The sequence below is a fragment of the Mercenaria mercenaria genome, unplaced genomic scaffold (assembly GCF_021730395.1).
Source record: "Mercenaria mercenaria strain notata unplaced genomic scaffold, MADL_Memer_1 contig_4978, whole genome shotgun sequence".
Lineage (NCBI taxonomy): Eukaryota > Metazoa > Mollusca > Bivalvia > Venerida > Veneridae > Mercenaria > Mercenaria mercenaria.
In genome coordinates this window covers 1-55,550 of record NW_026463251.1, presented here as the reverse complement: position 1 = coordinate 55,550, position 55,550 = coordinate 1, and the positions used below count along the sequence as shown (strand labels likewise).

Sequence of the window (55,550 nt, the reverse complement as noted above, 5' to 3'; positions counted from 1 at the left end):
AGTCCTCATGGCAAAGGTGTTAAAGTACACAAGTACCTGCAGGTTATGATCAAATTAAATAACATCCGCAGACTCCTTTTTTGGGGAGTTTTATTCGTTAAGACAGAATCAGTGTGTATGTAAACAATGACTGGCAATGAAAAAAGGATTAATTTTGAAACCAAAGCTGAATATTTTGCCCCCCACCTCCCAAAAAAAAAAAGTATATTAAGAATTCCTCAAATGTCACTTTCTTTGTAATATTTTACACATTGATTAGCAGCCACCATCAGCGCTTTGAGCGCTTTGATTTAAATAATTCATGGTACTTGGATTATCTTCTACAAAGAGTGTTAAAATTATTTTGATTTTTCAAAAGTCATGGCTGCAAGGTGGCAAAACATGTAAAATAGGCATTTCTCATTATAAATCTATACATTCCTCCTTGAACTCTGAAGAATCTCATGTTTTCTAACAAAGTGAAGACTCAGTTTTGTCTTGAAGTCGGCTTCAGATAGTCTTTTACCTACATGTAAGCCAAGGAAATCATGGCCTAAGCTTAAAGTCTTGATTGCTGAAATCTCACAAAAAAGTTCACTGAAAATACTGTCTGCTTGAAGCTGCAATACTGTTGAAAACACTAGTCATTCTACCTGCCTGGAAATGTTAAAACCATGCCAAGGTAATGAGATCTGGTCTCCCAAGAATTCTGGGAAACGCACACCCATTACTTCGTATTCTAATTAAATGTGCAAGAAGTGTGAATAGGTTTCCAGTAAAGTTGAAGCTGCTGATGGTACATACATAAATTAGTCATCAAAAGTGACATTTAACTAAAATAATGTTGATTCAACCTGTTAATGGATATTTGCAAATAAAATTTGACTGTGGACACCTAGGACAATCAATATGTTAAGGGGGACATCCTAAAATCTAAATCATATTATATGCAGACAAACATAGTAGGTTGATAGTAATGATAAGGTCTGTCTAAGGGCGAAGGGATACTGTTTTGGCATTGTCTGTCCGTCCATCCGTCAGAAATTGAAATTGCTTATGAGACTTTTGATTCAGAAAGTGTTTAAGCTAGAATGACCAAACCTCAAATATTTACAAATTAGCGCACAACCTTGCCCATTTTTAGAATTATCCTCCGTGACCTGTAAAAACAATGACTGGCAATGAAAAAAGGATTAATTTTGAAACCAAAGCTGAGTATTTTGACTGACAATGAAAAAAGGATTAATTTTGAAACCAAAGCTGAGTATTTTGACTGGCAATGAAAAAAGGGTTAATTTTGAAACCAAAGCTGAATATTTTGCCCCCCACCTCCCAAATTTGAAATCTTCGAAAAGTGTAACTTTAAGCTTTATAATTAGAAAATTAATACATTGTATGAACTTGAGGCCCTGTGTAGGTGCTATTTCATGTCATTCATAGCACTAGATACAGATTACTATCAGGTTCATGTTAACAAAAATACGAACAGGCTGGGTATCACCATAAACTTTAATTGAAAAACTAAATGCTAATAAGATGAAATTTCACTGTGAAGACATGTAAATCACATGACCTAAATAGTGCTGCAATTTAGGGTGTCTTAAGGTAGTTCTGCACGTTTGGATCAAAAAATTTTCTACAATGCAGAATTTGTTTAAACTCTGATTTTTCAAAACTTCAGAATATACCAAGAAAATTCAGCAAAAAAAAGATAAGTCTGTGCTTGACTTTTAGCTCACCTGTCACATACCGTAGATACCCATGTATAATGCGCAGTTTTTTGACCCCCGGGACCACCCCCGAATCGTGGGTGCGCATAATACACAGGTATAGACAATTTTCCAACTTCAGAACAAGTTTGTTACCGATGTTTGCCATTTTGGTAAAGGGAAACTACTCCCCGCGCTTACTGTCACCGCTAAAATCTAAGATTGCAGTTACGTTCCGTAAAAGATCGAATGGTTTATTTTTCTTTCAAACAAAATTAATTTCATATAAATTTAAAAGTATTTTGATAAAAGAAATGTTAATAAATCACAAAAATTATGATACTAATTAAAGATCGAGAATTATCTTTAACCGAGATCAAACTGTGAACAACATAATTGACACGAGGTGACACGTTAATTGCCGGTAATTACTGGCTATTTGATCGTGACAAAAAGACTATCACACCTTTTATTGTTGGTTTGAATTGAGAAGCTCATATCATTTTGAAAGATACCATTCCGAGATATTGAATCAGCTACTGTTTATTTATTCAAAATAGTTCATTAAAAAGGTAAAACAACAAATAAAACAATATTTTACTCGAGGAAACAAAAATCAATAGTACCGCGAGACCGATGCTGCTCTCCGCCGCGGAAATAAGATTTATTACCGGTGTCGATGTAAACTCTACTTTCGTTTTCCATCCACCTCAAAATTGACCAAAAATGTTTTTTTCCCAGGATTTTGGGCCAAAATCGGGGGTGCGCATTATACACGGATGCGCATTATACATGGGTATCTACGGTAGTGACAAGGTGATCTTTTGTGACCACTTGAAGTCTGTCATCCTTCGTGTGTCAACAGTTTGTAAAAAAATCTTTTTCAGAACCACTGGGCAGATTTATATGAAACTTCACAAGAATGATCCTTGGGTGGCCCCCTTTCAAAATTGTTTCCCAAAGAATTTAATTCCATAGCTAGGGCTTTGATATTTTGTATGTGACATCATCTTATGGTCCTCTACCAAATTAGTTCAAATTATTCCCCATAGGGTCAAATATGGCCCCGCCCTGGGGCTCATATGGTTTACATAGACTTATATAGGAAAAACTTTGAAAATATTCTTGTTCATAACCACAGGTATTAGGGGTTTGATATTTTTAACTCACCTGAGCAATGAGGTTTTTTGCTCGCTCGATGTCTGGCGTCTGTCATCTATCTGTCTGTCTGTCAAGATTTAGCTTTTTTATGTGATAGAGGCTGTATTTTACAGTTGATCTTCATGAAATTTGGTCAGAATGATTGCCTTGATCAAATCTAGGTCAAGTTCCAATGTAGGTAATCTTGGCTCAAAAACAAGGTCACTAGGTCAAATTGAAGAAAATACTTGTTTACACTGAAGAGACCACATTTCTGGTCCAATCTTAACGAAAATTGGTCAGAATATTTGCTTCCATTAAATCACTAGGTCAAACATGTTTACACTGTTATGGTGTGTAACTCAGGTGAGCGACCTAAGGCGATCTTGGTCCTCTTGTTTATGTAGCATCATTTAGTGGTCCTCTACTGAGATTGTTCAAATTAACCCCCTAGGGTTAAAGGCCTGCCCTGGGTTTATATAGACTTATATGGGGAAAAACTTTGAAAATCTTCCTGTTCAAACCCATATGTCCTAGGGCTTTGATATTAATTTTGGTATGCAGCATCATCAAATAGTCCTCGACCAAGTTTGTTCAAAAGTATCCCCTATGGTCAAATATGGCGCTGCACTAGGGGTCACATGGTTTATATAATCTTGTCCGAAACTGCAGGGCCTAGGGCTTTGATATTTGGTACGTAGCATCATTTACTTGCCCTTTACCAAGTTTGTCCAATTTATTCCCCTAGGGTCAAATATTGCCCTGCCCAGAATGGGATCACATGGTTGAAATAGACTTGTATAGGAAAAAACTTCAAAAATCTTCTTGTCTGAAACTACAAGACCTAGGCCTTCGATGTTTTTATGTAGCATTGCCTTATGGTCCTCTACCAAGGTTGTTCAAATTATTACCCTTGAGTGAAAAGAGGCCCTTCCCTGGGGTCCATAGTTTTACATTATATTTATATTGGAAAAAACTTTAAAAATCTTCTTGTATCTTCAAGTTTTACATAGACTTATACAGGGGAAAAAAAGGCCTTTGATATTTTGTATGTATCATTCCCTAGTTAGTTTCTAACAAAATTGTTTGAATTATGCCCCAGAGGTGAAAAGAGGCCCTGCCCCTACCTACTTTCTTGTTTTTAGCTCAAAGGTGAGTTTTTGTGATCGCTCTGTGTCCATTGTCCGTCCGTCATCAACAATTTGACTGTTAACATTCTAGAGGTCACAATTTTGGCCCAATCTTAATGAAACTTGGTCAGAATGTTACCCTCAATGAAATCGTGGATGAATTTGATATTGGGTTATCTGGGGTCAAAAACTGGGTCACCAGGTCAAATCAAAGAAAAAGCTTGTTAACACTCTAGAGGTCACAATTTTGGCCCAAACTTAATGATACTTTGTCAGAATGTTACCCTCAATAAAATCTTGGACGAGTTCAATATTGGGTCATCTGGGGTCAAAAACTAGGTCACCAGGTCAAATCAAAGAAAAGCTTGTTAACACTCTAGAGGTCACATTTTTGGCCCAGTCTTAATGAAACTTGGTCAGAATGTTATTCTTAATAAAATCTTGGACGAGTTTGAATAAAATCTTGGACAAGTTTGATATTGGGTCATCTGGGGTCAAAAACTAGGTCACCAGGTCAAATCAAAGGAAAAGCTTGTTAACACTCTATAGAGGTCACAAATTTGGCCCAATCTTAATGAAACTTGGTCAGAATGTTACCCTCAATAAAATCTTGGATGAGTTTGATATTGGGTTATCTGGAGTCAAAAACTAGGTCACCAGGTCAAATCAAAGAAAAGGCTTGTTAACACTCTAGAGGTCACAATTTGGCCTAAACTTAATGATACTTTGTCAGAATGTTACCCTTAATAAAATCTTAGACAAGTTCAATATTGGATCATCTGGGATCAAAAACTAGGTCACCAGGTCAAATCAAAGAAAAAGCATGTTAACTCTAGAGGTCACAATTTTGGCCCAATCTTAATGAAACTTGGTCAGAATGTTATTCTCAATGAAATCTTGGACGAGTTCAATATTGGGTCATCTGGGGTCAAAAACTAGGTGACCAGGTCAAGTCAAAGGAAAAGCTTGTTAACACTATAGAGGTCACAATTTTGGTCCAATCTTAATGAAACTGGGTCAGAATGTTACCCTCAATAAAATTTTGGAAGGGTTTGATATTGATTCATCTTGGGTTAAAAACTAGGTCACCAGGTCAAATCAAAGGAAAAGTTTGTTAACACTGTAGAGGCCACATTTATGACTGTATCTTCATGAATCTTTGTCAGAATGTTAATCTTGATAGTATTAAGGTCCAGTTTGAATCTGGGTCATGTAGGATCAAAAACTAGGTCACCAGATCAGATCAAAGGAAAAGCTAGTTAACACTGTAGAGGCCACAATTATTACTATATCTTAATGAGACTTGGTCAGAATGTTAATCTTGATGATCTATAGGTCAAGTTCAAATCTGGGTCAGGTAGGGTCAGAAACTAGCTCACTAGGTCAAATCAAAGGAAAAGCTTGTTAACACTCTAGAGGCCACATTTATGATTGTATTTTTATGAAACTTAGTCAGAATTTTTATTTTGATGATCTTTAGATCAAGTTCAAATCTGGGTCATATGAAAAACTAAGTCACTGGTACAAATCAAAGGAAAAGCTAGTTAACACTTTAGAGACCACATTTATGACCATATCTTAATGAAACTTGGTCAGAATGTTAATCTTGTTGATCTTTAGGTCAATAGGTCAGGTGAGCGATACAGGGCCTTCATGGCCCTTTTTCTTAAGATACAGCCTTGAAATTTGGGTGACATGTACAGTTTTGCACACTGATCTTAAAACTGACTTTCAGTGACCATGACTGTGACCTACTGACCTACTTTTGTAACATTTAAGCATCAGTTTGACATTTGATATTATGTAGCTCATATAACTCAGGTAAGCGATCCAAGGTCTTAATGACCCACTTGTTTACTAGACTGATTTGAAAAAAATTGGACCTCATGCAATTTTTTATAATGGAAGTCTATGGGAAAATCATAACTTTCATAACATTTTCGCCAATAAATTTTTTTATACAATGTAGAATTTAATGAAACTTCCCACAGCTGTAAATAAACATATGGCCTATAATGTGGTGAAAGAGAGAATAATAGGTTAGTGCCGTAGATGAGAAAGTTTATCTGGCGAGGTGGAGGAGGTTATCAGGTGAGCCGAATGCGAACCTGATAACGTCCGGAGCCGAGCCAGATAAACTTTCTCCATCTTAGGCACTAACGTATTATTCTATTTATCTTGTCATTACTTCATTTTCCGATATTTGGTAATTTATTTTACAAAAATAAGTGTGCGACAACCGCTTTAATGACGTCATATTCGTAATGACGTCACTTATATAATGACATGATTACCGGCAAAATCGCAATAACTTCTTCGTTTTTGAATAAAAACTCATTATTTGACTCATTTTCTTAGTTCGTACATTTCCAACACAATGATGATGGTTTCGTTGCAAAATTTCTTATGACAACAATATCGATCATAAGGTCACATGATCAACTGACGGTATATCAAGAAAGATATATGGCACCCTGATATCGGGTCGAAATACTGCAAGTGACAGGATAAATGAAATTGTATAGGTCTGTGTGCTTTATTTTGAGATATTTGATCATGATAAAAGTGAACCGCACTTTTCACGCTAATTTTGAGACATTTTGAATTTTTAACTTGTAGATGTTTTAATATCATATTTTAACTTTAGAAAGACAGTAACATTACCATTGTAATAAATTTACTCATAGGTTGGTATTAATTTATAAACTGATTTTCATTTCCGTACATCAAATCCAGGCTTTATTCCACGTTTTCTGGAATTAATTATAGGTTATTAACTTTGTATGTGGATATATGCACGAGATCTGCAGCGGTAATATTGCGCGACTTTAGGAGCACAATATTTTCCGTGAAAGAACGTGTGCATATAAACACATACAAAGTTGATAACCTTTTTATTACATATCAACTATCAAATGATAAATTTATATCTGAATTTATTATTCTGCAACGATAGACAGGAAAAATGCAAATATAATTTCTCTGAAAATGCAATAAACAGATCGAACTGACGCGCATTAATAAATTCCGTGAAAATGACATCAACTTGTTGTCGCAACATGAGCATGAACACAATGGACGGCACGCAATTTTTTCCATTACAACGTTAATAAATCATTCCACGTCCGATATGAAAGCGTTCCACGTCATGATAGGAAAAATATTGCACGATCACGGTCCATTGAAACCCGATGGAAAATATTTTTAGGTATGTAATAAATGATGTTACGCCATCACTTCCAGTTTATCAAAGTGCAGGACTACCATAACTAGCATTTTACATACTGTAAAATCATTTAATTTCGTGGGCATGAAATTTCGTGGTTTTGGTCAAAACCGCAATTTAGTCGGGATGTAAATTCGTGGATTTAAACTTCTGAACATAAAATGAATGGAATTTTACTTGTTCGTTGGGATTAAATTTAACCACGAAATCCACGAAAATTAGTCCCCCACGAACATTAATGATTTCACAGTATTATTTGATATTCTGTGATGGTGGATATTCAAATCACCATACTGTCATCTACATATTTTATGTCATTGGTGGTTCTTCCAAACAGGAGATTTTGATTTGAAGATAACAGATAGCCGATGGCATGGTCACTTTTCCTTTGATAGTGCAAACTTCTGAAATATTCTTGTGTGAAATTGCTTGCATAATTTTAAAATGCATTACGCACAAATGATTCTTTAATATTAAACCTTCTACAAAGATTGTTCAGATAATTTCAACATTATATGGCCACTGGCCTGATTTTAAAATAATTTCACACAACTAATCCTTTTATGACCCTCTGTCAAATTTATTCTTACTCTTCTGATTCTTCAAAAAAACATGGATGCCATAGGGTGCCAGTTTTTATGCCCCCACTTTGGGGGACGGCATATAGATTTGCCCTTGTCAGTCCGTCCGTCCTTCCAAGAATGTTGTGTCATGCCTAGCTCCAAAAGTATTCCACGTAGTGTCACAAAACTTTACAGAAATGTTGGTCAGCATGTGTAGTTATGCACCTGGGGTTTCACGTCCGGATTCATTCAGTTGTGTATGAGTTATGGGCCCTGACTTTGTAAAAGTTGGTCATTTTAGTGTTGTGTCGCGCCTATCTCCAAAAGTATTTGAAGTAGAGTCACAAAACTTTACAGGAATGTTGGTCAGCATGTGTGGTTGTGCACCTGGGGTTTCGCGTCCAGATTCATTCAGTCATGTAGGAGTTATGGCCCCTGACTTAGTAAAACATTGGTCATTTTAATGTTGTGTCGCATGTAGCTCCAAAACTATTTGACCTAAAGTCACCAAAGTTTAAAGAAATGTTGGTCAGCATGTGCAGTTGCGCACCTGAGGTTTCGCATCCAGATTCATTCAGTCATGTAGGAGTTATGGCCCCTTACTTAGTTAAAAATCGGTCATTTTAATGTTGTGTCACACGTAGCTCCAAAGGTATTTGACCTAGAGTCACCAAAGTTTACAGGAATGTTGGTCAGCATGTGCATTTGTGCACCTGGGGTTTCGTGTCCAGATTCATTCAGTCATGTAGGAGTTATGGCCCCTGACTTAGTTAAAAATTGGTCATTTTAATGTTGTGTCGCGCGTAGCTCCAAAATTATTTGACCTAGAGTAACCAAAGTTTACAGGAATGTTGGTCAGCATGTGCAGTTGTGCACCTGGGGTTTCGCATCCGGATTCATTCAGTATTGTAGGAGTTATGGTCCCTGACCTAGAAAAAAATTTGTGACCTTTGTCATATAGTGGGGGCAACTGTGTCCCATGGACACATTTCTAGTTCCTATTTTGTATAAACTGGAAATTTAAAAAAAAAATTGTATGAAACTGTAAGCCCGCTTTTGAAATAATTTTACATAAACAGTCCTTATGTGACCTTCTTCCTAGTTTGTTCCAATTATTTGAATTTGTCAACAACAACAAAACATGGCCACAAGGGGCATATATATATATATATATATATATATATATATATATATATATATATATATATAGTCTTAAACTTTGAAGATGTTTTTGTCAGAAACTCCTGGCCCAATTGTACAATGATTTTACACAAATGCTTCTTGGGTAACCGTTTACAAAGATTTTACAAATCATTTTGTTTTGTCAAAAATTATGACCTGCCAAGGGGGTTGGTCACTTATCCCTATTAATATGTATAAGAAACTTAATAAATCTTATTGTATGATATCCTTTGCGCACCTGGCCAATCTTTACAGGGATTGCCTGTAGCATACTGAAACCAGTAAAAATTTTGTTGTCTCAAAAATGGGCCAATCTTTACAGCGATTGCCCGTTACATTATAAGACGGGTGCCTTTTTTGAGGTTTTAAAACAGGACCATGAATTTTGACATATTTTGAAATAAACATACGTTTAGCAACGTTAAAATGAACCCAAATACGTTTTTCTCGGTTGTAGCTGTTTCTTCAGCTCAAGAGCAGATTTTCATTATAGTGACTTCATTTACCATACAAAAGCATATAAAATAGCCATATATACGTTCAGGTAAGATTCAAACATACGTTCTTCAACGATACAGTGCTCTTTCAGGTATTGCAAAACTGTTAACATAGAACCCACTTATATACACTACAGGCAATCCATGTATTATTTATTAAAATTATATAGTATAAATAAAGTAGGCAGTATTATAAAACATGTATGTGAATCATTCTATTGTGTATTCATGTTCAAGCAAATAGTGTCATTCTTGTTGTGTTTTAGCAACAATATGAACGTCGATAGACATAATAAATACGGTTGTGTACGTTACCGGATGAAGAGTCCTAACTTTTGCCAACATGCCCACAACATTCAAATACGTATTTTAAAAATAATCAATAATGACTAAGTTACAAGTCCGCAAAGGATATCATCTCTTAGTATCCTGTCCTCATTCCCTTAACCTCACTCCCACCACAGACAAACACACTTTACATATGCCACCAGTATTTATTTAGTAAACCTTGTGAAATATTCTTGTCAAAAAACACTTGCACTATCTCAGAATCATTTTACAGACATTTTCTTTGTGTAATCATCTACAAAAACAGTTCAGACATGCAATGTAACTCAGGTGAGCGATCTAGCATTGCTGCACATTACTTGGTCTGTAGGTTTGTTAGTCAGCTGCATTATTTTTTCTCAGATAAAAATTCAATGATACAAGTCCTGCTTGAACACAATATTCAGGGGTAAGTGATTATCTTGTCAAATACTTGTGAAAACCAGTCTCTAAATTATAGAATACATTTTGCTCAACAGAGAAAAGTCAAGAGGAAACAAAGATGTGTGCTGGATGTGTTCTGAATGCCTACATAAGATTTTGCAAAGAGAGATTAACCAGAGATCCACGCCCTTTTGAAGTATCTGTAGTATGCAAGGATGTTGAGTCCTTTGATGTACTAAAAACTGTTTTTGACAAATATGTGATGGAAGTAAGAATTGCTGAAGAAGTCAGTTCCGGTACAGATAAGACTACATCTTTAGGAGCAACAATTTGCTAGTCTGATGAGGTAAACAGTTATATGGATTATCTCCAGTTATTAGCTCACCTGAACCAAAGCAGAGGCGGATGAGTCAGTGTCCATTGTCTGGCATCCACAACTGGTTTGTCAACAATCTAGAAGTCGCATTCTTGATGGATCTGTAATGAAACTTTGTCAGAATGTTAATTGTACCCCCCCCCCCACCACTTCCGCCCCCCACTCCCCCACCACCACCTACCCAAACAATATACTGGATTCAGGTTGTTGATCTGTCCGTCCATGCATCCGTCTGTCTTGTCTGTCTGTCCTAATCACAATCTTGTGCACACCAACTGTCCTCAACCCCTTGACACAATTTAATGAAACTTCAACAAGTAATCAGTAACAACAGTAGTTAGACATGGTGCATGTTAGGTTCTTTCAGAAAAAAAAAAGAGTCTGCATATGCAATCTTGTGTGCCCCTAATCTCCTGAACCAATGCACACAATGTAATGAAACTTAACACAAGTGATCAGTAGTAACCCTAGTTGTGCATGGTGCATGTTAGATTCTTTCAGAAACAAGAGCTGTCACTATAAGTTACAAATGCCCCCGGAGCATGCCCAAGAATGCTACAGTTGTCTAAAAAAAATATGCCGGAACAGTTTAGGTATGAATCATTTTGTTACCTTGACCTTGACTTGAGCAACCCCTGTCATAAACGTGACACACCTCAATATGGTTAACATTTCAAATCCCTTGATAAATGTCAGAGTTATGGGCCAAACAAGAAACAGACCATGTAAACCTTTGACTTTTAAGTGTGACCTTGACCTTGGAGCTAGGGATCTGGGTCTTGCACATGACACATCGTCTCTTTATGGTAAATATTTATGCCAAGTTATTTTAAAATCCCTTGATGAATGGCAGAGTTATGAACCGGATACAAAACAGACACTGTCACCCTTTGACTTCTAAGTGTGACCTTGACCTTGGAGCTAGGGGTCTGGGTCTTGCCCATGACATGTCATCTCATTATGGTTAACATTTTTGCCAAGTTATTTCAAAATCCTTTCATGGATGGCAGCGTTACAGCCCAGACAAGGTTTTACACGCACATGCAGACAGTGCGATTTAAACTGAGTTATGGGACTTCATTACTTGTTACTATACTATATTCATACAGTTCGCATAATTATGCAATCTTGTGTACGTCAAATTGCAACATTGTGGTAGGGTACATTCATCACCTTCAGTGATAGCTCTAGTCTTGATGAAGTTTTAGACTATTTTGAAAATGGATCATCATCTGACTTCAAAAGTTAGATCATTAGGTCAAATCTTAAGATCATGTTAGATCTCCAGGAGATTATATTAATTAATTTACATACTATCTCCTACGTAGGACCTAGTATCTCCTACATAGGACTTAGTATCTCCTATGTAGGACTTGGTATTTCTTACGTAGGACGAATTAGTACCTCCTACATTGGACTTACTACCTCCTATGTGGGACATACTCCTACATAGGAGATACTAAGTCCTACGTCCTACATATGAGATACAAAGTCCTACACAGGAGATATTAAGTTCTACATAGGAGATGGTAAGTTGTATGTAAGCCTTATTGAAATCTCTTTGCTGGCACCAGGATGCTGCCATAGATCAGATAATTGATAAGAATTGAGTATTTTTATTTTGCAGGTTTGCTATCCAGATCCTTTTTATCTTGACAGGGTCACAGAGGAACTGGCTGCTAAAGGTGTTACGGAAAAAGATATCAAATAACTGTATATTTGACTGCAAGTTCGGTGATATATGGTGCATTCATACCTAACTTTCAAGTGTGATTACTTTCTGTGATATGTAGATAAATATATCCAATAAATTCTAGAATACATTATGTACATATTATGCATGTAACCAGATCTAATTCAAATCAGTTTTAGTGATTGAAATAGAGCATTGAAAATGCCCTTAGTACATACTGGCCTCATACCATTTAAACTTTTTTTATTACAATAATGTAAGATAAAGTCCAAAAAATTACAAGACATAGTGCCATAATGTTATCTTTCTGTAGTAATTACACATTTGTACACAACTAAACCTTCACTGATCTGTTTGAATATTTTCTGTATTAAGTCATACCCTGTTCATATAATTCTTTACTATAATTATCAAATAATGTCAGTAGGGATTAAATAATAATTGTCCTGCGAATTTCTGGAGAGACTATTGTTTTTGGCAGGTATGTCTGTCATCTTTTGGCACACATGCATTGCATAATAAGATGCAAAACAAAACTGTACATAATGCAGCTGTCAGCCAAGTCAGTTCCAGGTCAAGGATTCAGTATTTCTGGGCTGTTCTGTATGTTTTAAACCTATGACCAATTATTACATAACTTTGCATAAAAGTGTCCATAAAATTACTGATTTACAGAAAGTATTTTTCACACATTATATGATAGTTATGGTAGCATCATATATTGAATGCAGCTTCCACTGAGTAAAGGTCAAAGATGTGTTTTATTTTTAGCTCACTTGAGCACAAAGTGCTATTGTGATTACACTGTGTCCGTCATCCGTCCGTCATCAACAATTGAGTTTAAACGACATCTCCCCAAAAACCACTGAATGGATTTTGATAAAACTTGACTTGGATGTTCCTTGGAAGGTTCTCTACCAAAGGGGCCACAAGAGCTAAAAATAGAAAACTCTTCAAACATCATCTCCTAAAGCGATGGTTCAGTTTTGAAATAATTTCACACAAATGGTCCTTATGTCACTCTCTACTAAGATTGTTCAAATTATACAAATTTATCAAAAAATTGGCCACCCGGTGTCATGGTCACTTTTCCGTATATGTATATAGTGGAAATTTTAAAAATCTTGTGTGAAACTGCTGACCCGATTTTTATAATTTTACACAATGGTCCTTGTGTGACCCTCTACCAAGATTGTTCAAACTGTTTTGATCTTTCAAAAAACATGGCTGCCAGAGGGCATGATCACTTTTCACTATATGTATATAATGAAAACTTTAAAAATCTTGAGTGAAACTGCTAGCCTAATTTTAAAATAATTTCACACAGATGGTTCTTGTTTGACCCTCTACCAAGATTGTTCAAATTATTTTGATGTCAAAAAATGTGGCTGCCAGGGGCGGGGTCCTATTTCCCTACATGTATATAGTGGAGACTTAGAAAATATTATAGTATAAAAGTGTTAGCCTGATTTTAAAATAATTTCACACAAATTGTCCATGTGTGACCTTTTCAAATATTGTTCAAATGTTTCTGTTTTGTCAAAACACATGGTCGCCAGAGGGCGTGGTCACTTTACATCAACAATTTCTTTAAACAACATCTCTTCCAAAACCACTGAATGGATTTGATGAAATTTTAGCCCTCTTTCAAAGTTATTCAAATGGTTACAGTTCATTGGTCTTTTTGGTTAAAAATAGATTTTCAGCTATCAGACTTCAAAAACCTTTTTCTCCAGATCGAGCTTTGATAATTATGTTCCCCCCCTCACTCCCTACATTTATAGGAGTGATCAGTACCAAGCCTAGTTGTGCATATTGCTGGCATGTTCCGCTTTGCTGCACAAAATGGCCGCCAGAGCTCAAAATAGAAAAATCTTGTCCGGCATTTCACAAGTCAGACTGCTGGCTGGATTTAGATGAAACATTACAGAAGGGATCAGTACCAAGCCTAGTTGTGCCTATCGCTGGCATGTTTTGCTTTGCTGCACAAAATGGCCGCCAGAGCTCAATATAGAAAAATATTGTCTGGCTTTCATGGGTCAAACTGCTGGCTCACCAGGACTTCTACAAAACTTCACAGGAGTGATCAGTACCAAGCCTAGTTGTGAATATTGCCTGCACATTCTGCTTTGCTGCACAAAATGGCCACCAGAGCTAAAAATAGAAAAATATTGTCCGGCTTTCACAGGTCAAAATGCTGGCTGGATTTAGCCAAAACTTCACAGGACTGATCAGTACCAAAGGCTAGTTGTGTATATCACTGACACATTCCGCTTCGCTGCACAAAGGGCCGCCAGAGCTAAAGGTATACATAGGGGGAGACATATGTTTATGTGAAAAAAACATCTTCTAGTTTGGCATGTGGTATAGAAGAGTTTGACTCTCTACCTTACTTGTCCAAATTATTGCTCTAAGGTTGAAAATGACCATGCCCCTGTGTGTGATCGTGACATGTACTACCTATAGGTTTATATAATTATAAGAAACTTTCAAAACCTTCATCTGTGAATCAATAATAGCTAGAGCTAGTCTTGATATTTGGCGTGTGCTGTCAAAGTGGTACAGTCTATCGTAATTGTTCAAACTATTGCCCTAGGTTCAAAAATGTGTGTGGCATGTACTGTAAAATCAATTAATTTCGTGGGCATGAAATTTCGTGGTTTTGGTCAAAACAGCAATTTCGTGGGGATATGAATTTGTGGATTTCAATTTTTGAACATTGATTCAATGGGAATTTTACTTGTTCGTTGAGATTAAATTTTGTTGATTGACTCAACCACGAAATCCACGAAAATTAGCTCCCCACAAAAATTAATGATTTCACAGTATATGATATAGGAGAAATCTAATTAGTTATACAAACACACTTGAAACCGTATACACAGGTGAGCACTTTAGGGTCAATGACCCACTTGTTTAAAATGACTAGCTTGTTATTCATATGTTTCTATCAAAGACTCTTTCTAACTTGTTATCATGTATTCAGATTAAGTTAATAGTTATATTAAAGTATAGAACATAAATTTTATGTGTCATAATGTTCTGTTTATGTTGTATTTGTATATATGAAGTACAGCCAATTGCACAGGTTTGTTTTATAAACTGTGAAGTGACCATTTAGAAGTACATTTGTGAAAGAGTAATGTAGTGTTTATAAAATGAAAATTGTTCCTGAATGTCACATTTGAGTGATTTGGGTAATAGGAGCTATTCAAAAGCACACAGTATGTCCCGATGTCCGTGCTTTTAATATATTTTTAGGGGGAGGGGGGGGGGGGGGGGTCCCAATAATCCTTTTTATTGACACGGGGCCTCCTTGGCCGAGTGGTTAAGGTCAGTGACTTCAAATCACTTGCTCCTCAGTTTTGTCTTTTTAGTGACATTTTAGTGGTGTCATAATAAATCAACTAATTCAGAAAAAAGGATGTTTTAAAGGCATACGCTAGAGATGGGCGAAATTTCTCCCAATAATAGAATTTCTTCAAATGTGGGATATTGAAGGACAATTACCTAAGAAACAAAAATATGAAATAAATAGGTCCCCAGAATTGAAAAAGAGTTATCTGCCCTTGAAAATGGCATTTTCCCCAAATAATGCCGTTTTCAAGTCGGATAACTCTTTACAATACCTGTGACTGATTTTTGCTGTGATTTGTTATAAGTGTACCTTCTCAGTAACATTTTAAAGTATTTATGAATTTTACTGTTCCATTTTACCATTCATGGCATTTTGTCATTTTTAGCTCACTGGAGCCTTTGGCTCATAGTGAGCTTTTGTGACCGCTCAATGTCCATCATGTGTCGTCAGTCGTCCGTCGTGTGTCTGTCAACATTTTCTAAAAAAATCTTCTTGAAAACCACTGGGCAGAATTACACCAAACTTCACAGGAATGATCCTTGGGTGGTTCCCTTTCAAAATTATTCAAAGAATTGAATTCCATGCAGAACTCTGGTTGCAAAGCTTAAAAAATTTTCTTGTCCAAAACCGCAAGGTTAGAGCCTTGATATTTGACCTGTGACATTATCTAATGGTCCTCTATGAAAATTGTTCAAATCGTGCCTCAGTGGTGAAAAGAGGCCCTGCCCCGGGGGTCCCAAGTTTTACATAGACTTGTATAGGAAAAAAACTTTGAAAATCTTCTTGTCTGAAACCACAACACCTAGGCCTTTGATACATTTAGTATGAAGCATTGCCTTGTGGTCCTCTTCCAAAATTGTTCAAATTATGCCTCTGGGGTGAAAAGAGGCCCTGCCCTGGGTATCCCAAATTTAACATAGACTTATATAGGGGAAAAAAAAAATTTTTCTTTTCTGAAACTTCAAGGCATAGGCCTTTGATATTTGGTATGTAACATTACCTAGTGGATATCTAACGATGTTGTTCAAATTATGCCCCTGGGGTGAAAAGAGGCCCCGTCCTGGGGGTCACTTGTTAATATAATGAGTTATATAGGAATAAATACTTCAAAAATTATCAGATCATATTTCCTTGACTGTTTAATTATAATTACCTTATGACCCTAAGCGATTAGGAGTCACTTGACTGTGAATTTGACCTGCTGACCTACTTTCATGTTTTTTGAGATACAGCCTTGAAATTTGGATGACATGTACAGTTTTGCACACCAATCTTAAAACTGATTTTCAGTGACCATGAATATGACCTACTGACCTACTTTATAACATTTTAGTGTCAGTTTGCCATTTGAAACATGTGGCTCATATTACTCAGGTGAGCGATTCAGGGTTATCATGACCCTCTTGTTTGAATAAGAACTGCATGTAAACTAAGTGATTATACTGTGTTAGTTATGTTCAAAGCCACTTATTTTATATTTAAAGCATTACATGCTGTTGAATTTTCATGTTTTTATTGTGAAAATTTTCAGTTTTGTATTTATTTTGTGGAATGCACATTTTTTTTTTGATAGTCTTTTTATGAACAGAAAACTAATAATGAAGAATATTACACTGATTTTCACAGAACTTTTGAAATATCTTTTTATTTCTCAATGCAAGTTATTTCCTTGAAAAAAGAAGTATTTGCTATCTTATAGAATAGGTGACCACCATAGGAAATAGATTTGAATATTCAACCCCCATGTCACACTTTTGCTTCATTATTTTGAAAACAGTCCATATGTCTTATTGTGCAAACATGATTTTGCATATTATTGTGTAATTTTAGTGAAACAATTCTGTGATATTAACATTTATAAGTAGTTTGTGTATATTTTGGAGGTCCTTGAACTTGAGTTAGAAATGTTTTGTGTTGTCAGTTGTCTTGACTTTGATTCACTGACTGTGTTGTTATATTTTCTGGTCCTTGGGGATCATGGAGTCCACTAATGTGGTGCTAGGGGACGTGAGAGGTGTTGCACATTTCATTACCTTTTATGAACATAATCAAACCAAGTCTGCTGTTATTCTGCTTGATTGCATGCTATACTTTTTACAGATTTTATTGTCCATATCCAGGTTTTATTGCTGTAATTGAATAAGTATTTATCACAGCATTTTGCTGTACAATGAAAACTGTAATCCTTCATTTAGGTATAGAGATGTTAGGAACTTGAGTGTTACATTTTGTTATTCTTGTCTTTGCCATGAATTTGTTACTTGTATTTTATTTTCAGTTTCATTGTTTATTGTATTGATTAGTTTTATATTTTATTGATTGAATTGTGAAGTGAGCTGGAAGCAGCTGAAGTTATATACAGCTAAAACTCTCGACTACCAAGGGACCAAGCGCTTTACTTTGAGATAACGAAAAGTTGTTATCAGAATGGTACTTGGTGTAGGTGTTTCTCATTAAATTAATTGCTTTTTATAAAGCCACCTTTGCATGTTCTTGAATATACATTAATAATGTAACATTATATATACTCTGTGAGAGTACTAAGTGATTTTGTTCATGTTATCATGGCTTTAACTGTGGTTTATGTCACATCTTTACTACATATCTTTTGTATATAGGTAACAAATATTTTCTTCATCATATCAAAGGTTCAACACATAGAAATCAAAGTGGTTGGAGGTCAAGTTTCCCTCGTCACATCTGAAGGCACAGTATGTTGCCTTAGTAGAAACAGTCAAAACTTTGAGATAGAATTTTCCTGATATTGAGTCTCTACTGTATGAATCATTATGGTGAAAGATAAAAATAATTGTGACAGCAGAATAAACTGAAAGATGACAATATGATATTTTAGCTAAATGTTTTACATCAATTCATTATATTCAGGATTTAGAAAATTCTTAACATTTTTAAACTATTATATAACCTACACTAAGGAAAGCACTGTAAGTCCACTCCACTATTAATTAAGGCTCTTTCTAGTTCATCCGAACAAAAACATCTTGGACAATTAAGTTTTATAACAGGCAAACTTTCTCAAATAATATAGGATGTGTTGTGAGAACCACTTTCAAAGAGATTTCAAATGAATGGGACTTCATTCACATTATCTTTATGAATTGTTATTTTTTAGCTCACCTGTCACAAAGTGACAAGGTGAGCTTTTGTGATCGCGCGTCGTCCGTCCGTCCGTCCGTGCGTGCGTCCGTAAACTTTTGCTTGTGACCACTCTAGAGGTCACATTTTTCATGGGATCTTTATGAAAGTTGGTCTGAATGTTCATCTTGATGATATCTAGGTCAAGTTCGAAACTGGGTCACGTGCCATCAAAAACTAGGTCAGTAGGTCTAAAAATAGAAAAACCTTGTGACCTCTCTAGAGGCCATATATTTCAAAAGATCTTCATGAAAATTGGTCAGAATGTTAACCTTGATGATATCTAGGCCAAGTTCGAAACTGGGTCATGTGCCGTCAAAAACTAGGTCAGTATGTCTAAAAATAGAAAAACCTTGTGACCTCTCTATAGGCCATATGTTTCATAAGATCTTCATGAACATTGGTCAGAACGTTCACCTTGATGATATCTAGGTCAAGTTCGAAACTGGGTCACGTGCTTTCAAAAACTAGGTCAGTAGGTCAAATAATAGAAAAACCTTGTGACCTCTCTAAAGGCCATATTTTTAATGGGATCTGTATAAAATTTGGTCTGAATGTTCACGTTGATGATATCTTGGTCAAGTTCGAAACTGGGTCATGTGTGGTCAAAAACTAGGTCAGTAGGTCTAAAAATAGAAAAACCTTGTGACCTCTCTAGAGGCCATATATTTCATGAGATCTTCATGAAAATTGGTTAGAATGTTCACCTTGATAATATCTAGGTCAAGTTCGAAAGTGGGTCACGTGGCTCAAAAACTAGGTCAGTAGGTCAAATAATAGAAAAACCTTGTGACCTCTCTAGAGGCCATATTTTTCATGGGATCTGTATAAAAATTGGTCTGAATGTTCATCATAATGATATCTAGGTCAAGTTCGAAAATGGGTCATATGCGGTCAAAAACTAGGTCAGTAGGTCTAAAAATAGAAAAACCTTGTGACCTCTCTAGAGGCCATACTTGTGAATGGATGTCTATAAAAATTGGTCAGAATGTTCACCTTGATGATATCTAGGTCAAGTTTGAAACTGGGTCACATGCCTTAAAAAACTAGGTCAGTAGGTCAAATAATAAAAAACCTTGTGACCTCTCTAGAGGCCATACTTTTCATGGGATCTGTATGAAAGTTGGTCTGAATGTTCATCTTGATGATATCTAGGTCAAGTTTGAAACTGGGTCAACTGCGGTCAGAAACTAGGTCAGTAGGTCTAAAATGATTAAAACCTTTTGACCTCTCTAGAGGCCATATTTTTCAATGGATCTTTATGAAAATTGATCTGAATGTTCACCTTGATGATATCTAGGTCAGTTTCAAAACTGGGTCACGTGGCCAGTAGGTATAAAATAGAAAAAAACCTTGTGACCTCTTTAGGGCCATACTTTCCTGAGATCTTCATTTAAAATTGGTCAGAATGTTCATCTTGATGATATCTAGGTCAAGTTCGAAACTGGTGTCACGTGCCATCAAAAACTAGGTCAGTAGGTCTAAAAATAGAAAAACCTTGTGACTCTCTAGAGGCCATATATTTCAAAATATTCATGAAAATTGGTCAGAATGTTTACCTTGATGATATCTAGGTCCAAGTTCGAAACTGGGTCATGTGCCCTCAAAAACTAGGTCAGTAGGTCTAAAAATAGAAAAACCTTGTGACCTCTCTAGAGGCCATATATTTCATAAGATCTTCATGAAAATTGGTCAGAACGTTCACCGCGATGATATCTAGGTCAAGTTCGAAACTGGGTCACGTGCTTTCAAAAACTAGATCAGTAGGTCAAATAATAGAAAAACCTTGTGACCTCTCTAAAGGCCATATTTTTCATTAGATCTGTATGAAAGTTGGTCTGAATGTTCATCTTGATGATATCTAGGTCAAGTTCGAAACTGGGTCACATGCGGTCAAAAACTAGGGCAGTAGGTCTAAAAATAGAAAAACCTTGTGACCTCTCTAGAGGCCATATATTTCATGAGATCTTCATGAAAATTAGAACGTTCACCTTGATGATATATAGGTCAAGTTCGAAAGTGGGGTCACGTGGCTTTAAAAACTAGGTCAGTAGGTCAAATAATAGAAAAACCTTGTGACCTCTCTAGAGGCCATATTTTTCATGAGATCTGTATAAAATTGGTCTGAATGTTCATCAAAGATATCTAGGTCAAGTTCGAAAATGGGTCATATGCGAGTCAAAAACTAGGTCAGTAGGTCTAAAAAAGAAAAAACCTTGTGACCTTTCTAGAGGCCATACTTGTAATGGATTCTATAAAAATTGGTCAGAATGTTTCACCTTGATGATATCTAGGTCAAGTTTGAAACTGGGTCACATGCCTTAAAAAACTAGGTCAGTAGTCAAATAATAAAAAAACCTTGTGACCTCTCTGAGGCCATACTTTTCATGAGATCTGTATGAAATTGGTCTGAATGTTCACCTTGATGATATCTAGGTCAAGTTTGAAACTGGGTCAACTGCGTTCAGAAACTAGGTCAGTAGGTCTAAAAGATTAAAAAACCTTTTGACCTCTCTAGAGGCCATATTTTTCAATGGATCTTTATGAAAATTGATCTGAATGTTCACCTTGATGATATCTAGGTCAGTTTCAAAACTGGGTCACGTGGCCAGTAGGTATAAAAATAGAAAAACCTTGTGACCTCTTTAGAGGCCATACTTTCCATGAGATCTTCATGAAAATTGGTCAGAATGTTCATCTTGATGATATCTAGGTCAAGTTCGAAACTGGGTCACGTGCCATCAAAAACTAGGTCAGTAGGTCTAAAAATAGAAAAACCTTGTGACCTCTCTAGAGGCCATATATTTCAAAAGATATTCATGAAAATTGGTCAGAATGTTTACCTTGATGATATCTAGGTCAAGTTCGAAACTGGGTCATGTGCCCTCAAAAACTAGGTCAGTAGGTCTAAAAATAGAAAAACCTTGTGACCTCTCTAGAGGCCATATATTTCATAAGATCTTCATGAAAATTGGTCAGAACGTTCACCGCGATGATATCTAGGTCAAGTTCGAAACTGGGTCACGTGCTTTCAAAAACTAGATCAGTAGGTCAAATAATAGAAAAACCTTGTGACCTCTCTAAAGGCCATATTTTTCATTAGATCTGTATGAAAGTTGGTCTGAATGTTCATCTTGATGATATCTTGGTCAAGTTCGAAACTGGGTCACATGCGGTCAAAAACTAGGTCAGTAGGTCTAAAAATAGAAAAACCTTGTGACCTCTCTAGAGGCCATATATTTCATGAGATCTTCATGAAAATTAGAACGTTCACCTTGATGATATATAGGTCAAGTTCGAAAGTGGGTCACGTGCCTTCAAAAACTAGGTCAGTAGGTCAAATAATAGAAAAACCTTGTGACCTCTCTAGAGGCCACATTTTTCATGAGATCTGTATGAAAGTTGGTCTGAATGTTCATCTTAAAGATATCTAGGTCAAGTTCGAAACTGGGTCATGTGCCATCAAAAACTAGGTCAGTAGGTCTAAAAAAAGAAAAACCTTGTGACCTTTCTAGTGGCCATATATTTCAAAAGATCTTCATGAAAATTGGTCAGAATGTTTACCTTGATGATATCTAGGTCAAGTTTGAAACTGGGTCATGTGCCGTCAAAAACTAGGTCAGTATGTCTAAAAATAGAAAAACCTTGTGACCTCTCTGTAGGCCATATGTTTCATAAGATCTTCATGAACATTGGTCAGAACGTTCACCTTGATGATATCTAGGTCAAGTTCGAAACTGGGTCACGTGCTTTCAAAAACTAGGTCAGTAGGTCAAATAATAGAAAAACCTTGTGACCTCTCTAAAGGCCATATTTTTAATGGGATCTGTATAAAATTTGGTCTGAATGTTCATGTTGATGATATCTTGGTCAAGTTCGAAACTGGGTCATGTGTGGTCAAAAACTAGGTCAGTAGGTCTAAAAATAGAAAAACCTTGTGACCTCTCTAGAGGCCATATATTTCATGAGATCTTCATGAAAATTGGTTAGAATTCACCTTGATGATATCTAGGTCAAGTTCGAAAGTGGGTCACGTGCCGTCAAAAACTAGGTCAGTAGGTCAAATAATAGAAAAACCTTGTGACCTCTCTAGAGGCCATATTTTTCATGGGATCTGTATAAAAGTTGGTCTGAATGTTCATCATAATGATATCTAGGTCAAGTTCGAAAATGGGTCATGTGCGGTCAAAAACTAGGTCAGTAGGTCTAAAAATAGAAAAACCTTGTGACCTCTCTAGAGGCCATACTTGTGAATGGATGTCTATAAAAATTGGTCAGAATGTTCACCTTGATGATATCTAGGTCAAGTTTGAAACTGGGTCACATGCCTTAAAAAACTAGGTCAAATAATAAAAAACCTTGTGACCTCTCTAGAGGCCATACTTTTCATGGGATCTGTATGAAAGTTGGTCTGAATGTTCATCTTGATGATATCTAGGTCAAGTTTGAAACTGGGTCAACTGCGGTCAGAAACTAGGTCAGTAGGTCTAAAATGATTAAAATCTTTTGACCTCTCTAGAGGCCATATTTTTCAATGGATCTTTATGAAAATTGATCTGAATGTTCACCTTGATGATATCTAGGTCAGTTTCAAAACTGGGTCACGTGGCCAGTAGGTATAAAAATAGAAAAACCTTGTGACCTCTCTAGAGGCCATACTTTTCATGAGATCTTCATGAAAATTAGTGAGAATGTTCACCTTGATGATATCTAGGTAAAATTCAAAACAGGGTCACGTACCTTCGAAAACTAGGTCAATAGGTCAGATAATAGAAAAACCTTGGGACCTCTCTAGAGACCATATTTTTCAATGGATCTTCATGAAAACTAATCAGAATTTTTATCTTGGTAACATCTAGGTCAAGTTCAAAACTGGGTCACATGAGTTCAAAAACTAGGTCACTATGTCAAATAATAGAGAAAAAAAACGACGTCATACTCAAAACTGGGTCATGTGGGAAGAGGTGAGCGATTCAGGACCATCATGGTCCTCTTGTTTAATTTTAAGACTCCATCAAGGTGTCAGCCACTCAACCTTGGTGTCATGGGTTTGAGCCCCACTCAAGTTTTTCATTTAAGTCTGCATGGCCAGTGGACAGAAGGTTCAGGATGAGCTATCAGTATATAGATGGTCGGGCATTGGTCATCCACAGTCGTACTTAAATATCTTCTCCATTGAAACTACTGGTCAGAATTACACCTAACATTGTCTGTAGTATCCTTTCAGGGTTCTCAAGTTTGTTCAGATGGTTATGCTTGACTCATTTAGTTTATACATAATTTATTTTAGGTCGATTGTGAAGGAAGTTCTACAACTTATATTAATCACTCTCGACACCTCATTCCAGATGGAATCCATTGCCACGAGGGTATGAGAGAAGAGGCCAGTTACTCTCTTTTAATGGTACCATTTTTCACGTCTTTGGTATGACGCGGTCAGGGATCCAAAGTACGACCTCTCACACCTTATTTCTAGACCTTATTTCTGAATAAGTTTGATGACTGATTTCAGGTAGGACTGAGACAATTACCCGGTTAATCGGATCCGATTCGATTACAAGGCGAAACCGGTTTCAATTTTGCAAAACCGCTAATCCCTCTCAAACAATAAACATCACAAATTATACATTTCTTTGACTAGCACATAGATCTGCTGTATATTTTCGCTAAAACACATTAAACATAGTCAATAGTCTCGGATTCGCCCGTCATGTTTTGTGGAAAATAAAATACACCACAATATGACTTATTTATTAATAATCAAATTGTTCGCAAAGGTTAAAGTTCGTAAGTTCTTAATGTAATCAGCTGCTGGAAGTAGTCGTCAGGAAAGAAAAGAGCATTTTCAATATGGCGGCCGATTAACCGGTTCAGTTCGATTTCATACAAAAGATGAACCTGTTTCAAAAATTTGAAATCGTCCCAGCCCTAATTTCAAGGGCTACAAGAGCTGAAAATAGAAAAACCTTAAATCAACTGCATGATTTAGAGGTAAAGATGAACCTTTAACTTTTAAAGAAATTATAGATGTCCTCAAACTTATTCAGAAATAAGGTCTAAACAGTTGAACTTAGGCCAATTTAGGCCTCTTGTTCAGGGTGTTGTCAAAGTTAAAGATAACAAGAGCGCCGCCAAGCGGGGCAATATACGCCCGAAGGCTTACATCATAGGATGGGAGCAAAATTTTAAGAACTTGACTGTTGAAGCCCCAAAGGACTGGAACAGCAAATGGAAAACTTCAAAAAAAAACATTCAAAGTCTACAAAAAAATCATTATCAGGTACAGGTATGTAAAAATACACCTTAAAATTGGAGGTACCATCCACGTTGTACCACAGAAAAGTGGTCTCGGTTTTTCCCTACAGCCAATAATAAAAAAGTTTGAAAATAAGCTATTTATAGTAACATAAAAGGGAAGTAAGTACAAAAAAAGAGATCTGCCAAATAAAAACAAGAGCACTGCAATGCAGAGCAATATACACAAAGCAAAGTCATATATGACCTTTGACCCTTAAGTGTGACCTTGACCTTGAAGCGAGTCATCCGGAACATGCGCTCTGCACATCGTTGCAATGTGGTGAACATTTCTGCCAAGTTTCTTTGAAATCCTTCCAGCAGTTCAAGAGTTACAGAGCAGACACGAAACAAACTGATATGACTTTTGACCCCTAAGTGTGACCTTGACCTTGAAGCAAGTCATCCGGAACATGCGCTCTGCACGTCGTCTTGGTGTGGTGAACATTTGTGTCAAGTTTCTTTGAAATCCTTCAAGGGGTTCAAGAGTTACAGAGCAGACACGAAACAAACTGATATGACCTTTGACTCCTAAGTGTGACCTTGACCTTGAAGCGAGACATCCAAAACATGCGTTCTCTGCACATCGTCTGGGTGTGGTGAACATTTGTGTAAAGTTTCCTTGAAATCCTTCAAGGGGTTCAAGAGTTACAGAGCGGACACGAAATTGCTAACGGACAGACTGACTGACGGACGGACAGACGGACACCAGCGTCATAACATAATACGTCCCTTCGGGCGTATAAAAAGAAGCTATTAAACAACTTTTGATATACTACTTCATAAGGCTTGGTATGTAGCATCATTGGTTCTCTCAGATTTCATCTAAGGGTTCTATTTTGTCACTTTTAGGGGTCACAAGAACTAGAAAAATATTTTTAAAATATATTTTCTCATGAACCAATAGATGGATCTTCACAAGTCTTACTTAGTCTACTAGCATACATCAGATCTGTGTCACCTTTTTTGTTGAAATAATTTTGCTTGGCCCATTTTAGGGGCAGTGAAAACTAAAACTAGGAAATCTTTTAACAAATTATTAAGATTAACAGTGTCTTTCCATGAACTGTTTAATGCATCAAGACGAAATGTATTCTGTAACATGTTCAGTAGCATCTTTATTTGATCTCTCAAATTTTCTAATTGGTCTGTTTTGGCCCCTTTGAGAGGTCCCTAGAGCTAAAATTAGATTATAAATCTTCTCTCTTGAAGTATTTGATGTGATTGGTCTTCACCTAACTTCTCTGACATTTGTTCAAATGGTTCTGCTTGGCTGCTTTTAGGGGTTGCCAAATTTAAAAGGTAGACAATCTTTTAATCTGTTTTAATGAACTGCTTAAGGGATTATTACCAAACTAGATCAGGAGCACGGTCTAAATGTCATGGTCCTCCACCACAGGTAAGCGATTTAGGTCCATGTTGGGCTCATGTTAGCTAAAAGGGAGCCAAAGTGCTCAAGTTGAGCTTTTGTTTTTGTTGCTTTTCTGATCATATGTGGTTTTGTGTCGTTAATTTATTTTACCGTTAATATTGTAAAGTCAGAGTTTTTGATAGAATGTTTCCTTCAGTAAAATCTCTGACAAGTTCAAAACTGGGATCAAAATCTAATTAAGCCACAGGCTCAGATCAAAGAAAAACAATTTTAACACCTAATTAGGTGTTAGGATATCTGGTACATTGTATAAGAACGATGTAAGATGAGCGATACTGGGCCTTCAGGGTGCTCTTGTTGAATGGCTTTAGCCTCAATATTTTTAAAACAGACAGAAACCATTCCACAGACAAGTAAGATTCAGCTAATGTGGTAATTTGCTTTCCAGTTAAATGCAAAAATGCTATCTCAGCATTTAGATAAACATGTTATTATGAACAAAATTTTTGTCTTAAAATGTGGGAGTTATGTTCCTTTTATTAAATTATACAGAAGTAGCCTGTTAAATGTTTTCTAAAATTTTATTTGTTATATTTTAACAAATTTCCAACTATAATTTTTCTTAAATTCCACAAAGTTACTAATTAGTTTAAAACACAAAGTTTCCGTTAAAATTAATAACACAGAGTTGATCATTTGTTCACAAAGTAAATGTAACCTTATTAACACAAGGTGTATCTATATTTTTTCTTTTGAAAGTCAGGTTTATATACCTTCTTTGTATTTGACTTCGCAAAGAATATGTCACTTTTGGCAATTATCAAACAATAAACAATCTGATTAGATATAAAACCTGAAAGTCTTTGATGATAAAACTAATACCTAAAGCTATTAAATAAAGATCTTCAGATAAATATCATTGAAAACTTTTTAAAGAGACTGGACAAAAGTTAAGACAAATGAAAAGTTTGATACAAAACACAGTATGTTCATTTTTGTTTTTACATATGTTACAGTATATGAGCAGTGCCATGAGAAAAACAACATAGTGACTTTGTGACCAGCATGGATCCAGACCAGCCTGCGCATCCACGCAGTCTGGTCAGGATCCATGCTGTTCGCTAACAGTTTCTCTAATTGCAGTAGGCTTTAAAAGCGAACAGCATGGATCCTGACCAGACTACGTGGATGCGCAGGCTGGTCTGGATCCATGCTGGTGGCAAACCTACTATGTTGGTTTTCTCATGGCTTGGCTCATATGATGTTCTGTAATAGAAAATTATGCATCATAACTATAATATTTTCAAATGTCTGAAATTCACACAGTAAATTAGTATAATCCTCCTTATATTATGGGGTGTTTATTTGACCAGATAGACTGTGGTACTTTTTCACATATCTTAAGTCTTATGCATGTAAACAATTACACAATTTGTTTTTTCATTGTAGTTGTTTTTACATAAGGCCTAAAAAAATTCTTTGTTTCCAGTAACATGCTAAAAAAAATTAGGGTAGGTATGTTGGAATATTTTTTTTAGCTCACCTGAGCACGAAGTGCTCAAAGGTGAGCTTTTGTGATCGCCCTGTGTCCGTCGTCATCGTCGTCGTCAACAATTTGACTGTTAACACTCTAGAGGTCACAAATTTGAGCCAATCTTAATGAAACTTGGTCAGAATGTTACCCTCAATGAAGTCTTGGACGAGTTCGATATTGGGTCATCTGGGGTCAAAAACTAGGTCACCAGGTCAAATCAAAGGAAAAGCTTGTTAACACTCTAGAGGTCACAATTTTGGCCCAATCTTAATGAAACTTGGTCAGAATGTTACCCTCAATAAAATCTTGGACGAGTTCGATATTGAGTCATCTGGGTTTAAAAACTAGGTCACCAGGTCATATCAAAGGAAAAGCTTGTTAACACTCTAAAGGATACATTTTTGGCCCAATCTTAATGAAACTTGGTCAGAATGTAACCCTCAGTAAAATCTTGGACTAGTTCGATATTGGGTCATCTGGGGTCAAAAAACTAGGTCACCAGGTCATATCAAAGGAAAAGCTTGTTAACACTGTAGAGGCCACATTCATGACTGTATCTTCATGAAACTTGGTCAGAATGTTAATCTTGATGATCTCAAGGTCCAGTTTAAATCTGGGTCATGTAGGATCAAAAACAAGGTCACCAGGTCAAATCAAAGGAAAAGCTAGTTTACACTGTAGAGGCTCCATTTATGACGATATCTTAATGAAACTTGGTCAGAATGTTAGTCTTGAGGCTGTATAGGTCAGGTTCTAATCTGGGTATGGTGGGGTCAAAAACTAGGTCACTAGGTCAAATCAAAGGAAAAGCTTGTAAACACTAGAGGCCACATTTATGACTGTTAATCTTGATAATCTTTAGGTAAAGTTCAAACCTAGGTCATGTCAGCTCAAAAACTAGGTCACCGAGTCAAATCAAAGGTAAAGCTTGTTAACACTGTAGAGGCCACATTTATGACTGAATCTTTATGAAACTTGGTCAAAATGGTAATCTTGATATTCTCAAGGTCCAGTTTGAATCTGGGTCATGTAGGATCAAAAACTAGATCAGATCAAATCAAAGGAAAAGCTAGTTTACACTGTAGAGGCCACATTTATGACAATATCTTAATGAAACTAGGTCAGAATGTTAATCTTGATGATCTATAGGTCAAATTCAAATCTGAGTCAGGTGGGGTCAAAAACTAGGTCACTAGGGCAAACCGAAGGAAAAGCTTGTTAACAGTGTAGGAGCCACATAAATTTTATGACTGTATCTTCATGAAACTTGGTCAGAATGGTAATCTTGATGATTTCAAGGTCCAGTTTGAATCTGGGTCATGTCGGGTCAAAAAATAGGTCACTAGGTCAAATTAAAAGAAAAGCTAGTTTACACTTTAGAGGCCACATTGATACCATATCTTATTGAAACTTGGTCAGAATGTTAATCTTGATGGTCTTTAGGTCAGTAGGTCAGGTGAGCGATACAGGGCCTTCATGACCCTCTTGTTTTGAAATTTTATTTATTAAGCAAGACTTTTCGGAAATTATTTTTATGTCAAAAAATGAATACAAATAAGGGGGTTATGCCTTTAAAGCATCAGTAAGTTGATTTCTAACATCACTGGCCATGTTTAAAGCATAAAAAGTGCAGTTTTGCAACTTTTTGTTAAAAAGTTGAAAAAAATATTCTCCAAAGCCATAAAACATTTTAGGGTCAGGCCAAAAGTTTAGGGTAGGTCGGGATACTGGAAACAATTTTTTTTACGCCTTAGTGGCTTATAAAGAGAATGCCTTTTGTACAAGACTACACCATAATTTACATTTTCTACACATTTTAATGAAAATTGATACATGAAAGTATGATTGTTAATTTACTGAATAAAACTTTAGAAGTGTTTAGAAATTTTATTGTTATTTTATTTATTTTACTTTATTTTATAAAGCTCGCATGAGCTTTAATTAGCATACAAGTATAGGTGCATGATCCATCAGCCAAATTGTTTAACATTTAAACATCATGTTTCTTTGAACTATACTTGCCAGTATTTTACCAAACTATTATACCTCTCATGCACTCGATGGCTCTTCACCAGAGATGGTCAGTGTCGTCCTTGCATGGACCTCTCAATTTTGTTCTGCTTGACCATTTTAGGGGCCACTAGAGTAAAAGATTGAAAATCCTTCCAACAACATGAACCATTTGATGGATCCTCAACAGACTTGGTCTGTAGCATTGAATTTCTTAGATTGTTCTTACCATTTTTTTTTTTCAAACTGATTTGCTTGACCTCTATTACATCTCAAGGCAGCAAGAAGTTGTCACAGAAAACCTTCCAACAACCTCTTCAAATGAACTGCTTCAGGAATCATCACCAAAATGTGGTATGTTGCATTTATGTCTATGGTCCTATCACAGTTTTGTTGATTTGGTTTGTGCTCAGTCTCTTTTTTTCCCTCAGAGCTGAAAATAGGAAATCATTTAACTCCTTTTAGTGGCCATCAGAGCTATAAAAAAGAAAACCACCTTTTATCCACCGCTAAAGGTGGAGGCATGATAGTTTTGGTGTTGTCCGTCCTAGCCATATTGTTGTTGTTGTTACTGCCAGTTGTACCAGTATATATATAATATTTCTATTATAATACAGAGACAAAAAAATCAGACAAGTCTGCATCCGCAAGGCTGTGCTCTTGTTTATTCTAAATTGCACCCAAATCACACACTTTTACTGTAAAATATACCCAATCTCACCTTTAGCAATTTTTAGGCTGTTAATATGCATTTTTAGAAAAAAAATACACCCTAAGCAGTGAAATTGAAATATTTATAGTTATTCTACACTTTCCCTGCAAAATTGAACTGAAATTGTCATTTTCTATCATTATCTGACCAAACTAGCTAATTTACAGCCACTTCTAAACAAGTTTCAATTTTTAACCCTGCTCAACTTATTGGGACCAGTAATATACAATGTCATTATACAGGTAAAACACAAAGTAGTGGGTCTGTGGTCTGCATTACTACTTGCCTAAATTATGCCCTAATGCTAAGAATGATAAATTTTCTTCCATTGTTTTAAGAAGGCCGATGTGTTGTGAACTAAAATGAAAACATCAGAATGATTTCTCAAGGAAATATTCCCTCCAAGCAACAGCCACCTCCTTTACAATAGCCAAGTTGATCTTATCTCGTTATTGTTTGGATGTTAAATGTTTAAGAAGCTTGCCATTCTGTATCTTAAATTTGCCAACAGCCGCACAAATACATGTTGGGAATACTATTGTTTTACTTTCAACAAAGCTTAATGGTCCCAACAAACATTCCTTGAGAACCTAGTGTCATTAAGTATACAGATTGTTGGGTCCTACGAATGAGACTTAGGATTGTGGTGCTAGACTGATGCAAGTTACAGCCAACCATTGCAAAAATACATGCATACAGGTCACCTTGCAGGCTGTATGGAAAGTAAAGGAATTTTTAGCTCACCTGAGCGATCAGCTGAGTTTTTCTGAATGCTCGATGTCCGGCGTTTGTCGTCTGGAGTCCGTCAACATTTAGCTTGTGTATGCGATAGAGGCTGTATTTTTCAACTGATCTTCATGAAATTTGGTCAGAATGATGACCTTGATAAAATCTAGGCCAAATTTGAAAATGGGTCATCTGGGGTCAAAAACTAGGTCACTAGGTCAAATCAAGGAAAAACCTTGTGTATGCAATAGAGGCTGTATTTTTCAATTGATCTTCATGAATTTTAGTCAGAATGATAACCTTGATAAAATCTAGGGCAGGTTGGAATATTGGTCATCTGAGGTCAAAAACTAGGTCACTAGGTCAAATCAAAGAAAAACCTTGTGTATGTGAGAGAGGCTGTATTTTTCAATTGATCTTCATGAAATTTGGTCTGAATGATTCAATTGATAAAGTCTAGGTCAAGTTAGATGATAGGTCATCTGGGGTCAAAAACTAGGTCACTAGGTCAAATCAAAGAAAAACCTTGTGTATGTGATAAAGGCTGTATTTTTCAATTGATCTTCATGAAATTTTGTCAGTATGATTGCCTTGATGAAATTAATCTAGGTCAAGTTTGAATATGGGTCATCTATGGTCAAAAAGTAGGTCACTAGGTCAACTCAAAGAAAAACCCTGTGTGTGCGATAGAAGCTGTAATTTTCAAGTGATCTTCATAAAATTTGGTCAGAATGATTGCCTTGATGAAATCTAAGTCAAATTTGAATATGGGTCATCTGGCTTCAAAAACTAGGTCATTAGGTCCTATCAAATAAAATACCTGTTTAAACTCAAGAGACCACATTTTTGGTCCAATTCTAATGAAAATTGGCCAGAATATTTGTTTCCATGAAATCCCTAGGTCAAACATGTTTGCACTGTTATAGTGTGTTTCTCAGGAGAGCGACCTAGGGCCATCTTGGCCCTCTTGTTTCATATTAACATCATCTGGAAAGTTTTTTTGTATTGTTTTGGGTTTAACACCATTTTTCAGCAGTATTTCAGTTATGTAACGGCAGACATTTAACTTTACCGGTGTTCCTGGATTCTGTACCGGTACAAACCTGTTCTCTGCAAGTAACTGCCAACTTCCCCACCTCTGAATCAGAGGTGGAGGAAGGATTTCAGACACAATTTCTTTTTTCAATCATCACAGATTTGAATTTTGCCAGGCTTGGATCACACGAGGTGCGCAAGCTAACTATAAACTCCTCTGAAGCAAATAATTTACAGGGTAGTGAAAGTTTCCCAAATACAGGCATGTGATAGGGAAGTGGATTGGTCCCATGAGCAATACAGATTTTATTTTCCGTCTGTTCATATTTTCCATGGAATACAAGTTGTATTTTATACAGATTTATTCAGGAATATGATAAAGATATACACTAGAGCTGCTTTTGAGAAAAGCACGTCTCCCACAACTGCCTGATCATCTGAATAGTAAGTCCGTCTTTATATACTGTTTACTCACAGAAAATATACCTTTGATAGTTTTGGAGTAAGAGGCCTATCGGATAAGTGTTGCAGTAAGCGGCCTATCGGTAATTCAAGGGCCATAATTGTGAAGTGCTTAGGCCAATTTGGCTAGTTATCAAACTTAGCTGAGGACTTATTGACAAACACATTTTGTTCAAGTTTGGTGGAGATCGGATAAGAATGTTCGACTCAAGAGTGTCGACAAGAGATGTGACTAACCGATGGACACACAGACAGACAAGAGTAAATCAATATGTCTCCCACCACACAAGTCTCCCACCATACAGTGGTGTGGGAGACATAATTAAATATTGGGTATACACCTTGTGGTATATATCTGGACCATAGAGACCCACTTGCTTCTCGTCTTTTTCTTATTTTCAAAAGAGGAGCTAATCAAAAACACATTCATATTACAAACTATTTATTTTGAACTGCAAACAAAGAATTTTTTTATTATACAAGGGGTGTTAAAATTTGCTAATGAATTCAATCCTCTGTCAATTGTTTTGAATCAATGTGCCCTAGAATGCTGACCCCTAATTCAAGCAAGTCTTTAAAACTGGTATGTTTTCAGATAAAGAAATTGGTCAATGAAAGATTGTATGTTTATTGCTTGAATATGTTTGTCAAAATAACTACAATGCAGATTTTCTGTAGGCATGAGTATGCTATTTCAACCACTGAATTTGCTGTTACACCATACCTATTTTACCATAAAACTTCACAGCAATACTAACAAGAGGGTCATGATGACCCTGGATAGCTAACCTGAGTAATATCATCTACACAGACAAGTGTAAAAGATCAGGTAAGAAAGTCAAATATAACTTAGCATTGAAATCTTTTCCCAGTTTTGTGAACATGTTTCAAATGTCAAACTGATGCTAAAATATTAAGAAAGTAGGTCAGTAGGTCACATTCATGGTCACTGAAAGTCAGTTTTAAGATTGGTGCACAGGTACATGACACATACAAGAATTCCACCTATAGTATATATAAAGAGATACAATATCTAGCCATTGAGGGAAAATAAGCCCTGCCCCCTGGTGGCCATGTTTTTACCGAAACAGAACAGAACGGCTTTAGCAATTTTGGTAGAGGGTCACCTGGAGATCATTTCTACAAAATATTTTTGAAATCCGGCTAACAGTTTCTGAGGAGATTTTAAAAGATTTTCCTTTCGGTTGCCATGGCAACACAGTTCTAAATGGATTTTCATTCTTTGGGAAATTTTGAAAGGGATCATTCCTGTGAAGTTTGGTGTAAATCTGCCCAGTAGTTTTGAAGAAGATTGTTTTAGCAATTATTGACAGATATCAAGCGGTCACAAAAGCTCACCTTGAGCAATATGTTTCAAACTTTCAAAACATTTACAAACTAGAGCTATCACTAAAGGTGATGAATGTACCCCCCGCATGCCCTGACACAGTACATTGCAATTTGACGCACACAATATTGCATAATTATGTGGACTTTATGTATATAGACTGTATGTATACAGTATAGTAACAAAAAACAAAGTCCCATAACTATGCAGAATATTTATCTAAAAGAACGTAACATGCACCATGCACGACTAGGGTTGGTACTGATCACTTGTGTGAAGTTTCATTAAATTGTGTGCAAGGGTTTGGAAGATTAGGCGTGCACAAGATTGCATATGCAGACTGTATGTACATACTATGTTAACAAGAAACAAAGTCCCAAAACTCTGCAATTTTTGTTGTTGAAAGAACCTAACATGCCCCATGTACAACTACTGTTGTTACTGATCACTTCTGTGAATTTCATTAAATTGTGTCAAGGGGATGAGGAGAGATGGTGTGCACAAGATTGTGTCTATGTATATAGTATAGTAACAAAAAAACAAAGTCCCGTAACTCTGCAAAAAAAATTCTGAAAGAACCAAACATGCACCATGCACAACTACTGTTGTTACTGATCACTTGTATGAAGTTTCATTAAATTGTGTCAAGGGGATCAGGAGAGATGGTGCGCACAAAATTGTGTCTATGTATATAGTATAGTAACAAAAAACAAAGTCCCATAACTCTGCAATTTTTTTTTCTGAAAGAACCTAACATGCCCCACGCACAACTACTATTGTTACTGATCACTTGTGTGAAGTTTCATTAAACTGTGTCAAGGGGATGAGGAGAGATGGTGCGCACAAGATTGTGTCTATGTATATAGTATAGTAACAAAAAACAAAGTCCCGTAACTCTGCAAAAAAAATTCTGAAAGAACCAAACATGCCCCATGCACAACTACTGTTGTTACTGATCACTTGTGTGAAGTTTCATTAAATTGTGTCAAGGTCAAGAGGAGAGATGGTGCGCACAAGATTGTGTCTATGTATATAGTATAGTAACAAAAAACAAAGTCCCGTAACTCTGCAAAAAAAAATTCTGAAAGAATCTAACATGCCCCATGCACAACTACTGTTGTCACTGATCACTTGTGTGAAGTTTCATTAAATTGTGTCAAGGGGATCAGGAGAGATGGTGTGCACAAGATTGTGTCTATGTATATAGTATAGTAACAAAAAACAAAGTCCCGTAACTCTGCAATTTTTTTTCTGAAAGAACCTAACATGCCCCATGCACAACTACTGTTGTTACTGATCACTTGTGTGAAGTTTCATTAAATTGTGTCAAGGGGATGAGGAGAGATGGTGCGCACAAAATTGTGTCTATAGACGGACAGACAGACAGACAGACAACCTGAAACCAGTATACCCCCCTTACAACTTCGTTGTCGGGGGGTACAAAAATGCAATACGTAAGCTGACAATATTAGAAGTTATTCAATATCTACTTGAGCATAGTTGAAAACCTGTCAATATTGCAGACATCCTCTTTCCTTGAAGTAAATTAAATTCTAAATTCTACTAATAAACAAGAGTGTCAGAATGGACCTAGGTCACCACTCAGCTGAATAAACTATTAAGGATTATAACTGAATCAAAAGCCAACAATAAGTATGATGAAGATAGGGTAAATAGTAAATGAACTATTGCATGAACAAGAGGGCTATGATGGCCCTATATCGCTAACCTAGATACTATTGCTTTTAATGACAAGTACAAGTTCAATGTCACAGATACCAAACAAAGTGCACAAACGCTCAAGGATCCTACAAAGATCTGCCAAGTAGTTCATGGGAAAATGTCATTTAAAGATATTTCTAATTTCAGTTCAAGGCGTCAAGTGCCCCCATTTAAAGAAATTTAAAAGACAACATTAAAGGAACATTAGAGACCAAGATGATGGAGATCAGTCAAATGATTCATGAGAAGAAGTTGTTTAAACGCAATGTTAGCGCTAATGACCCCTGAAAAGGGCCAAGATGAGACCTTACAAGGATGTTACAAACAAAGTTTGAGCAAGACCCATCCAGAAGTTCATGAGAGTCATTTAAATCTTTTTCTATTTTTAGCTCTAGCTACCCCAAAAAGAGGCCCAATGGGGCCCATTGGAACAAATTTGAAAGGGAACCTTAAAAATGACTCTACCAACCAAGTTTGGTGAAGATTCATCAAGCGGTTCATGAAATTAAGTGGTTTAAATATACTTCTATTTTAAGCTCTAGAGACCCCTAAAAGGGGCCAAGTTCCCTCATTTTAACAAAATAAGGACTGGACCTTATAAACGATGTTACAGTTTGATAGAGATCCACCAAATGTTTCATGAGAAATCCTTTAAAGGTATTTCTATTCTTTAGCTACAGCAGGCCCTAAAAGGGGCTAAATGTCCTAATTTGAACAAATTTGGGAAAGGACCTCATAATGGTGCTACAGACCAAGCTTGATGAAGCTTCTGACAAGATTTTTTAAAGTTCCCACTAGAAACACACTGGGAATAGTGATCACTCCCCACCCCCCCACCACCCCCAATGCGGCAATGTTTTTTTGACAAATATGAACAATCCTGGTAGAGGGTCAAAAACAGCACATTCCTGTGAAATTATTATGTAATTGGGCAAACAGTTTCTGACAAGATTTTTTTTTTAAATTCCAATATATAAATGTAGGGAAAATAGACCATGCCTTCTAGCAGCCATATTTTTGGCTAAATTTGAGCAATCTTGTTAGAGGGTCACCAAAGGAACAATTTTGTCAAATTATATTGAAACTGGTTTCTGAGAAGAAGACTGTTCAAGTTTTTCATTTCTGTTATCATAGCACCAGAGTTCTGCATGGAATAAAATTCTTTGAACACTTAGGTAGAGGATCATCCAAGGAACATCCAGGCCAAGTTTCACCAACCATGTGGTTTCAGAGATGTCGCCTGAAGAAAAGTTTGACCAACACACAATAAGAGATCACAAAGCTCCCACTGAGCACTTTGTGCTCACGCAAGCTAACAATCGTGTAAAAGTAAACAGCAAATATTTAAGCTAAAAAAGTAACATATGAAAGAAATACCACTTAAAAGCCTGCATCTATCATTCTTTTCCAATTTCTTCTTCAACATTACTGAATAGTACCTTTTACAGTTATGTTAAAATTAATAGGATAAAACTTTCATCTTGATCAATGTCTGTAACAAAAATAAAATGAAACATTTGAACAACTTTCTTACAAGATAGTTCCTAAAGTAAACAATATGTATGTTCCTTTGTTTAATTTTTACAGATAAAGTTCTAGCAAATAATTATAATATTTTACATATTTTAAAAAAAGTAATGGTTTTGGTCATACCAAACTAACAACTGTAACAATTGTGTATGTTATTTGTCAAACTGTCAATGGTAACACCCATGATAATAAATGAAATCCTTTTCTTTACTACGGATATGGGTATGCCTTTGTTATGTAAACAGTTGGTAAAATTATTACAGTGTTATGTCAATACAACAGAAGTAATCGAGAGCACTGTCGGCAGGTACCAACATATGTCTGTAAGTGTTTGTCACTAGGCAATACGCAAGAAGAGTTATGGTTCATGGCTTTCTTACTCAAGCAAATTTACAGTATTAAAAATTTATTGACATGCTTTTTGAAAGATATCCTAATTAATTACCAAACATAGTTTGCAGACTCAAGTAAACCGTTCATAATGTTTTTGAAATCGATAAAGAAAATCAACATTCTTCTTGCTTTTTTACCAATATCTAGCACTTATTTCCCCTAACATATACAATTTTCAGTGTCATATATACATTCTATGCCAAACTTGGTTGAAATGAAAATGTTGAAAAACTAGAAAATGATTTTGTAGAAAAGCACACGTCTCCCCCAAAGCACAGTGAGCAATAAGCAAGAAGTCAATAGCGCACAGGAGTGAAAATCAAATAGACACTGGTGGTCGGCTTAGTGACTGAAATGCAATAGAGATCATCTACTCGGCATGTCCAATCATCCCATGAAGTTTCAATGTTCTGGGTCAAGTGTTTCTCAAATTTTGGATTGGAAACGGTTTTTCATGTTCTGGCCCCTGTGACCTTGACATCTGATTGAGTGACTCCAAAATCAATTGGGGTCATCTACTCTGTATGTCCAATCATCCTATGAAGTTCCAACATTCTGGGTCAAGTGGTTCTGAAGTTATTGATTGGAAAGGGTTTTCCATGTTCAGACACATGACCTTGACCTTTGACGAGTGAACTAAGCCCTATCACCCTGTGAAGTCTGAAGGTTCTAGGTCAAATGGTTCTCCAGTTATTGACTGGAAATGAAGTATGATGGATGAACGGACTGGGCAAAAACAGTATTTTTCCCCCAGACATAATTTAACCCCAACTGTTAGAGAGTAGATTTGAACAATACCTAATGCTGATTTGAGCTGCAATCGTCTTCATAGTTCTTGTTTCTTCTGTGACATAAATACCAGAAAACTAAGTTCTGTGTCTAAACACATTGCCAATGTGTCTAATAAATAAACTGATGACCAAATTAAAGAAATGTTATATCAAACACAACTTAAGTTGAAATACATTGTATAAAGATTATTATCTGCTACCAATATAAACAACCATACATCACAGCTTTCAGCGTTCCAAGTAATGTTAATACTTCAGAAATAAAACATTATATTTATAAGTAAAATCATTTTACAAATTTGCTCCATGGATATCATTTTGGAAACTAAATAAACTTTTACCCTTGTGACATAAATGATCCAGAAGTCAGCCAGATATAGCAATAAATACAATTTAACCAACAGATTACTACAAACATTTATTTATAAAACATTCTAACATGACCCAATTTGTTCCATTAAATAAAAACAAGAGGACCATGATGGTCCTGACTCGCTCACCTGTCCCCACATGAACTGGGTATGACGTCGTTTTTTCTATTATTTGACATAGTGACCTAGTTTTAGAGCTCATGTGAACTAGTTCTGAACTTGACCTAGATATCATCAAGAAAAAAATTTTGACCAATTTTCGTGAAGATCCACTGAAAAATATGGCCTCTAGAGAGGTCACAAGGTTTTTCTATTATTTGAAATAATGAACTAGTTTTTGAAGGCATATAACCCAGTTTTGTACTTGACCTAGATATCATCAAGGTGAACATTCTGACCAATTTTCATGAAGATCCATTGAAAAATATGGCCTCTAGAGAGGTCAAAAGATCTTCCTATGTTGAGACCTAGTGACCTAGTTTTTGACAGCAGTTGGCCGGGTTTCAAACTTGACCTAGATATCATCAAGATGAACATTCAGACCAACTTTCATACAGATCCCAGAAAACTATGGCCTCTAGAGTGGTCACAAGGTTTTTCTATTATTTGACCTACTGACCTAGTTTTTGAATGCATGTGACCCAGTTTCAAACTTGACCTAGATATTATCAAGATGAACATTCTGACCAATTTTCATGCAGATCCCATGAAAAATATGGCCTCTAAAGAGGTCACAAGGTTTTTCTATTTTTAGACGTACTGACCTAGTTTTGACCGCATGTGACCCAGTTTCGAACTTGACCTAGATATCATAAAGGTGAACATTCTCACCAATTGTCATGAAGATCCATTGAAAAATATGGCCTCTAGAGAGGTCAAAAGATCTTTCTATGTTGGGACCTTGTGACCTAGTTTTTGACAGCAGTTGACCCGGTTTCAAACTTGACCTAGATATCATCAAGATGAACATTCAGACCAACTTTCATACAGATCCCATGAAAACTATGGCCTCTAGAGTGGTCACAAGGTTTTTCTATTATTTGACCTACTGACCTGGTTTTTGAATGCATGTGACCCAGTTTCAAACTTGACCTAGATATTATCAAGATGAACATTCTGACCAATTTTCATGCAGATCCCATGAAAAATATGGCCTCTAAAGAGGTCACAAGGTTTTTCTATTATTTGACTTATTGACCTAGTTTTTGACCGAACGTGACCCAGTTTCGAACTTGACCTACATATCATCAAGATGAACATTCTGACCAATTTTCATACAGATCCCATGAAAAATATGGCCTCCAGAGAGGTCACAAGGTTTTTTAATTATTTGACCTAATGACCTAGTTTTGAATCGCACATGACCCAGTTTCAAACCTGACTTAGATATCATCAAGGTGAACAATCTGGCCAATTTTCATGAAGATCCCATGAAAAATATTGCCTCTAGGGAGGTCACAAGAATTTTCTATTTTTAGACCTACTGACCTAGTTTTGGATCGCAGTTGACCCAATTTCGAACTTGACCTAGATATCATCAAGATGAACATTCTGACCAATTTTCATGCAGGTCCCATGAAAAATATGGCCTCTAGAGAGGTCACAAGGTTTTTCTATTATTTGACCTACTGACCAATTTTTGGATCGGACGTGACCCAGTTTCGAATTTGACCTAAATATCATCAAGATGAACATTCTGACCAATTTTCATGCAGATCCCATGAAAAATATGAGCTCTAGAGAGGTCACAAGGATTTTCTATTATTTGACCTACTGACCTAGTTTTTGACAGCAGTTGACCCGGTTTCAAACTTGACCTAGATATCATCAAGATGAACATTCTGATCAATTTTCATACAGATCCAATGAAAAATATGGCCTCTAAAGAGGTCACAAGGTTTTTCTATTATTTGACCTACTGACCTAGTTTTGGACCGGACGTGACCCAGTTTCGAACTTGATCTAGATATCATCAAGATGAACATTCTGACAAATTTTCATGCAGATCCTATGAAAAAATATGACCTCCAGAGAGGTCACAAGGATTTTCTATTATTTGACCTACTGACCTAGTTTTTGAAGGCACGTAACCCAGTTTCGAACTTGACCTAAATATCATCAAGGTGAATATTCAGACCAACTTTCATAAAGATCTTTTGAAAAATATGGCCTCTAGAGAGGTCACAAGGTTTTTCTATTTTTAGACCTACTGACCTAGTTTTTGATTGCACGTGACCCAGTTTCAAACTTGACCTAGATATCATCAAGGTGAACATTCTGACCAACTTTCATAAAGATCCCATTAAAAATGTGACCTCTAGAGTGGTCACAAGCAAAAGTTTACAGACGCACGCACGCACGGACGATGGACGCAGCACGATCACAAAAGCTCACCTTGAAAACAGGCAAATATTTTGTGGATGTAGTCAATTGATGCAGATAGTAATCTTTGATATTGGGTTAGAATAGAAATTATATATATCTAACGTGATATTTTTCCTTGAATAAAATCAGTGTTGTTCTGAAATATATTATTAAAGCACTAGGGCTGCAACCGCGTGACATAATTCCTTAACATCGGAACACCAAACAAATGATTTCATTAAATGATAAAATCACTGTTTGGCATGTTTTTATAATTATTTCTTAAGCAATGTTACAATGAATATTTGCTCAAACACAATTATATCAACTGAAATGAAAGCTGCAAACAAAGCAAACACTGAACACTTCAAAGATATGATTAAAACATTTAATTATCTTCTGTAATGAGTATTTTAACTATTCTTTGTTACAGAGCAATAAAATTGAACTTTTAGTGTCTCAGTGATATATTACCCTGTTGGAAACAGATGCAGACAAACTGTTACACTCATGATAAAAACTTGATAATCATTTATGTTTCAATATTATTTATTGGTATTTAATATTATACCACTTTAAAACTTTTCACAAAACATTTCTAGGCCTATCTGATTTAGTTCATACACCAAATTTCCTGTAACCTTTTGCTGCTTTGTTATCATGTTGTGAACTCTCATCCTTGTGGAACTGTTCTTTTATCTTTTCAACAGCTTTCTGCAATTTCCCTCCTTTAGGCATCTTTTTTAAAGTAAGTTCATCCTTGAAAATGTCATAGAAAACTATATCTTCTTCTTCAGTCCATTTTCTTTTCATCCCCCTTTCTACTGAAAAACAATAAGCATAAAAGTATTTTCCATAAATTGCCAAATCCATCATATTATATGTCTAAATATCAAAATTTCCAATTCATTAATGACCCTACCTATGTGTCCAAACAGAATGCCCCTACAACTTGATATTAATGATGTTGGATTTGACCATTATGTGTAATCTTTCCATTTGAGTTAGAGGTATAGGAGTTTGTGCCAAGTTATTTGAATTTCCATATATCATATACACTTCAATGTTGTTGACCTGACAAAAAATTGACAAAAAAAATCTTTTGACTTCCAAGGGTGATCTTGACCTTTGAGCAAGGGATCTCAGTCTTGTATGTGATACATAGTCTTGTTATGGTGAATGTTTGTTTCATGTTATTCGAATATCAATCAATGCATGGCAAAGTTATTGACCAGACAAGAAAAATGACCTAAAACTAGGTTTTTGTCACAAAAATATATGTCTCCCGCCTATGTATACCTTTAGGTCTGGCGGCGATTTTGTGCAGCGAAGCAGAATGTGTCAGCGACATGCAAAACTAGACTTAGTACTGATCACTCCTGTGAAGTTTCGTCGAAATCTAACCAACAGTTTGACCTATGAAAGCCGGACAAAATTTTTCTATTTTTTGCTCTGGTGGCCATTTTGCGCAGTGAAGCGGAACGTTCCAGTGAAATGCAAAACTCAGATTGGTAGTGAACATTCCTGTGAAGTTTCGTCGAAAAACAGCGAGCAGTTTGACCTGTGAAAGCCAGACAAGATTTTTCTATTTTTAGCTCTAGTGGCCATTTTGTGCAGCCAAGCGGAACATGTCAGCGATAGCATAAGTAGGCTTGATAGTGATCATTCCTGTGAATTTTCGCCAATATCTGCCCAGAAGTTTGACCTGTAAAAGCCAGACAAGATTTTTCTTTTTTTAGCTCTGGTGGCCATTTTGTGCAATGAAGCAAAATGTGCCAATGATATGCACAAGTAGGCTTGGTACTGATCCCTCCTGTGAAGTTTTGTCAAAATCCAGCCAGCACTTTGACCTGTGAAAGCCTGACAAGATTTTTCTATTTTTAGCTCTGGTGGCCATTTTGTGCAGCCAAGCAGAACGTGCCAGCGATATGCATAACTAGGGTTGGTACTGATCACTCCTGTGAAGTTTCGTCAAAATCCAGCCAGCAGTTTGACCTGTGAAAGCCGGACAAGGTTTTTTCTATTTTTAGCTCTGGCAGCCAATTTGTACAGTGAAGCGGAATGTGCCGGCGATATGCACAACTAGACTTGGTACTGATCACTCCTGTGAAGTTTCGTCGAAATCTGGCGAGGAAAATTATAGTTAGTAATATTACTACCACAATGGTAATCATTATGAAAATAGCAATCATTATGAAAATAGTTCAGTAATGAATAAATTGAGTATATTGCATTGTGTTTCAACTGTGTAGGTTTACCAGGGTTGCCACTTAGTTGAGAAAATGAAATTCCCTGACTAAACCATACTTTTCACTGACCATTACCACCATATTTTTGCGGCCTCCTCCCCTCTACAGCCGTCCAATCAACTCTTTTATATTATATGCTCTGGAGGCAATGGTTGCAAAGCCTTTCAATCTTCTAAATTCAGAAGTTAACATAAAAAGCAAAATTAATTCAAACACATTTAAATTATGTTTATACACAATTACACCAAAATGTGTTTAGAAATACTTATAAATACTGCTTGAAGACTGCCAAAGCCAATGAACATTTTAAACATCGGCCCAAAATTTCATTTTTCCCTGTCTTTTCCCTGACATTTCTAGAATTTCATTTTACTCGTAGTATAGTAACAAAAATCAAAGTCCGATAACTGTGCAGATTTTTTTTCTGAAAGAACCGAACATGCACCATGCACAACTAGGGTTACTACTGATCACTTGTGTGAAGTTTCATTATTTAATTGTGTACATAATTTCAGGAGATTTAGTGCACACAAAATTGCATATGCAGACACTATGTATATAGCAACAAAGCCCCGATACTCTGCAATATTCTTTCTGAAAGAACCTAACATGCACCATTCATAACTATGTACAGTAGTTATTGATCACTTGTATGAAGTATGAAGTTTCATTAAATTGTGTCAAGGGGATGAGGAGAGATGGTGCGCACAAGATTGTGACTTAGTTGCCATTTGGACGACTACTGTAAAACACCTTTTATTCGCGAGAATTTAATTTTCGCTAATATTCGCGAGGTTAAGTACTCGCGAATTCAAAGTGACCGCGAAAAATAGCTTTACATGTTCGTGTCTATCCGAAATTCGCTGATGTCTGAAATAGTGTCTGAACGATAAATGTTCGCACTTACGAAATTCAGTTATTGTGATTTTGCGTGATTCCACCATGGTTCAACAAGTACGGTTAAATGACTATATTATATACAAAATATACATGTATACAGCAAAGTATAATCTTTATTATTTAATAGAAAACATTTATCCAATTCATGACGTATCTATCAGCAGAAGGGAAGAAACTAACGGTGTTACTGTACATGACCGCTCAAACAAAGTTATCTTCCATTACAATACTATAGTACATGTACTAAGTACTAGTAATTCTAAATTGAGCTGTGACGTGAATTCCAGCCTGAATCCAGCCACGCTGTACCATATCAATGTCATTCTCAATTTTCTGCATGGTTTTAACAAGCCATTTAGCGTGCAGTGGTTTCACAGTGGACAAGCGCAAATCAGCATTTACAGAGTCAATGTTACTATCCTTTAATTGGACGGCGGTTTCGTTAGCATAAAACTCCTCAAAACACGCTTTCATGTACGACTTGAATTTGGCATGCATACACGCAATTATTTTTCACGCCTAACGAAACAGTTTCCCTTTTCAAAAGACGAAAATGATTATTATACAAAATGTACCATTGTTTACCAATTTTACAATGGTTTACACTTTTTTCAAAACTGAAAGAAACTGTGAAAAGTTTGCAATGATTGGGTGCATAATAAATGTTCAAAGATCAAGCGTTCATTGTAAATATGGAGTCCCAGTCGAGCCATGATATTTTTTAGTTTAAACTTATTTATTTTACCTGTTTTGAACCTTTTTCTTCCATCGTCCATGAGCTCACCGGCAAGTAATTACATTGCGATTATAGCCGGTTTCAAACCCATTCTGATACTTCTAACACTTGTAAACGTTACGGATATTAAAGCTACGTAATAACAAAAAAAGGAACAATTTATTGACGACTATACAACAGTGAGCACATATCAGATATTAAAGGCTTTAATCTGCTATCAATAAAGAGCGTAACACGCACTAGCGGACCGGAGAATAAACTTTTAACAGTGACGTCATACAGGTACCATAATTGCAGAAAGTAACCGAATGCAGTCGTACTTCCGGTTTTCATCCGGATTCACATTCGCGAATTTAAAATTACCACTTTAACATCGCGAATTTAAGATTTCGCGAAATAATAAAATGCCAAAAATCGGGACAAATTCGCGAAATAAAGATCTCGCGAATTTAAAGTGTTTTACAGTATGTCTTCGCTTCTGCAAGCAGACTCAACAACAAAGGGAAGTAATTCTATTACTATTAGTGACAAATGCCCCCGAAGCGTGCCCAAGAATGTGCAAAAAATGCCAGAATAGTTTAGGTATGAATCATTTTGTGACCTTGAGGTTGACCTGAGAGACCCATGTCATAAGCGCCACACACTTAAATATGGTTAATATTTGTGTCAAATTATTTTCAAATACCTTGATAAAGGCCGAGTTATGGACCAGACAAGAAACAGACCATGTTAACCTTTGACTTCTAAGTGTGACCTTGACCTTAGTGCTAGGCGTCCGGATCTTGCGCATGGCATGTCGTCTTATTATGGGGAATATCAATGCCAAGTAATTTCAAAATCTCTTGATGAATAGCAGAGTTATGAAGCGGACACGAAAAAGACCCTGTTAACCATTGACTTCTAAGTGTGACCTTGACCTTAAAGCTAGGGGTACGGATCCTGTGCATGACAATTTGATTTATTTTGGGGAATATATCTGCCACTTAATTTCAAAATCCCTTGATGAATGGCAGAGTTAGAAGCGGACAGGAAACAGACCCTGTTAACATTTGACTTGTAAGTGTGACCTTGACCTTGGAGCTAGGCTCTGGGTTTTGTGCATGACACATTGTCTCATTATGGTGAACATTTATGCCAAGTTATATCAAAATTACCTTTTCCTTCCCACAGTCTTTCCCATTTGTCCATTACTTCATCTACTTCTTCATAATCATCATCATCATCTCCATCTTCTTCACTTTCTGATTCGTAGTCAAGGTCATTAAGTTCATCAAAACTGCTTCCATCTTCACCATCAATGACGGCTTCTGCAATAAACCAATACATACTGAATGTCTGCTCTATTTTAAACAAGTGACCGAGTATTGCAGTGGCAACACAGAAGTCCCCTACTGGTGGAAAGCTTTATTGGTGTTTGTACTTTGTGGTTGTTGGCAACAGTGTTTGTTAACCACATTGAATTGATATGCAAAGAAACTGGAGCATTTGCACTGTCCTGCACAAAAAAATTCATTACTGTAGCTTCAAAAACAGAAATATTTCTGTGCATGATAAAGGTACAAAGTTCTGCAGACAATTAATGGATTCTTTAATTTTTCTTGAATGATCAACTAATTCCAAATTTTTGAAATCTCCATAGCCCTAATTTATACAGTGTCTTTACCATCTAGACATCAAGAACCTCATTATTAGTATCAGACTTAAATGTGACATTTTAAAGATAAATTTGTGTTACCTTCCCCCAAGGAAGACTTTCCAACCCATAATCATACAGAATCTCTTCATCAATACTGATATTCCTGGAAAAAATAAAACGGGTATACATAATACTTTCATTCACTTTGTCCATCCAATGGTGCATTTATGTTTATCTTTGCATACTGAACAAGGCAGTCTCAAAGACAGGTATAGTCAGTGCAAACCTGGATTTCTAAGGAGCTGAACATCTGCCCATTTGAAAGAAGGAAAAAAATCCCTGAAGAATAATGTAGTTAAATAGTATGCAACAGTATTGTGTAAGATGTTCATTCAACTCAAATGTGGGCAGACACCAGTTATAATGCCACAAGTATTAACCTTCAGCTATGACCTGACCTTGACCTGACAGATCAGGATTATTGCTAATATCTCTAAGGTCAAGATTTAACTCACATTTGATGAAGTTCCTTTTAGGAGTTAAAAAGACAAAGCAGACACAAAATTTCATGGCATAATGTTAACCTTGAATTGTGATGTTGACCATGAACATGCACAGCTGGATGATGGTTTATGCACATGGTCTCAATGAGGTGAACATTTGACTCAACTTTGATGAAATTCCTTTCAAGAGATTTGGCGAGGACACAAAATCATAAGGCTCAATAAGTTTACCTTGAGTTAAAACCTTGACCTTGAACTGGCTTCTGCACATATTCTCAATGAGGTGAACATAAATTTTCACCCAAGAGATATAATTCCTTTCAGAGGTTTAAGAGATATAAAGCAGACACAAAATAACATAGCTCAATAAATTGAACCAGAGTTGTGACCTTGACATTGGAATGGCACTACTGGGTCATGTCTTTTGCACATAGTCTCAATGAAAACTGACCAAAGTTTGCTGGAATTCCTTTCAGAGGTTCAGGAGATATGGAGTGGTATCGAAATGCTTCAGTCGAATGGACTGACATTCTTATGAACTGATTTTACATGGCTAACCTTTTGTTCTCTGATCTATTTTTTTGAGCCACATAAACCTTAAAGCTGTAATAAGGTACCCAGGATACATGCAAAGAATTTTATACATCATACAATAAACTAGAAATGTTTCCATGGGACACGGATGCCCTGCAATAGGCTTTTGCAATATAATGCATGTAATTTGATCAGAACAAAAATTAAGCTGAATAAGAGTTGTCACTATTAACGAAAAATGTCCTAGAATGCTACTGTTATCTGCACAAAATATGCCAGAATAGTTTAGGTATGAATCATTTTGTGACCTTGACCGTGACTTGACAGACACGGGTCATAAGTGCAACACACCTTCTCAATATGGTTAACATTTGTGTCAAATTATTTTCAAATCCCTTGATAAATGGCAGGTTTATGGACCAGACAAGAAACAGACCATGTTAACCTTTGACTTCTAAGTGTGACCTTGCTTCAAGCTAGTGGTCCGGGTCTTGCACATGGCACATTATCTCATTATAGGGAATATTTATGCCAAGTAATTTTAAAATCTCTTCATAATTTATCATTACATTATCATGTAACTCTATGTGACAAAATAACTGGCATATAAAAAGGAGCTTTGTTTTATATAAACATTTGTATGCCCAATTAGCTATCTTCAAGCCTTGGATATGCCTCATTTTCAGTCATATTTATTTGCTAGTGCATACACTTCTGATCAGTCACTTGGCCGCATACAAAGCTTGACCATATAAAAATTTTTTTTTTTTTTTTTACATATACATGGCCAATTGGTGGCACTTCCTTGTTTTTCTCATCTACTATTGTATATTGTTTCTACATTGTTTTTTGTTGCCTCATAATATATGTTATACCTAACAGTATAAGCAATAACCACAGAAACACCTCAGGGACAATATACCCTAGGTCTTTACACCTCCCTTATGTATGTCTATTGTGTAGGCCATAATAATTATGGATTATTCAAGTTATAACTGATTGTGTCTGGCACACTTATAATTGATAATTAACACAAAGTTAACAGAACATTACCACACTATGTCCAAACTTAATCTACTTTGATGGTAAATTGACTACTAATACACTGAATTTATTTTTTATTTTGTTGGCTTTAATGTCACACTATCAGTACATTGAAATGCTGTTAAAGAAACAGAAATTGTGTCACACTTTATGCATGTTTGGGTTTTATTGCATTATTTCAGATTGGAGGTATTGAAACTTGGTGACAGACTGCTGTTAATTTACTGATCTAGAAATTTTTTTATCACACCTCGGCAAGATTCTGGATACGAAATTTATATTTATGACGCTAGACCATTTAATAATTAAAGAATGACTTTTCTGGTCTTTAACAGACATATATATATACCCATATTCTATGTCGGATGTGGAAGGAGCTGAAGTTTGTGCAGTGTGGGCTTCATTTATGTCAAATATTTTTTTAGGGAATAATAGAGCCGAAATATGAAAATGTGTCCGGAAAATGGTTCCAAACCAGTAGTCCATAAATTACCGGGGATGAAAATATCGCATTAATATATTGAGCTACTTTTTTAAAAGTATTTCTTGTTCTTTTCAGCTTAAGCACAACGGCCAGGTCAATTCACATGCCTGATCTCCCTCGATTTTATCGGGAGATATCATCAATATGTTATAAGTGCAGACTAATTTACCAAACGAGGTAGTTAGCCTGCGCATATAACAAATTTAAATAAGGTTGCCCGATTTACAAATCGTTTCACATATAGCAAATTGTTTTTTTGCGCTGCACTTGGTTATATACACGTAACATAGATATATTTATTTTTTGTAGACGCTCAACACAAATTCTTGCATACCAGACGAGGATTTCCGGTCTTTTACCGGTGCTGGAAAAATCCATCTTAAACCCCAGAATGTTAGATGACTCTCGTGCTGTAAATGAGATATTACGAATTACATATATGTAGAAGATTTATGTAGTAATTTATATATTATTTAAAGAACGAAATAAAAATCCAATACCTTGGCAGTTCCTTTTTATTCCTGGTAGTATATTTTTCGATTCAAAAAACATTATTTTATCAAAAATTCATAAAAACGTTACGCTACAACTGATAAAACAAAACCAGAACTAAACATTGTTATTTGTCTTTGAAACGTCATGACGTCTTTCCTGTTTATGGACGTTGGTTTCCTGCACTTTGTTTAAATACGCTGCTATGAGAATCAGTTCTAAAACAAACCTGTTTGATTGATTTATTATTATTATTTCTTGAAATCGGTATGCAAGAAAAAAATTCTGTCACTGGTTATAGGTGCAGATGGAAATATCCGGCTCTTGGGTAACTGTTTAGGCGGTAACTCGGCAGGAGCCTCGTTACCACCTAAACAGTTACCCTCGATGCTGGATATTCCAATCTGCACCTACAACCAGTGAAAGAATCTTATAATATACAAGAGGGCCATGATGGCCCTATATCGCTCACCTGTTATCATTGCACTTGAGGACAAGAAGGTCCTCAGAAAAAATATCTAAGTCCAAAGGACAGTAACAACAAAGGGAAGAAATTTAACCAAAAAGAAAAAAAAAATCTTAAAAGGTACAAATATGTCACAATACACCTAAAAATTGGAGGTACTATCCATGTTATATCACAGAAAAGTGGTCTCAGTTTTTTCCCTACGGCCAATAATAAAAAAGTAACTAAAGGTACAGATATGTTAAAATACACCTACAAATTGGAGGTACCATCCATGTTGTACCACAGAAAAGTGGTCTCGGTTTTTCCCAATGGCCAATAATAAAAAAAGTTACTAAAAATAAGCTATTTATAGTAACGTAAAAGGGAAGTAATTAAAAAACAAGAGCTGTCTCCATAGGATGACACATGCCCCCGATGGCACTTTGAATGAATAGTTATGGCCGATGTTAGAGTTTAGGACCTTTGACCTATGGAGCTGGGTCTTGCGCGCGACACGTCGTCTTACTGTGTCACACATTCATGCGTAGTTATTTTAAAATCCATGCATGAATGACAATGATATGGACCGGACACGCCCATCAATGCACTATCATGAAAAATGACCTTTAATGTTTAAGTGTGACCTTGACCTTTCAGCTACTGACCTGGGTCTTGCGTGCGACACGTCGTCTTACTGTGGTACACATTCATGCCAAGTTATTTGAAAATCCATCCATCGATGACAAAGATATGGACCGGATACGCCCATCAATGCACTATCCTTTAACATCTAAGTGTGACCTTGACCTCTGAGCTACGGACCTGGGTCTTACGTGCGACACGTCATCTTACTGTGGTACACATTCATGCCACGTTATTTGAAAATCCATCCATCGATGACAAAGATATGGACCGGACACGCCCATCAATGCACTATCCTTTAACGTCTAAGTGTGTCCTTGACCTTTGAGCTACGGACCTGGGTCTTGCGCGCGACATGTCGTCTTACTGTGGTACACATTCATGCCAAGTTATTTGAAAATCCATTTATCGATGACAAAGATATGGACCGGACACGCCCATCAATGCACTATCCTTTAACGTCTAAGTGTGACCTTGACCTTTGAGCTACGGACCTGGGTCTTGCGCGTGACACGTCGTCTTACTGTGGTACACATTCATGCCAAGTTATTTGAAAATCCATCCATCGATGACAAAGATATGGACCGCACACGCCCATCAATGCACTATCCTTTAATGTCTAAGTGTGACCTTGACCTTTGAGCTACGGACCTGGGTCTTGCGCGTGACACGTCGTCTTACTGTGGTACACATTCATGCCAAGTTATTTGAAAATCCATCCATTGATGACAAAGATATGGACCGGACACGAAAATTGCGGACAGACTGACAGACCGACAGACTGACAGACGGACAGACGGTTCAAAAACTATATGCCTCCCTTCGGGGGCATAAAAAAAATTATTGTAAGTGAAGAAAAGAAGGATCTGCCGAATAAATCTGTTGACATAAATGAAATTTCAGATCAGTATCTTCATTAGTTACGGAGATATACCCATTTTAATTTGAAATAAAGGGAGGTAATTTGACATAAAATCAGTCCATAGTTATCTACCCTGATTGGCTCAGTCCAACTAATGACAATAATGAAATTTCAAATAAGTACTATAAGTACTTAATGATATAAATCCATTTTGATTACAATCAGGGGAGGTAATCAGATATAAAATAACTCTGAACCTACTCTTGGATCGGATTTGTCATGGAATCCAAGAATTATTGTTGTTGAAGTTATTTTGGAAGTTTGTATCAAATAAAACCATAAATGAAGTCTCTATATGGCTGCAAAAGTCAAAATAGCCAATTTTGGACCTTTGAGGGGCCATAACTCTGGAACCCATGAAGGAATCTGGCCAGTTCAAGAAAGGAACCAAGATCTTGTGGTGATACAAGTTGTGTGCCAGTTTGGTTAAAATCGAATCATAAATGAAGCTGCTATTGTGCAGACAAGGTCAAAATAGCTAATTTTGGCCCTTTCAGGGGCCATAACTCTGGAACCCATAACGGAATCTCACCAGTTCAAGAAAGGAACCAAGATCTTATGGTGATACAAGTTGTATGCCAGTTTGGTTAAAATCAAATCATAAATGAAGCTGCTATTGTGCAGACAAGGTCAAAATAGCTAATTTTGGCCCGTTCAGGGGCCATAACTCTGGAACCCATAATGGAATCTGGCCAGTTCAAGAAAGGAACCAATATCTTATGGTGATACAAGTTGTGTGCCAGTTTGGTAAAAATCAAATCATAAATAAAGCTGCTACTATGCAGACAAGGTCAAAATAGCTAATTTTGGCCCTTTCAGGGGCAATAACTCTTGAACCTATAATGGAATCTGTCCAGTTAAAAAAAGGAACCGAGATCTTATGGTGATACAAGTTGTGTGCAAGTTTGGTAAAAATCAAATCATAAATGAAGCTGCTATTGTGCAGACAAGGTCAAAATAGCTAATTTTGGCCCTTTCAGGGGCCATAACTCTAGAACCCATAATGGGATCTGGCCAGTTCAAGAAAAGAACCAAGATCTTATGGTGATACAAGTTGTGTGCAAGTTTGGTTAAAATAAAATCATAAATGAAACCTCTATCGTGCAGACAAGAAATTGTGGACGGACGACTGACGGACGGACGGACGACGGACGAAGGGCGATCACAAAAGCTCACCCTGTCACTATGTGACAGGTGAGCTAAAAATGAATTGAAATACATGAAAACCAACAGCATTATCATTGGCATTTCCCCAAATAAATTTTAACTGGTTTGTAGTTGTTTTAAGAATTACTGTAATGCTGGTTCAAAATGCTGTCAAGTTCAGATATGCTCATTCTTTTCAAATGTACTTATTATTACAGTATTCTAAATAATAACTTTTTTTTAAAGTTTAAAACATATTGTGCATTGTATTTGATCACCTTAGAATTAGTCAAATATTGTGAAGAGAAGAAACAAACAAGAGGGCCATGATGGCCCTATATCGCTCACCTGTTATCATTGCACTTGAGGACAAGAAGGTCCTCAGAAAAGATATCTCAGTCCAAAGGACAGGAACAACAAAGGGAAGAAATTTAACCAAAAAGAAAAAAAAAATTCTTACAAGGTATAGATATGTCAAAATACACCTAAAAATTGGAGGTATCATCCATGTTGTACCACAGAAAAGTGGTCTCGGTTTTTCCCTACGGCCAATAATAAAAAAGTTACTAAAAATAAGCTATTTAAAGTAACGTAAAAGGGAAGTAATAAAAAAACAAGGGTGCCAGAATGTCACAATATACGCCCGTCACAGCAAATTTGTTTACACTAGCACCTGTATTTGCAAATGGAATTTTAATTTTCTAGTTGTTTACAATGTTGTTTTTTTTTAGAAATTATTGTAATTCTTTTATTTTTCTAAGTCCACAAAAAAAATCCTTACCAGGTAGAGATACCTTAAAATACACCCAAAATTTGAAAGTAACATCAATGTTGTACCACAGAAAAGTGGTCTTGGTTTTTCCCTACGGTCAATTATAAAAAAGTTACAATGTAAGTTATTGATAGTAACAACTAAGAGAAGTTAATCTTTAAATCGAAAAAAAAAAAAAAAAAAAAAAAAAAAAATCGAAAAAAAAAAATTACAAGTCCACACAAAAATCCTTACCAGGTAGAGATAGCTCAAAATTCACCTCAGAATTGGATGTAACATGCATGTTGTACTACAGAAAAGTGGTCTCGATTTTTCCCTACGACTTGTAATGAAAAAGTTACAATATAAGCTATTTATAGTAACAGCAAAGGGAAGTAATTCAAAAGAAGGGACCAGTGCATGACACTCCGTCTCATGATGGTGTACAATTGTGCCAAGTTACATCAAAATCCCTCCATGCATGAAGAAGAAATGCTCCGGACAAAGTCATTCTTGTATCTGACCTTTGACCTTTAAGTGTGACCTTGACCTTAGACCGAGGGATCTGGTTCTTGCGCATGACACTCCATCTGATGCTTGTGAACATTTGTGCCAAGTTGTATCAAAATCCCTCAATGCATGAAGAAGAAATGCTCCGGACAAAGTTTTCATTCTTGTATCCTTGACCTCTAAGTGTGACCTTGACCTTACCCCTAGGGACCTGGTTCTTGCGCACGACACTCCATCTCATGATGGTGAACAATTTTGCCAAGCTATATCAAAGTCCTTTCATGCATGAAGAAGATATGCTCCGGACAAAGTTTTCATTCTTGTATCCTTTGACCTCTAAGTGTGACCTTGACCTTAGACCTAGGGACCTGGTTCTTGCGCATGACACTCCCTCTCATTAAGGTGAACAACTGTGCCAAGCTACATCAAAATCATTCCATGCATGAAGAAGATATGCTCCGGACAAAGTCATTCTTGAATTTTTCATTCTTGTATCCTTTGACCTCTAAGTGTGACCTTGACCTTAGACCTACGGACCTGGTTTTTGCGCATGACACTCCGTCTTATGATGATGAACAATTGTGCCAACTTTCATCAAAATCCCTCCATGCATGAAGAAGATATGCTCCGGACAAAGTCATTCTTTAATTTGACCTTTGACCTCTAAGTGTGACCTTGACCTTAGACCTAGGGACCTGGTTCTTGCGCCTGACACTCCGTCTCATGATAGTGAACAACTGTGCCAAGTTTCATCAAAATCCCTCCATGCATGTAGAAGATATGCTCCGGACAAGGTCTGTGGACGCCGCCCGCCCGCCCATCCGCCCGCCAGGGGCGTTCCCATAATACGTCCCGTTTTTCAAACGGGCGTATAAAAAATAAATTGTAAGTGAACAAAAGAAGGATCTGCCAAATAAATCTGCTGACATAAATGAAATTTCAGATCAGTATCTTCATTAGTTACGGAGATATACCCATTTTAATTTGAAATAAAGGGAGGTAATTTGACATAAAATCAGTCCATAGTTATCTACCCTGATTGTCTCAGTCCAACTCATAACAATAATGAAATTTCAAATAAGTCCTGTAAGTACTTACTGATATAAATCCATTTTGATTACAATCAGGGGAGGTAATCAGATATAGAATAACTCTGGAACCTACGATTG

The 55,550-nt window shown here is 36.3% G+C and overlaps 2 long non-coding RNA genes across 2 annotated transcripts; one reads left to right on the top strand and one right to left on the bottom strand.

Moving 5' to 3' along the window:
- Window positions 1-10,142: 10,142 nt before the first annotated feature.
- On the top strand, window positions 10,143-18,979 carry LOC128554369 (uncharacterized). The gene is made up of 2 exons (XR_008369584.1): window positions 10,143-10,483; window positions 12,141-18,979. It is a non-coding gene; the product is annotated as an uncharacterized LOC128554369 (long non-coding RNA).
- Window positions 18,980-34,131: 15,152 nt separating this feature from the next.
- Window positions 34,132-48,711, bottom strand: LOC123546351 (uncharacterized). The gene is made up of 4 exons (XR_008369585.1): window positions 47,005-48,711; window positions 46,424-46,576; window positions 35,475-42,208; window positions 34,132-34,622 (listed from the first exon to the last, which is right to left on the bottom strand). It is a non-coding gene; the product is annotated as an uncharacterized LOC123546351 (long non-coding RNA).
- Window positions 48,712-55,550: the final 6,839 nt, after the last annotated feature.